The 72,089-nt window shown below is 36.0% G+C and overlaps 1 long non-coding RNA gene across 2 annotated transcripts; it reads left to right on the plus strand.

Moving 5' to 3' along the window:
* The first annotated feature begins 4,668 nt into the window (after nucleotides 1–4,668).
* Nucleotides 4,669–44,139, plus strand: LOC134473256 (uncharacterized). Of its 2 annotated transcripts, none has more exons than XR_010043434.1 (5): nucleotides 4,669–4,748; nucleotides 40,909–40,992; nucleotides 42,077–42,114; nucleotides 42,440–42,601; nucleotides 43,356–44,139. It is a non-coding gene; the product is annotated as an uncharacterized LOC134473256 (long non-coding RNA). The 2 variants fall into 2 exon arrangements; XR_010043428.1 differs by having other exon boundaries at nucleotides 4,670–4,790.
* Nucleotides 44,140–72,089: the final 27,950 nt, after the last annotated feature.

The raw sequence follows: 72,089 nt of genomic DNA on the forward strand, positions 1-72,089 counted from the left end.
CCCTGGATGAGTTAGCTATTATGTATAAAAGGAAGCATTTTAAGCAAATTGATTTTCTGTGTAAAGCATTAGTCCAAAAGGACTGCTTTGTGCGAAAATCAAGATCAATAGTCCTGTACAAAACTAAATTGAATCATGCCACTGCTTCAATTTTATAATAGTTTTAATGTAAGATAAATAATAAACTTGCTTTGGGATCTTCCTTATTGGTTGTCCTAGTTTCAATAACAGGCAGTGTGTACTTCATTACACCAGTTACTCTTGATACCAGAATTGTAAGTGGAATTTACAGGAAGGAGGCAGATGTTATGCATGTCAACCAAAGGCAAGGTATCTGATGTGCCTTGTCATTTATTTAACCAAAACACTGGTAAAACTGAACTTTGTTATTGTAATCAAACTCTGAATGTGAATGGATGGCATGTGAACGAAAGTAGTGAATGACTCCTGCTACTCTGGAGGAGTCTGGAATGATATTTGGGCAGCATTATGTTAGTGTATTAAATTTTGAGAGATGATGATATTTTTAGTGTAGGAGCTGTGGTATCTCTAATGCTACTAGTGGACTGAGGTTATTATTCTGACAATTCAAGCTTAAAATACTCATTTACTCTAATAACTGAAATGTCTGGGAAGAAATCAATAAATAAAGCAGCTGTGGAATTGGGAAAAGAAAAAGAGTATCCTTTGTGGAGTAGTTTGGGTACACATGAGCTTCTGCACATCCACCCAACTAATAAGTATTTATTATGCTAGGAGCCTAATATGTGATACTGGGCAAAACGTACATACTTTATGCTATCATACCTATGCTAACCTTACAGTAGGTATCTAAACGGTTCTGATTTACGATTAAGCTCAGAGAACTGAAATATTGTCAAAGTCACATTGTTAGAAAATGGGAAATTGGACTCCAAGTCCACATCTGTCTGTCTTCAAAGTCTGATATATTTCTTTCCATTGTGTCTTGGGCAAATTCATGTGGACAGTGGGAATCATTCATGCACAAAATAACAAACATATCTATTCATTGGCGAACTACAAATCCCTTGAATTTCTTAGGTTTTAAAAAGAAGCAGCTCATTTTTCAAATCTTGGCAGATGCTTATGGCTGGGCTCGAGTACATTTCATTACATTTCACTGTCATGTATAAAGCCTCTTTTAAACTATAATTTGCACATATTTTTCAAAATTAATTTAATAAAATATTCACTGAAAACAAAGATTAATTACTCCAGGTTTGTCAGCCAACACAACCGAGCGATGACTGTGGCTTTCATTTTGAAACAGTTGTTACTTAGACACAGATTATGATGCATTTTTGGAAGGATATGATTCCTAAATTCATATTAACTGCTTCATAAATCATAGACCTACTGAAAATTTAATGAAAGAGCTCTAGAATGTACATGTATATAAAAGTTGGAAAATCTAAGTCTAAAAACTAACAGAACTCGCAAGCCTTTTAATTTCTTCAGGAAGTAACTGTCCTGTTAGGAAGTACACTTTTAGCAAGATATTTATGAATAATTATTATTTTTCAGTAGTAAGTAGTTGTATAATTGCCCTCTTTTAAAAAAAAACTGCTTTGAAAATATTTAAGCATGTGGAATGTTTATTTTTTAATTATGAAGAAAAGTGCACGTCTTTAGAAAATAGATTAAAAATATCTTAATCATATAGATGATGCTATTTTTAGGTTCAGGAAATGATGTTTTGAAAGATATTTGAAAAATATACTTTAGATATGAATCAAGTTATTTCAACTACAAAGAGTAATTCTTACCTGCAGCAGTAGGGGTAAATCAATGTATTCACACAACTAGATTTTGAGCCTCTACATCTACTTTTATTAAACTTTTGGGAATACACTGGTGAATGAAACAAGAAAAGAATCCCTTTTACCTAAGTTTCTGCAAATGAACTCTCCTGATTTCTTGTGATTGCAGCCCTTCCTGCAAATACTCCTTAAGCGCTAATAATGATTTCTGGGATTTATTAACTTAATCCCATCATCTTCGTATGTGCTGTCATTCTTGCCTTTAGTTTTCTCCCATGCTGTTTTACAAGTGACATTTGCTTTGAGCTCTCTTCTGAGTTCCAGTTCCATGTCTGTATGTAAATTCCACAGCCACTTTGCACAGAACACATCCTGAATGGAATCACCGTTGACCTCCACTCCCCTTCCCAGAAAACCTTGTGTTCTTTAGTGTCTTCGCTTTAGCCGGTCAGTATCATTACCAACCAGGAAACCTCCCCATGTTAAATGTCTGTATGTTAATGATTAATAGTTCAGCTTTCTAGATTCAGACAGTTGGTGTTTCTATTCAACTTTGCCAGGGATTAGCATTAGTAACATATGCTACTAAAATAACCTACTGGAGCCATAACTTGCTTACCTTTACCATGGGTATAACATGGAGTTGCTAAACAATTAAAAGATAGGAATCAAGAGGTTTATCATATGATATGACCTAAATAAAATTATTCTGTATATTAGTTTTGCTTTTATTTCCATATTTTTATTGTTGCTCAGTTATTTCATTGTACTTGGTAAAGTCTTAGAGCTTTGGGGACTTCCTGTGGCTCTGAATGGATCAGAGGACCAGTACTTCCTATCACCCTTCATCTGGAACATCACTGATTTCACATCTTGTCTCCTTCACCATTCACTTCTGCATTTTGATTAAAATGGACTTTACACTGGATCACAAGCTTGTCAACAAACAGTGTATTTTGAGGGACATTTCTTTGTTTTTTTCCATTCAAATCTACTTTTTCGAATACTACACTTGAAGCACCAAACTTCTTATTTGGCACCAAATTTTTAGTTAGTTGAATCCTGTTAGTGTCTGTGTTTGGCTCGAAATCCCTCTCTTTCAGAATGAATCCTCCCGAGACAACTTTGTGAAAGGTAGACATGCTGTGGAGTGTAAGGAGGGGTGACAATGCTGGCTCTCCCTGTTACTGCTCCAGTTATATCAAGTTAGAGCTATGCCATTAATTAAAAAGAAGCTTCTTTTGTCATTAATGTCTTACATGCATTTGCAAAGCTACTGTTCTCCAAGTGTAAAGCATTACTTGGAAAAAAAAAAAATCTGGCTGTGTGAAGAGCCAGCCAAGAATAACAATTAGCTTTCTGACATAACAATTTCTAATGAATGTGTTATTTACTTCAAAATATCAGTGGCATGCCTCCTAAATTAAAATTTCCAACTTTGTTTCTAGCAGGCCTATATTGATCCTGCATGCAAAAACGGCATAGAAATCTAAAATTACATGTTGCATGCAACATGAATTCATGGACAGGTAAGTTTAATAGTTGAAATGAGTTATAGGCAGTAACAGGCATTCATATATCCATATCCATGACAAATTGAGTTGTAGGAAGTAAGTGGTCTTCACATATATATGACAAGTTTCATTTAAAATTATTGATATTAGAAAATTGAACATTCATAATTTGGGCTTTTATTTTCAAGTTATTCATATTTCCAGTGAGTGAATTCAGCCAAAATTAATGTCAGTCATTTTGCTTTTTATTCAGAGGATATTCTTGTTTTAGCTCCAGATTGTACCTTGTAGAATGTCTGTGTGTCATGCACGTGACATCCATGGGTGGGATGGTGAGGATACAGTAACTTTCTTGATTCTGGGGAAACTTGACCTCCTGTATACTGCAGAAATGGAAACTATAGGGTCAAGCCTTTGACACTGGGACTCATTATGCATAACATCAATTCCATTTCCAGTAGTCCTAGCTTGTATAATCCAGTGCACATATGCTGAGACTTTCCCCAAATCACAAAAAAGAGACTTTGTGGTGTTCCTCTGTCTCTGCTAATTTGTTTCCGTTTGACTATATAGAAGGCTTGGAAAGCACTTCAAACACTTATGTACCAGTTTTCTGACACATTTCTTCTCATCTTTTACTTTATGCTGAGGACTTACACTGGTACAGGACATTTCTTCTTCATCTTTTCCCCTTAGTTTTCTAGTGGTCCATCTCCCATTACTTATTATGTGCAAATAAATAATTGTGTTTTCCCAGGGTACCTTATTGTCATTTTCGTCAGGCTAAGGATTTTCTGGTGCATAATTGATTTTTTGGGTCCAATCCCATTTATTGTACTGCCACTACCTTTCAAACAAGGCCTCAGCCTTAGGCAAGATTCTCTGCTTTCTGTGATGACGGGCCACATGCAGACTTACAATATCACGAAAATGCCTTGGTTAATAATCCTAAATTATTTCTGTCAAATGTTCCTTCAATTCAACAGAAACTGAAGCTTTCAAACCACTCTCTAGGGAAGGGGAGAATGACCCAGGCACAGAGAGGTTAGATATACTGGGTCCTAAAATATTAAGAGCTCAAGAAGCAGCAAGGGTTTGCCTTTTCTGGTCCTTACATTTTGTCAGTTTGATTCCTCCGTACCATAGGACCTTCTGTCTCCACAGAGTAGAAAATACAGTGGTTGGTTCCCTCTATGGTTTAGGCCATTAGATTTTTGCCACTGGAAAGCTATTACCCTGCAGTCATGGAGTCAGCGTTTGTGATTGGTTCGTTGCCTAGTGTTGGGATTGGTGGTGTGAGTGCTGCACCCGCCCATAGGCGGAGCTGGCATAGAATATAAGGGAGACAGAGGCCTACTTTCCCGCTTTTGCCCTTTTTGCTTTGCTGTTTGCCCCTCAGCCACACCACCCTGTCTTGGAAGCAGCTGGATATGGATTGAAACTTTCAAAAACTGTGAGCTAAAGAAACCTTTCCTTCCTTCATTTTGGGCATCAGGTATTTTTGTCTCAGCAACAAGAGAAAAGTAACCAAGGCACACATTCACTAGGTCGCAGTTAATGAGTTGACAATTCTGCCATACATGTATTTCTCTTGTCCTATGTGCCAACCCCACCCAGTTCAGCTGTAGAGCCTCTGGGAAAGTTTCCTGAATTTCTTAACATCTAAATGTCCAGATAATGCTCAAATACCATCAGGGATATGAAAGCGCCCCATGTCTTTCATGACCTTGATTCACAAATTACATTCCTGAACTACCTTCAGAAGTTAGCACAATGATTTTTGCACATGAGAAATGATTTTCTTTGGGATGTCAGAGAAGCATCTGTTTTGTAGACAACAGTTTTATGCAAACTAAATCTTAGTGCTGACTTGATTTATAGGAGGTAATCATTAAGGCAGAGTTTGGAGAGAAGGTGACTTGTAGGATAAGGCAAGCATCAACCGTCAGTGGCTAACCAGGTTCAATTTCTGCTCTAGGTAGCAGTACAGGTGTGTAAAGAATCGTAGGTTCTTCTGAATGTCTTTTCTTTTTCTCTCAGGCTCTCTTTTATGTGGCTCAGAAGAACCTCCTGTGGCCAATTGTGGGTTGAAGATAATTAGCCTTTAATTATCACCAGTTACATTTTCACCTGTTCCACTTGCAAATCCCCAGAACTTCTAGTGTTCCAATTAGCGTGATCATCCTCCAACAAGCAAGTGTGGGGAAACAGCCTTCCCTTTGGGAGCTAACCCCTTCCCCACTAACCTTTCAAGTCATATTTTAGCTAGCGTAAGAATACCCTGGAGAGGATCTACTTATTTTTATTTGCAATATATAGCCACAGGATCTGAGATCAAATGTGTGCTCTCATTGCAGTAGCTGAATCCACAGAGACATCGGGAACACCATCTCTGGGGAGGTCAGAATAATGAATATTTCTCAAGACAGAATAGATGAATTAAAACTCACTCAAATAGCCAAAACTTTATTTGCAATCTAAAGAAGAGTTTTCCTTTTCTGTTTTTCATTATGGTTACATTTGAACAAAATTCAAATGAAAAACCCTGGAGTAAGAAAAGATTTGTGACGTAGAATATTTTTTATCTTCTGTCAAGGGACTGAATCTTTATGTATTTGGGCAGAGGCTGAAAAGACCTTAGACTTACACTAAGAAAGGTAACTATTTGTGAGGTAATCCCAAAAGAAAAAAATATATATATATAAATGGGAGGAAAAAGTCTCATAAAGTTAGAAGAGCTCATTATCAAGAAGCTGGCAAATTTAAAATAAAATATTCACTAATCCCCCAAAAGCATATTGCAAAGAAAAATAAAGGGTAATTTACTTCATAGACCTTTTGAGGTTTTATATCTTTGCATCACATGATATCCTATATACCTGGTAGTAAAACTATAGAGAAACCTTTGGAAAGGCTGTTCAGGGAATACGCTCTCATTAGCATGCAAATCATTTTTCAGAATGCAAATAATTTAACGATAATGTGGCCAGGGTCCCCAGAGTAAATGATTTCCATTTTCATTACCATATATGATACAAATACCCATAATATTTTCCCTGAAAATTACAGTACTTATTTAGTACTCTTTGATCTGCCTACAGATTTTGTCTCATTAATCTTCACTTTAAAGCAGGTGAGTGGGGGTTATTTTGCCAACTCATAAATGAAAAAATGGAAAACAAAGGGTCAGTCTGATCACAGGATGAGTTTAAAACATATGGGTGTCCAGGCTGTCTGAGGTAGCAAATCAGTTTTGTGCTCATTAATTTGTTTTTTCCCTATGAATTTTAATCAAATTATCACGCTCTATTCTAAATTTAAAATATTCAAAAGTGTAATCAGTATGTTATCTGACCCCATATTATAATGTTAGTAAATCTTTAATGTGAACTCAGGAACATAAGGCATACTCCAGATATTTGCACATTTCTGTATCTCAAGCCCCTCACATGTGCCATGGCAATATGAGATATTTATCAGTATGGAACTAGATGAAATGGAATGGTAAGTCAGTTTAGGTAATAGGAGCTCCATGCTATTATATTTTGATTGCCCTTAACAGTCTCTGATTCCAGCATCTTCTTTCAATTTAACATTGATGTGCACCTATAGATATGCATGTTTCTTTTTCTAATCTTTTTAATTTCCATGCATTGCTTTCTAATGATACATATTTACCATATATTATGGTCACATTAATCATAGAGAATTTGTAGCGGTACATAATATGTCTTCATTGGTATTTTTTCCATATTCCTCCCTTACCTTCAACTCTTCTTCCACTCTCCATTTACAAAAACTTTGTTTCCAATTTTTGTCTTCCATTCTCTCTCTTTTTTAAGAAAGGGAAGGAAGGGAAAACATGATTATATGTGCATATTTTTATTGTGAAGTTCATTGAATACTGTGCTCTTAAGTTGATGCTAAATATTGCTCATGATACAGAAGAACAAGGAATAGTCTACTTTCTATTCTCAGATACTGAAATTGTTTATGAGGAAATACTCTTAAAAGCATGTCCAAAAATAAATAAAAAACTATTACTAATAGAACATCCAATTTATTGTTAATTTATCATATGCAGATATTGACATGTTTGCATTCATTATTTATTTTTATCACTATAACATTTTTAAAAGTTAGAGCTGTTCTCAAAGCAAACCCATGAAAATGGGTGTAATTTTTGAAGGAATGTTACCACCTGTCCAGTTTCTCAAGGTATTTCAGATCTGATGTTAGAGTGCCACAGTGATATTTATCTTTTAATGTATCATATCTTCTTGAATTTAGATTTTAGGCAATTATTATAATAAAAGAAGTCTCATAATAATCCATGTGGAACCAGAAATGATGATGTTTTGAAGAATCTAGTTTGTAAGATCTGAGAAGTTGTGCTGTGCTCTGCCTAGCAGGCACTAAATTGTTGCAATCTAAATATATACTAATATATACTAACTTTTTGGATTTAACTTGTTAGTGAATGGAATGTGCTTATCTCTATGTGTCCCTCCAAAGTCTCATGTGCTCAGGGTGATTCTTTTCAGAGGTGGCTGGATCTAGGGTGTGTGATTGTGGATTAAATGTGTGGGAACCAAATTAGACCACTGATTAGCATAATTTTAGATGTGGATAATGGGAAGCCGTACCCTGGTATGGGTGACACTACCCGAAAAGCTTGTAGCCTGGATAGGATAAAAGGAAAACAAACAAGGAAAGCAGGTTCCTTGCTTGCTGCTGCCTTCAGCCTGCAAAGCCATGAACAGTTTCTCCTCTGTGTTGTCTCTTTATGATGCCACCCTGTGTTGGTGCCAGCTGACTGTGGACTGAAACCTCTACAGACTGTGAGCAAAAATAATTTTTTTTCTCCTTAAACTTTGAATGTTGGGTATTTTTACTCAGCAATGAGCAAAGTATCTAAGACAGTTGTACTATTTCCTTTGGCCTAACTGTATAACTAAAAGTTTCTGAGACCCTAAGTTATCTCAAATGAAGAGCACGTCAATTAGTAATGCTCTACCTGCAAGTAACAGTCTCTGGAGAGTGGTAATGAAATATAAGGTGGTTCTATCTTTCCTCACATATCTTTCAATCTGAAGGTAAGCAGTTTGGTGATATTGCACAAGTCAACGAGATAAAGAACACTCTATATCCATGTTATCACATTATCTCACAATTATGTGGTCAAAATATGACTGCTTCTGCTCCAACTATATTTCATCCATGTTCAAGGCAACAATAAAAGGAATTAGGAAAGACCATTGCATCTGTCTGTACTGATAAGGGAAACAAGAGTTTTCCCATGAGCTACCAAGATTTTTGTTCATCTTATTGACTAGACACATTTACACAGACATTTCTTACTGTAAGTACACATGAGAAAGGAAAGGTTAGGCTTTTGTACAGTGATTTATAGGAAGTCGAGGGATTGTGTCCTTAGTGAGAATGTTATCTGCTCCAGTTAAGCACTATCGTCTCTAGAATTATGATCTTCTTTAGAAGTGGCTGCAGTTAGGAAATGGTTTAATGAGACAAATCTAAAATTTCTGTTTCCAGAGTGAGTGCCTTTCCAATTATATATAGATGTTTGATTTACTTCCTTTTAAAAATATTCCTTTCACATTGACCTCAAATCCATGATGTTTTCTTGATTCACCCATGCTCACATGACTGAAGAAAGGGCTTTGTTATGTGGGAACTTATGCTCTGAAGACCAAACAGAAGAATATTGGTTTTCCAGGACACAAGGCAAGATGCCGTTTCCTTTATTGAAGACCAATATGACAAACTTAGTGCACAAAAGTCAGAGTGTCACGGGTTTGAGCAATGTCATCATAAGCAGACAGCACTGCCTTGAAGCTGTCTCTTGGCTGACCCACTGCATCTGGATCCCTCAAATGCTTTGTTATTCTGCTAGTAAAAATGTGGATTAATAAGATGCAGTTTTTGTTCCTTTTCTCTGTCATTAGGATAACAAAATACTTCTTGAAATGTGTTATAAGAATTAAAATCATAATGATGCAGTATGGCTTAAGGCTTTCTCTTAATAGATACTTCTAACTTGGTTACACAGAGACAAAGATTTGACACGGAAATGGTAATTGATTCTCTGCAGATTTTTCCTTTGAGAATCCGATGTCTTCTATTTGCAAGAGATAAGGGAGAAGAGAAACAGTTGAGACTTGTTAAAAACAAAAACATTTTTGTTACCAACTTTTGAGCAATGTTTCATTCCAAATATAGTGACATTAGACTCGCATCAAGCGTAGGATGTAAAATTGCATTTGTTCAAGTATTTTATTTGGCAGCAGCACAGAAAGTGTAATTTGCCAAGAAATGCTTCAGTCTGTGTACCTTAGTAAATGGAGAATTCATTATCAGAAAGCAGTTATACAAGAGTTCTATCCACCTTGTTAACATCAGGAATCTGTTTCAATTTTTACATGTGTCCTTATTTTTACAGGTTTAAATTAAGTCAGTAAAATTAAGTCATGAAATTTGGAAAAGTTATAATAATTAGAAAAAGAAAGATTATTTTTCGTCTTATGAGTCTGTTGCTTGAAATGACCCATGTTTTTAAAATCTAGAATAAAGGGCTTGTGGTTTAGAATTCTTTCTGATTTAAGGAAACACAGTTAGCTGACAAGTGATAATAAGATTATATATAAATTTCCCATATGTTGAAGAAGTCTATTACTACTAACTACTGTGCTTGATTACTAAATTATATTTTATTAAAAGCTTCCCATGACTATAGGATAATTGGTTGATTGATTATTCCTGGAGAATTCATATGAAGATATGTTTCATAAACATATTAATTAAAGAATGATATTTTAAAGTGGATATTTATAATTGTATATAGTCATGCTGCTGCTGAAAAATGTAGATTTATTGCCTTTAAGTTTATAGCTACTGGCCTTTCTTTTTTTATGTTGCAGCATCATATTAGGTGTAGTAACACCTGGAAAATAATGTTTTTTTTTTTCTTTTGTGTACACCAAAGCCCTGTACTTGAACCCTTGGAAAGCCAGGAGGTTCCATGGTTAAAGTATTTCTCCTGTTAAGTCACAGACTAGCATTGCTTAAATTCAAATTTGGCCACCTGGAAAGAGGTGCAGCATGACATATAATCTTGTGTAGTTTAAAAATTACCAGCAAGATTATAAACAAAGTTTTCTCATTATATTAAAATGTTTTAAAGTTCATTAGCCTTTTTGGAAAGCATATGAGATATAAATGAGTCTCCAAATGATTAAAATGTTATAGTCCATTTGTTCCTTCGATTAGCATCATTTAAAAAAGTTCTTTATTTGTATATTTGTGATACTTAATAAATACTCCTATCTTGCAGTTTTAAAATGTATACATACCACATCTTGATTTTTTTTACGTCTTCTCCCCTCCCTTTTACCTTTCTTCATTCCCACATCCCTTTCCCATCTCTGCAAAGTCTGTTGTGTGTTTTATTTGAGCCAAATATTATGCAACTTGCTGATTTTTCATGTTGGGAAAGGTAGACACAATCTATTTCTTATCAAATGGAATATAATGAAGGGAATGAACTGTGAAAATTACTGTGGCAATGGAGCTAATGAAAAAAATGATGAACAATCATAAGAAACAATAATATAATTTTGGAGAATTTGTAGGCCTGATAACATCCTTTATGAATAAAACAAAATTCTGATTCACAGTCAGGCAGCTGAGATACCTGTGTGTGTACAGGACAGGGGGTTGTGGGTAGGGGTAGATAGAAAACAGAGTGTGAGCCATGTTCATTCCTGAGATTGGAAAGATTATAGAGCTAGCTTTTGAAACAATGCAAGTCAGAAAAAATGAAGACATAAAATTTGGTAACAGAAAAATAGTCTCATAGATTAGATGAAAGTCAAGAAAGATACATTATGACTCTTGAGTCAAGATCATAAACATTGAAAACACTGTCAACAGAGAGTTCTAAAAATGTTCAATGAAATACAAGGACCAGTGAACTTTTTTCTTCAGGAAGAGTATATAGTAAGTGTGTTAGGGATTGGGAGTATTAGGGTTTCTTGTTTAAGAACACAGTTTTGCCACTATTTACAAGCAGCTAGAGACAATACATAAGGGAAAGTGTGTGGCTGTGATCCAGTAAAAGTTAATGTAGTGTACCAAGTAATGGGTTAGATCTGACGTATGGGCTGTAGTTTGCCACCAACTGAAATATAATCTCATAAAGACAAGAGTTATTTGAATTGGGAGGAAGTAATCAGTGCAGTCAAGTGGTACCCATGGGTGATTCAGTGCCCATGTGGTTCAACACCAAACATTCTCTGAGTTTCTGGTGAATTAGGTGAGGGAACATGGTCTATGGATTTTCATAATTTTGTGCCACAAAAATGGTGGGAATGGCAGGTAAGAAAGTAGAAGCAGCATATTAAAGCATGGTGTGAAGAGGTTTGCAGTAGAAGAGTTGAGCTGTAGCTAACGGAACTTTAAGGAGAAGAATACTTTGTTAGTCTGTTTACATTTTTCTTCTTTTAAGATGACAGAGTCCTTGGTATATTTAAATGCCAAAACATAGGAGCCAACAGAGCAGGAGAGGAAATTCAGCATTGTGACTAGGTGGATAGGACGGGAATGAGAGAAGGTAGAAATTACGTTTCAATTCAAGAGAAGTCACATTCTCATTTGTAATAAGAAGGAACAAATGAAAGTCTGAATTTTGGTAAAGAGTAAGAATTTGTTCAGTTCAACATAACTCTTGAGTGTTTGGGCCCAGATGTTTAAAGAAAGCAAAAATGTCTAAAGCTGAAGTTAAAAAATAAGAAAGGAAAGCTACTTGCTTTCATGTTTGATGAATGGAAAGTTTAACTCAGAATGTCACCATCATCTGGATCATGTGATTATCCCCCTATCAACTCTCAGCATACATATCAGGTACAAATGTGAGTAAAACAGAATGATGGATTAGAACTGGGAGAAGTCTTCTCCAGAAAGGTGTGCTGAAAAGTCTTGAGATGCGACAAAAAGAATGAAAGATTAGCCAGATTGCTGAAGAGAGAGACCAAAGACTGTAAACAGGGAAAAGAGGAGATGGACATGTCATACATTGACATACAAATATAAGGGTTGGGAAGATTAGCATAGAAAAGAATATCTTGCCTGTAAGTATTCAAAAAAAGTATTTACAACTGTGCAAATTAAAAACAACAACAACAACAACAACAAAAAACATTTCTTCAAATCTTTTAACAAGACCACTGTTACCATCTATGAGGCTTTTCAAGATTATTCTTCATTCATATTATTCATCTTCAGTCTTCCTGGAAATAAACATTTTATGTCAGCCTTCACTCTTTATGATATGAAAATGATTACATTCCCAGTAATATCAGTGTGATGCATACATTTATGATAAAATGTAATGTAATGTGTTATATAAGAAAAGGACAATAATTCTCTATATTGATTTATATATTCTTTGGTTTGCACAGTGTTCATAATGCGGTAGGAACTGCGCTAAGCACAGGGATGGTTTGATGCCCAAAGTAAATGGTATAAGTCCCTATTCTAGTGAAACTTAGCAACTACCATAACAGGCAAACATTTTGAGATATAGTAATAGTGAATCATAGTATAAAGAGAATTATCTTCATTGCTTTTTAAATTTCTCTAGTATCATTTTCTTCCAAAATACTGAGAGGCAACGAAAAGAATTAAAGATTAGCCAGATATAGTTGAAGAGGAAGACCACTTTCTTGTGGAGAATTACATAATTTTGCTATTCTGGTCATTAGTTCTAATAGGAATATCCAAATATGGTGCTACCATTTTGATTTATTGGTATAAAATCTCAACTTTTGTCATGATTTGGGTTTTAAATGTCTCCCAAAAGCTCATGAATTAAAGGCTCTGTAATAAATATGTGCTGCTACTGGAATGTAGGGGGAAACTTTAGAAGACAGGGTTTTGTAGAAGCAAGTGAGGTCATGGAAGGTGTGCCTTTGAGGTAGCCTCTTTTCTCTCTGCTTTCTGGTGGGCATTGGGGGAAGAGGCTTCCCCTTCATGCAATTCTGCCATGATGCACTGGTCCACTATGGGTCCCAAATCAAAAGGCTGAGTAAGCATAGATGGAAACCTCTGAAACTATCAACCAGAATAAATCTTTCTTCTTTATAAGTTGATTTTTCTCAGATTTTTTTCATGTTGATAGAAAAGTAACACAAGCATCAAATATTTCCCCTGTTCCATTTGCCCATTCTATGTGAACTGTCCAAAAATGATCCTGCAGAATGGACATCCATTACACACTGTGAATCTCACTAAAGCATAAGTAAGCAGTTACAATTAGGCCATTGCAGGGCAATTCATAGTGGTACACGAAATAATTCAATTTTATCATGAATCATAAGTATTACACTGATGGAATTTCTATACACTTCTTGAGGTATTAGGAGTCATGAAAAAGATAAAGATAAAGGAAAAGTCATGCTACAGATTATGGGAGAAAAAGACGTTTTTGAAAACAGTCCTTTCTCCTTGTAACATACCAACAATGCAGTTATGAAAAAGAAATTTAATTTCAAGGGATCTCAGAGACTTCCTTCATAACTAGGCAGGACAAGAAAAACCAACAACCACGCTTCAGAAAATTAAGCAATTTAGATGAAAAGACGACTAGATATAAATATCTGAGAGTATTCTTCAAGAAACTAGTATGAAGGTAGTTGCTGAATGTCTACTAATATGTCTGTCTCACTTACCCTTTTCTTTTGTGCTGTTAATGGGGTCTTTTCGCATTTTAATTCACAGCTTTGTGTAGCCTTTTTGACTTCTTAAATGCCTCCTCTTGTAATTATTTCATTCCCGAGTACTGAAAGAGTTGAGAATGTCACCACAAAGTGTTTGAAAGTCATTAACATCTGTGGCATTTCAGATTAAGAAAGAATATTTTACACCAAATTAACTTCTCAAATCACACAAACAGGGAATTTGTGTGTCTTTCACATTTTTTTTCTAATATATTTCCCCCACTCTGGGCAGGCAAGTGTTATGCTTTACTGAATCTTCAGTTCACCTCTGCTTTTTGTTGTTTTCCTAATTTCTTTCCTTTCCAGTTCTTTTTAAAATTTAAGGTGCAATTTAATTCTAAATCACAATGGAATAAGTTAATGGAAATTATTTGAGAACAGAGACCCAAATCCTTTTAAAAATAGTTAATATGCAACAAGAATATTCAAATATGCAACATGCATTTCTAGGAAAAATATCATTTTCATAGAGTCTGTCACTTTTGAAATAGTGAGTGTCAGGGGAAGTTTTAGTAGTTTTGGTCATTTCTAGGTATATGATTAATATGGTGACTTAGTTCAGGACAGGAGAAAGACGATTTACGAGCTGACAAAATGTTGAGTTATATATTTACATTTCCTCAATATGAAAAGCAGCCATAACACTTAAGGTTTCAGTTTCTAGTTTATTAACCTGTTCCACCTTTTGCACAAAATATTTTCAAATACCAATTGGTTCTGATAATATGCAATGTTCTCTTATGAAGAAAGTTTAATGACTTCATACAACTGCATCATCTAGATAATATTTAAGATACAGATTTGTGAGTAAATTTGAGATGTGGTTTTTTTTATTTAATTATTTAAGGGACACTTGCAATCCCATATTAACAGTTTATTTCTTTCCAACAAATCCTAAAAGCATACTTATTTTGAATGAGTACACGAGAAAAGCACATTAATGTTGAAAGTAATAATTAAGCTGCCTTTACTCTATCTACAAGCTCAGCTTCATTATAAATAAAGACAAACAAGTGCAACATAAAAAACATTTATCCCTTTTTAATGGACTTTTAAGTCAGTTTCTCAAATTGTTGATGAATGTAATAAAATTAAATTAAATTAAAAGAAATGTCAATAAGAAGAGAACAAATTTAAAAATTAACAAAGCCCACAATAAATTTGTAATTACATGTCCATTAAAGGTTTTAAAGGGGGTTAATCTTGGAAAAAGGAAGAAAAGAAAATCAACGCTATTGTAGCTTTAGTAGGAACAATTATTATCATTGCAAATTACTTAAACTATTAAGCTGAGAATAATTCAGAAATATCATTAGCAGTCAAATTACTGAAAAAACTTGTTTTCTTTCCCCCTTTGTTTAATTTAAACTTAATGTCTGCTTATTCCACACAAGCAGAAAATGCAGATAAATAATTCCAGAGCATGCCTAAACATCTCCCTTCACAGCTAGCTTCTAATTTGATCTCTGGAGACCCTTCTCAGTAGCTGAATAAAATATTTTCATTTATTCTAGGAGAGCCGCCACCACCATACGTTTCTAATCTCGAGCTGCTTGGTAATGCCTCTAGATGAGGTCCTCAGCAAATCATTAAACTTGTTCAATAACAACGTTACAAAACACAGGAGACTTGCTGTTAGTGAAACAAAGAAGTTTTTCAAATGGGGGGAAAACTTTAATAAGCCAACTTGAGTTTCTAGGGCAAGTTTGAGGGATTATTTAACATTTTAAACCTCTTAGCAGTCACAGGACAAGGAGACTTCAACATTCACGGTGTCAGAATATTTCTCAAGGACAGTTCAAGTTAGGGGACCACAGCCCTGGGACACTGCTTGACCTGAAAAATGTCTCTGCACCACAGACCTCCCAGCCCTGTGGAAATATATGAAACTCTGGACCGGCAACTTAGTTTTTAATAAAAATATATGTTCTGATGATCAGATAATGAAAATTATCCAAACAGTCTTGATCCATCAAGATGCAATGTGATGAAATGAAATGAGAATTTTGTTAATTTTTGGTTCTAGGCTAGGAACATGATAGCACTGATAATATATATCACAATGACACATTACTAATTAAGAAGACACCTCATTGGAATGAAGCAATTTTTACTATATGAAGGTATCAGATCTCACACCAGGATGGGGATGGAGATTGTTTGGAAGGATCCAGGCAGGGGACTAACATTTAGAGGGTTGAATGCAGTGTTTAACAGTGGGTTGATGCAGAAAACAGGAGTGACTGGTGCCCTTTGGCAATTTGGCAACTCTTGGGTCTTGTGTTGATGGATCATAGCATTTTTATTCTGAGAAAAGTCTTATTCTGCAAACAGAAGGTTAAGCTCACTGTTCAGCATCACTGTTTTCACATAGAAAGATACATTGGAATACACAAAAGTGTATAGTGAGCAACAGAGAAGTATTTTCCTCTAAGTCTGTAACTTTTCCACCCCAAGTTCTAAGGTTAGGAATTTTCTTTTAAAATAGTTTAAATCTTGCCACCCCACCCAAAGATCTTCTGGTTAATCTTGCTATTTTCATTTTATATTGATATTTCCTTTGCTCCTGTGCTTGGCATTCTTGAACTAGAGTGAACTAATTTCTTCTTTGACCAACATTCATCTCATCAGCATCTTAACATTTGGCTTCTTTGTTTGTTTTTTCTCCTTAATAACTTCCTTCTTTTCCTTCTTCAGATGGAATAGAATTTTTAGAAGTTATGGTGTGTAAGGTGAGATGCGTAGAGGGGAGCTCTTCTAGTTGAATGGCCAATCCCTTCTCTGTGGCAACAGGAGCTCACCGCCATCTCCTGTATGTCCTCCGAGCTTAGCAACAATAATGCATTTTGAGCTCTTATTGTATCTAATATAAAAGTTGCAATTATTGAGTGTTAGAAAAACAAAAGGAGGCACAGGTGAGCGTAAATGAACAGTTTTCAATTTGGTTTCAACAAATGTAACCATAGCTTGTACTTTCTTTTATATTTAGCAGCATTAGTTCTGGTCAGTACCTAGATAGAAACATTAGAAAAATACTACAGAAAAACAGTGCCAGAAAAAAAAAAATATAGCAAATTTATACCAGTAGCCCAACACTTCAGGAACTGGGTTCTACTATAAAGGGACTATGGCAGCAGTGGAGATCCTATGACATGCATATTATTGTGTTTTTCTTTTAAGAAAAAAAAAAAAAAGTTAGTGTGTGAGTTGTTTTTCCTAAACTAAACCTCAATATTTGGGTTTAATTGCAGTGTTGGTGCTTTCTGATAAATAAGTGACTTTAGGGAATCTTGCATGATACCACTACACCAGACACCATTGGCACTGTTAATAAGTGGGTTTTGGATTACAGATTGGGCTCTTATCTCTAAAAGATTTGCCATTACTAGACTATGATTTTATACCCTTTGGAATTCTGAAATGATCCAATACAGTGCTACTTAATGCTTCAATTACAAAACATTATCATCTTTGTGACTTTTGGGGGTTTCAATACCAAACCAAAAAATGCCCACAGATTCATTCACATAACTAACTTATTCTCTCTCTGTCTCTGTCTCTGTCTCTCTCTCTTTTTTTCATTTTCTTTTTCTTTTCCTTTCTTCCTTCATTTCCTGACTGCCTGTTTCTCTTCTTTCCTTTCCCTGCTAGTTGAGATATTTGCATGTATTTTGGATACAAAGTCATGGAAAATCCTTTGTAAGAAAAGAACTTAATTAAAGGAAAGTGTGGCTATCAGGGGGTGAGAGAAGGCTTACTTAGTCTGCTTCCCTGGATCTTGTGTTGAGGAGCTTGGACACACTGGGTGTTCATGATCAGCATTAGGGATGAGGGTGTGGCTTGGAGCCATGCTGCTTACCTGAAAGGTGTGCATATGTGTGCAAAATTCCCTCATCTCCCTTTATCTTAGTTTTCTTACCGAGAAAATGGTCAGAGCTGTATCTATTAATTCACACAGCAATACAGAATAGTTCTTTTCTCATAGTGGTATTGAAATGAAAATACACTTTGAAAATAAACTTTGAAAATTATCATATATGTATAATTAAATGAACTTTCTTTTAAAATGAACTTTAGGTAGAAAATAGACTCCAATAAAAATTAAAAATTGATTTAAAATTATATTTTATTAGGCTGCTTAATATTTGATAGGTACTTTCTATTCATTATTTTCAGGTTTAAATCATCTCTGCTTTCAGATTCAAAAATTTAGTACATGTGTAAAGCCAATTAAATTAAAAATGCTGAAATTTGAAGTCAGGTCTCCCTGCTTTGCACACCTCATCGACTGTCACTATGATTAAGATTTGTAGCTTCTCCACTTAATTTTTCTTCAGCTATTTGGGAGAATGAGAATTATTTCATAGGTTAGTATCACAGGTTTACTTAGAACCAAGAAACTGAGGTCATATAACTGATATCATATAATAAGTTATAGAGATTGGGATTGATGTGGGAGACCTAGACAGAGAAACTTTATTAGGAAGCATCAGGGAAGGGAGAGAGGAAGGGAGGGAGAAAGACAGACAGACAGACAGACAGACAGACAGAGAGATAGAAATTCTTTTGACTTTCCAGGCTTGTTATCTGAACTAGATATTCTGTCATTTGTTTCTCTTTGAAGAAGTATGAGTTTTTGATTCGGTTGCCTGTCTAGGGCTATCAGTGTGATTACACTTGAGATCTCAGTACAAAGGAGATAAAAATGTTTAAAGCCTTGGCTAAGAGTGCCCTATAATTTGACTACAGAATGATTATAAATAGATAAATAAATAAATAAATAGATAAGACATAAATACTCCTCTTTTGTTTATTTAGGTTTCTGAGACAGGATTTCATCATTAGTCTAGGCTGGACTTGGCACTTCTAATATAGAACAGGTTGAACTTGAACACATGACCCTCCTTCCTCACCTCTCCTGAACATGTTGGACATACAGGCATGCTCCACTACACCCAGCCCAGAATACTTATTTTTAATATTATGCTGATTGCACAATTTATATTTGCCTACATTGACATTTTATTTTTATCTTTTGTTGGCAATGTTAGGTTTTTCACAGTCTTTAACATAAAATATGATCTCATGGAAGCCTTGGGGGAGCCCAAGCCCTGGTGTATTGTAATAGTTATCTATGTGACTGTCAGTGCCCCACAAAAAGTCAACAAGATCATTTAGATGGAACTAGAAAGCAGGCTCTCCTAATTACCTCCATTATTCAGCCCCCACATTAACAAACCCTCTCCAGTAGTCTTGAAAATCACACTAGTTGTGTTCACAGAGACTGCAGTAGGGAAAATTCTGAGATAATAAAGCCAGACGCCCACCTGCTACCCTCCATGTCCTCTGTATCTCTTCCCCTTTTGTACAGTGGGACTAACCTTAGGACAGATGTCACTCTGACAACTAGGTTATAATATGTGATGAAAGTGCAGTGACTTTGCAGATGCAGTTGAGGACCCTATCACCTGACTTTTATTTACTCTAAAGGGAGATTAGGCTGAATGGTTATCACCTAATTAGGAGAAACCTTTATGGGATTAGCTTTTCCTGGTGGGAGAGATGCTTTTAGTGAGGATCTGTACTGTGTTTCCTATGGAGATGGCTAGGAGCCAAGGGCTGAATAGAGAATGTGTCCAGCTAACAGCTAGTAGGAAAACAGTGAGCTCAGCCACCAGAAACACTGCCAATGCCCAATGAACTGCAGTCAGATGATTCCGTCCATGAGGCTGAGGTCAGACTTCAACTCTGTAAGACGCTGAGCAGGAGACTCAACCAACCTGTGCAGACTCTTGACGCATGAAGCTTATGAGATAATAAATATGTGCCATTCTAATTTCATAAAATCGTGGTAGTTTGTTACACTGCAATACAAAACTAAACAGCTTCTAAATATTAATGGCCACACTACATACTAGTAAGAACAATTAGATTTGCTCACCGGACTGCATACACGTTTTGTACTTTTTTATTAAATCAAGTGAGAATAACGAGAAGTTATTTTTATTAAAATGTGTGGATTACTTTGGACAGAACTGAGATTTAAGGAAATTATTTTAGACAAATTTTAGGTAAAAATTCTAAGGGAAAATTTAGGCTAAAAACAAAGCCTTTCTGTCTTAGCACTTTGTAGGTGATATATAGAACGTGAAGCACTTTGCTGGTCATTGATGGGGCAGTGTGGTTGATCATTCAGCCACACCCACTCACCTGGAGAATCATTAGAAAAGCAGATTCCTGGGCCCACTTCATACCTAGTGAGTCAGAAACTCCAAGGGAAATCTGCTCTGTAATACTCTGTTCAGATGCCACATCCCACCACCCACAAAAACAAAACTAAACCAACAAACAAAAAACCCAAAGTGCTACTTATTTGGGAATAACTGAATATATTACAGAACAGTGCATGGAAAGAACACCCTGTGCACTTCATATTTTGAGACCTGGCTGATATCTAGAACCATGTAATCAATAGTTGATACTAATTCATTTCTGGGTTTTAGGTTTCCTTTATATTCAGTCCAGTCATCTTAACTTACTGTTTATAAAGAAGGAGGTTGAGAGTATTCCAATGGCAACTCTAATATAAACAGAAATGATCAGATCCCAGGCTGGTGGATGGTATGTGATGATGATAAGAGCATGGTCACCAGGATCTATATTTCTTAAACTTCGATTGATGCAATGTCTATAGAAACATTAGTGAGTGTTATGTAATGTCTATAGAAAAGTTGGTGGGTGTTAATTCTGATGAATGTATGTTGTGCTTTTAGCACACCTTTTAATTGGTAAGCTAATTGGCCTAGCTTATCCTGAATTACTTTGTAAAGAGTAATTATCTGAGATCATGTTGTAGCAGCTTGGCCCTGTAAGAGAAGTGTGCTGAAAACAGTTTAAATAAACCTGGCTTGTTGAGTTATTGTTTTTAGACATCCTTCTTGCTCTCTTTCAATTCAGAGAGAACTCTCAGAGGTAAACCATAGGAAGACACACGAAAAAATTCCCTGAGGTCAAAGTTAGTAGCTGCGCCAAGCTGGAGAGTCTAGGCATATGACAGCTCTTTGGGAGTTACTTTTTACAGTGCCTGCCAAATGGGAATTTGAGATAAGCAAGGCGAACATTGGGCCTCTCACAACTTTACTTGTGAAGGTGAAAAATGAAGACGCTTCTAATTAGCAGAAATGGTTTTTAACAACAGTTCAAATTCCAATTCCTGTGGTTGGTACAGCATACATATGGATGTATAGTTAAGTTTAGTTGCCAAAATTTACAATCCATTTCCTTTCAGCAATATTTGAATCCATATGGGTATTAGGGAGATCCAATTATTGTCAGAGCAGCTTCCAAAATAGTTAAGCTTAGGAACCTTTTTCAGAGATATTCGGGTTTGGTTTTAATGCCTATAATCCCCTTAGTTAAGATAGAATGCTGATAGGTGACTGCTTGGAGGTGATATTTTTCTTTCTTAAAATAAGATAATTATATTTAATAGTATTTTAGAACAACTTAAAGATAATATTTTAGGTGCTTAGAGAAAGCAAATGTGAAAATTATTCTAAAATTTGGTGATGCTTCCATCAAACGAAAAGAAATAATCTAGAGAAAATCAAAATTTGCCTTTCTAATTCTCATCATAAATGCATAGATTTTTTTGTTTGTTTGTTTTGTTTTTGGTACTGGGAATCAAATTGAGGACTGTGTGTTTGCCAGGCAGGCACTGTGCCACTGAGCTATATCCCTAAGCCAAATATATACATTTGTATAAGAATTAGCAATGAAAATTTCAATTATGAGTCCTCCTGATAGGTTAATGTTTAAATTATGAATTTGAAATGTTCTTAATATAAATTCGTGTACATTAAGACATAAAGAATGGGATGAACACAAGTAATACTTTATTTTATTTTTAATTTATTTAAAGAGAAAAAAACAAAGCAGAAAAAAGGGTAGTAATAATACAGAATTTAAAAGAAAAACTAAGAAATCACTAGTTGCTAAGTTACATACTGTCATCTTAGAAATAGTTGTTCAAGTTACAAAATTAAAGCACACAAAATGGACATTCAAAAAATGAGACTGCAAACAGTTCTGCTTGATGATCCAACAAAAACTTAGCAATATGGTCATCTATATTACACATTTAAACATACATGCAGTTATAACCTTTAGAGCACTTTCTTTCCTCTCTTTTTACAATAGCAATTACACATTTTAAGTTTATTACTCCTACATTTCATATTACTTTTTACACTAGAGACACAATGTGATATTTATAAATATGATTCTTATTTATTTTACTTATAAGGATAGTCTCAAATTGCCTCCATTTACCTATGAAGGCCTCAACATCATTCCTTTTTCATAGCTGAACAATATTCCATTGTATAAAAATATCACATCTTTTTTATCCACTCTGTAGTTGATGGACATTTTGGTTGTTTCTAAGATTTAGTGGTCACAAATTGTGCTGCTATGAACATCAGTACACATATATAACTGTGACATGATCTTTTCAGGTTTTCTGGGAAAATACCCAGGAGGGCAATAGCTGGATTGAATGGAACTTCCAATCCTAGTCTTCTGAGAAATCTCCATAGTGATTTCCATAGTGGCTGCACCAGTCTACACTCCCACCAACAATGGAATAGTGTTTCTTTTTCCCGCAGCCTCACCAACATTTGTTATCAGTTGATTTCTTGATGACAGCTATTCTTTCTGGAGTGAGATGAAATCTCATTGGTGTTTTAATTTGCATTTCTTGGATGACCAGTGTTGGTGAACATTTCTTCATGTATTTATTTGCCATTTGTATATCTTCATCTGAGAACTGAGTGTTCATCTCAGATGCCAATTTTGGGGGAGGGTCTTTGAATTTGAGGGCTTGATGTTTTTCAATTCTTTATATGTTCTGGATATAAGTCCTTTGTCTGAGGAGTTGTTGTCTAAAATTCTTTCCCATTCTGTGGGTTTTCTTTTCACTCTGTTGTTGATTTCTTTTGAAGGGCAGAAACTTTACAATAATATGAAATCCCAGTTGTTGATTCTTTGAAGTGTTTCCTGTGAGGTTTGCATTTTGTTCATGAATTAGAAAGCCTCATGGTAAAGACCAGGCTTGGGAGGTTTCTGCTGAGGACTGGATTGATTGTTGGACTCCCCATGATGTGCGTTATGAATTGGAAGAAAGTTTGTCTGCATTTTCCTCATGCCCAGAGACTTTGCCTGAGCCTGAGACTAAGAGCAATGGACTGGTTAATCTGGAAAAGGAAATTACAAAGCAGTCGAATTTTGAGGGTGTGGCATGGCTATTGTTGGGGCTTTTAGCTAGCTTTATGTTGCAAATCAAAAGCAAAGAGCCCAGCAGGATAATTTACAACTCTGTGAATTTGGCCAGAAGGAAAATTCCAGGGAAGCTGTGGATTGTAAAGACAGGGTTGAGACTTTGATTGCTGAGGAGAAATAGAGAGATAATAAAGATGGTCCTGGGGCATCCCAGGAAGCAGAGGGTTTCCACCCTTTGCAGCCTCAAAACTGCAAAAGTGAAAGAATTTGCTCAGAAAGAAAGCTACAGAGCACCATGCTCCAGAATGGTGACAAAAGCCACATGAGTTTCCAGAATAGCGACAGAGGTCACATGAGTTTCCAGAATGGCAGCAACATGGAGAAGCTTTTCTACACAAGCAGGTTCACAGAGCCCAATGATCCAGGCAATTGATCCATACAGCCAAGAGAGAGAAAAGCCTGGCTAATGCTCCAGATGGCAGCAAATCTTGGTGGCATCCACATGGTGCTGATTTTAGGTGCAAGGAAAATGCATAAATTCTGAGGTATATGGGTTCCACCTCAATTGCAAAGGGCCTGGGAGGCCAAGTAAATTGCCCTGAGAGGGTGATTTGTAAAGATGTAAAGGTGAAGCCAAAGGTACAATGGAGACCCCAGAAGTTTGGAAAAGCCAGGAATGTGGATCATCCAAGGAAAGCTGCAAAAAGCGAGCAGAGAGGGTTTAAGAGAGAAGCTGTGGGAGCTGAAATTCCTGAAAGTGCTGTGGGGGTGGAATCACCCAAGCCTTTTGGAGCTTTCAACCAGATTGATTTAAATGCTGAGCATGGAACTCTAGGACTTAATATTTGTCATGCTGGATGTTGGACTTGCTTTGTTTCCCATGTTTTATATTCCCCTGTATGTAACTTTTGGAATGGTAATGTTTTTCTTGTGCCTTTGCATTTCAGAAATGTTTAACCTTGTTTCATTTGTACAAGGGTTATAGGTAAGAGTTTGCCATAAATCTTGGAGGAGATTTGGGATTTGGACTGTTCAGCAATGCTGAAATTATTAGGACTTTGGCAACTCTTAGAGATGGACTAAATGTCTTTTGTATAAAGGATGTACATGAGTCCTGGGGGTCAGGGGTGGAATGTTATGGCTTATGTTGGTGGCCCCCAGGCCTCATGCATTTAACATTGTACATTTTTGATTGGTTCATTGTCCAGTGCTTGGATTGGGGTGTGAGTGCTGCACTAGCCAAGGGGTGGAGCCAGGATGTAGTGTAATGGCAGGAAGAAGGTGTGTCTTGCTCTCTTGCCGGTTTCTACCTTGCTGTTTTTAGCCGCCATGAAGTGCGGCCCTGCCATGCCACCCTGCCTTGGAGCCAACTGATTATGGACTGAAACCTCTGAAAACTGTAAGAAATAAACCTTTCTTTTTCCAACTTTAGGCTTCAGGTATTTTGTCTCAGCAATGAATAAAAAGTAACTAAGACAGGAGTGTTTCCTCTAGATCTATGAGGTATGTTAATGGTATTTTGATTGGGATTGCATTAAATCTGTGTAACAGTTTTGGGAGTATAGCCATTTTCACAATGTCATTTCATGCTGCATTGTTATTTTAAAAATTCCATTCTTTCATGATTGTTAATTGAGATCTTGTCCTAAATTCTATCTTCAGCTAGATTTAAACAGTTTTGCCAGCTTACAGTAGAATCTTTTTTGTTTCTTGGATATCTCTTTGAGTTTGTTTCAAGAATTCAGCTTGTTTTCTATATTGTTCATTCAAGGTTTCAATCATTTCCCCATGCTCCTGTACTTTTTTTTTTTTAATCTATTTCTTCTCTAGCTGTGCTTAGCAACTCCTTTACTAAAGTTGTTATTTTTGTTTTTACATGAGAGATTTCTAATTTGATTTCCTTGGTACCTCATGGAGGTTTTTTTTTTTGTTTTGTTTTGTTTTGTTTTTTTTTTTTAAATTTCACTTGCTATCTTTTCAGAGATTTCGTGTGTTACTTTTGAAATCCTCTATTTCAATATCTTCTGTACTTGCTTCTGGTGGACTAGATGTTTGAGATTGCATTTTGCTTTTTTTTTTTTTTTTTGCCATTTCCCTCTTTTGGGTTAATATTTGGTCCTCCAGTCCCACTAATGTCAACTCTGCTAGTAGTGTGTATCTTGGGGTCCTACTGTAAGGTTGATGTTTGTCCAGTTGCTGCATCCCACAATGAAGAGGTGGGCCAGTCATGAATTCTCCCTCCAGGGCCTGTTGGGTGAGTCCTATGTTCTTCCTAGGCTGACAAACCTAGAAGTACTGATGGAAATCAACCTCTAGTTCCTGCTGTTATTATGCCTTCAGGTTGTTCAGAGTCACCAGGTCTCCCTGTTCTTGTGCTTGTCTCAGATTGGACCTTATTTCTCCAGATTGCAGGAGGCCTTGTCGGCATCCTCATCAACCTACCTGATATTCTCTGGGTGGAGGAAGGACTCACTCACCCAATTGCCAAGCTCGTCTATGTCCTACTTCTGGAGGGGGCTTCGCTATTGCTCCTGTTTACCCATTGAAGGTGGCAAACTCTATTGCTATTTTAGGGGCAAACTCACCTCATTGATGGAAGCCTGCTGAATTTTTACTGAGTCTTCCCTTGATACTACATGATTAATCCACTGCAGTCCAAGGTTCTGGGGGAGGTATGGGAGCCAAAGATCAACAGCAATACTAAGTCCAGGAGGTGGGTGGGTCCTGGATGGCAGTGGTGGGACTGCAGGGGCATGCGTCACAGGCTGGAGTTCCTAGGTCCTGATGTGAGTGGCCAGGACTGTGGGGACATGGGAGGAGCCCAGTTCTAACCCAGCCCTCCTGTGCTGCTTGTAGGAGTTCTTGGGTCCTTTGAGGTGGTCTGCCCAGACATTGGGGGTCGCAGAAGGGGCCTGGGTGCACTGCTGGCTGCAGTTCCCAGGTCTTGTGAGGTTGTCTGCTGGGACTGCAGAAGTAGCAGAGGGGCCTGGGTCAAGTCTGACCCTTGTGCACTGTTGGCTTACTGATGGAAGCCTGCTGAGTTCTTCTTACTGAGTCTCCCTTTATACTGCATGATTAATCCACTGCAGTCTAAGGTTCTGAGGGGAGGTGTGAGAGGTGAAAATCAACAGCAATACTAGGTCCCGGAGGTGTGTGGGGGGGTCCCCAACAGATTGGAGTTCTTAGGTCCTGAGGTGGGTGGCCATGATTGTGGGACATGGAAGGGGTCCGGTTCCGGTCCAGCCCGATGTGTGCTGCTGGCTGGAGTTCCTGGGTCCAGCGAGGTCATCACAAATAACATTTTAGAAACATACAGATTAAATAGGCTTTAACTTTTTTAGAATTATACATATACATATATAGTATAGTAGTATGTGCCATAGTAATTGGCACATATACATATATGTATAATTCTAATTCTAATTAGAATTCTAACTCTAATTCATATATGTATATGTATAATGTTTGATACTAGGATTCAAACTCAGGATCTCACACTTGCCAGGCAGCCACTGTACTATGGAGCTATATCCATTAAAAATATATATTTTTAATCTTTTGCAGTATTTCACCATCTACTAAAATTTTTAGTACTCAATATTGTTGTCAAAAAGGAAAGACACTTTACAAATGAATATTAATGCAGCCATTTTATATAGTTCTGCATGAATATTAGAAAACATAACACATAAATGTATCTATATTGATTTATCTCTGCATTTTGCATAGTTCAATCACCATAAATTTATAGTCTCCTCCAAAATTTAGAATAAGCATAAATAGCTTGCATACATTTAAAAAATCTATTAGAAGTTTACATTTATATATTGGCAGATATTAATATTTCCTTAATAATACCCAATTATTAATGAATGATCTGTCTACAAAGGAAGACATAAACAATTGATGACTTTATGGCCTCATTTATTAAAATCTCAATGACTGCTTTCTGCATATTATGACAGACATTCGCTATGGAATCCCTGACTATTTTAAATTTCAAGCAGAAGATGTACTGAGACAAACTTCATAAATATTACTTAAGCTTTTATCATTACCTCTTCTAGCTAATTGAGAATCATATTATTTGGGTCAGTTCAGAGGTTTTTGAATTTATCACAATATTTCATGTATACACTGAAATGTAATAAAAAAAAATTAGGTGTGCCTGTATCACCGGTGATTTTCCTAAGGAAAGCAGATTCCGGAGTGGTGTGGAAGTTTGTTAGGGTTTGTTTTCAAAATCATCATCTTTGGAATAAAAGGAAAGGAGGCTCAGGTGAGCAGAGAGAGCAGCCAAGCTACATTACAGTCTCAACAAAGGTCTCAGCTGACTTGGTGGGGAAGTCTGAAGCCAAGGTGGCTCCTTAACTGGATAGAAGACAATGAGGTATTTTTTTTTAATCTAATTTGTAGTGATCAGTCCTTGATGTGGGCCTCCTGGGAAAAAGGATGTCACCTTGGCAGAAGCAACTTTCTTTAGATAAATCTATTCCCCAAAGACTCACGGTTGAGTACTATTTGCATAGAAACACTGGCAGCTGGAGGGACACATTCATAAGTCTTGAGTGAACTCTGTTGATATCACAGTGGCGCTGTAGTCTTCTATAAAACTTCCTATAGTTTCACCAAAGAAATGTGAAAATAATGAAGTTAACCCAGATGTTCTTTACTTGTCTATTCACTCTTTGAAAGGTTATTGAATATCTTTTTCGACTTAGTAATTGGCACATAGTAAGAACTCACACTAAGAATTCAATAAAAATGCAATAAACATTTATCTAATGACTACATGAATACGTCATGATCACTTTGAAGAAGCAAAAATATTTGGGCTTAGACTTGCACAAAGATACATTAAGTTCTGTTTTTCTTCAGTACTCTAGGGTTTAAGAAGAGATCTCAGTAAAATTTGATTTTCTCAATCCTATCTCCTTATCTGATTATATAATTTAGGATAGCAGCGACAATGTTTTAATCTTTACAACCACAGAATCCAGTAAAGTCTCTTACAGAGAAAATACTATATAATAATATTGTTGTCAGCAGAACAGGTTGATGACAAACCTTGGATATTATTCCAATAGATGTGAATATTTTCTTAATAGTGATGATCTTTCTCTCTCTCTCTCTCTCTCTCTCTTTATCTCTCTCTCTCTATCTATCTCTTTCTAAGAGAGAATCCACTAAAAAGTGCATGCAAATTTCAACAAAGACTTGTATAAATGTTTTGATATTAAATTTATTGAGATTAATACAACTTACCTTTGGCCTCTGCAATTACCAGAAGTGCTCAAAGTGGTGGTCTTTAGCTTCCAGATATTTATTAGTTCAGGGAACTGCTGCTCTGGTAATCTAGGTCACTGAGATCAATGCACATGCATTTTCATTTTTTTCTCTGAGTCATCAGTGTATGGATTTTCTGAGATATAAGACATCCTCTAGGTTCCCCCATATGAGGGTAACAACATCTGTTAAAAAAATCATACTGTTTCTTTTCCTGAATTGTGTATATATTTTTGTGGATTCTATTCATCTCCTCTTCTTTAATAAGTCACAGTTTCTTGTATGAAAACATGCTTAGGAATAAAACATACTATTTACATATATATGGTATAGTAACAGTAGTAGAATATATGGCATATATCATATATGGCATAACAGTAGTGGAATACATTTAGTGTGCACAACCATTAGATTCAATCCTCAGCAATAAAATAAATGAACTCCATGACTTTAACAGTCTAAGAAGCAGAAAGGAAGTTGGAGTGGAGGATTTCAGATCAAAGGAAAGGAGTCCAAAAGATACATCACTGCAAAACTTCAGGCAGAAATGGAAGGACAAACTAAAGGCAACAGAAGTGAATTTAATGAGATATGGTTTGAGTTGTTCGTTGGTAAAAGCTGAAATGTGTTAGAGGGAGGAAGCTCTGGAGCACAAAGGAAGAATATTTTGGGGCCCAAGAGACCTAGATATCTTTATAGAAAAGGAGAAAGAATCTTTTGGGTTTTTTAAAAACCAGACTTCTGTAGGAAAACTAAGATATTGTTATTCGGGTTCAAAATTGTGATTTCCTTCCCTGCTCTGTGGTCTCTCTACTCCTCCCTGTTGAATCATTCGAAAGACTTTTCAGATCAAGTCTTAAGGTATTTTCACGGCATTATCCAGCTGGCGTATTTCTGACTAGAAAAAAGTTTAAAATTCTTCAGCTATTATTTTTTAAAAAGCCAAGAGTCACTACATTAGTGATTCTGCTCATAAGTCTTAATGATTCACTGGATGATGTGGTAAATCTCTTGCACAAACAGTCCACTCAGCTATTCTCTCCTCCTCTCTTTGTGATTCTTTTTCATTTCTTTTTTCTTTCTGCTGGCGTTTCCTTTGTTATTTTTCTCCTTCTTTTACCAAACAAGATATCTGATATTTAGTATTCTTTTTTTCTTTTCATTCAATGTGCAATTACAAAATAGTGTATGCATTGGCTAAATGAATCTGAGAAGGCCATGAATAGTACTAAAATAATAGTAATAAAATAATAATTATAATCAGTAACACTGATTATAAATAAAATTTGTTTCCATTTAAATCAAACCTACATTTGTGGTATATTTGCTCTACATGCCCCATTTGTGCTGTATTTTTGTTTTATTTGGCTTTATTCCCACTAGTAGATGGAAAATACTCAAGCAATATGATTTAGAATGAATGCAAGGGTTCACACTTTTTACTTTCTTTATTTTTTATTAGTGTAAGGCTTACAATACATTATAATTATATTTTGTGGGGACACTGGTCGATAGAAATAGCATATATTGATTAGTTTTGATCCTATTGTCCTCCCACTCAAGCATTCATCCTTCTTTAACACACCTCTCATTGATTCTTATATGAAAATATGCTTATAAATAAAATATCCTATTTGTGTTAATTAATTCATATACAATGAATGTATATCATTATATTGTTTCCTCAGCAGCAATTATTTGATTGGAAGTGATTTTCTAAAATATTTATAAATTATCAGGCAAAGAGTGAAATTTTGGCTCACATGATATACCATAAGTGACAATGTAGTTACTGGTGAAGTGCACACACACAGGCACATACATACATACATAAATACACACACAAACATACATACACACACATGCACAATCATAAAACAGTAGCATTTGAGGCTGATATGTTTGTTTTGTTGCCCCCTCAAAATACGGATTCTTTTGGTTTCTAAAATTGTTTCATATGTTCCAGAAAATTAAAACTTTTCACGTATGTGCATGAATGTATGTGTGTGTTCACACATGTGAGCTATCTATGGTGTGTCATCTATGAGGTGTTTCACTCTGGGCCTCTGGTTGGCATTGCACTGTGACAGTGATAGCTCATAGGTGAGCTGGGCAGGCATATTATTACACTGAACTCTGGTCTCCCAGTGAAGTGTTGTATGGAACAAATCTGTGAAAGATAATTTTGAAATATGGCTTTGTACTCACTGGCATAAATAATAAAAAAGTATACTGTGATTGACCAAAATAGTTTTTAATTTTATTTATCTACCCATGACTACATGGCTATATTTGAGCAACTTTGTAAGTTTATACATTTTTATCAGTATATTTTTGTTATTTTTTTTTTTTTTCATGCTAGGGATTAAACCCAGAGCTTTAAACATACTAAGCATGTCTTCTATCTCTGAGCTACACTCCAATCTCAGGATATTTTCTGAGGTAATATTTCATAGAAAATGAAATGTTATTTTTCATATACTTCTCATCTTTCTGAATTCAAGTTGTATCGTTAAGGCCATGAAAGCAGACATTATATCATATCCAGTCTGTACATTTTCATATTTGTCTCTGTTTTATAACTAAAAAGAAATCATAAATATAAGAATTGATACCACTGCATCAGTAATCTTTGCTCATTGCATGTAAAATGTGAAAAGATTATAAAATTTTACATAAATTTGATATATTACATAAAATGCTCATAAATGCTGATTATGTGATTTTAAACATTGTGTAACATATAAAAGTTGATGTGATTAATACAAATGAAAATGTAAATATTATTAAATGTTCTTCTACTTCTAGTCTATATATATGGCTTACCATATTACTTTTGACTTTATTATTACAGAAATATTTTAACAACAGATTTAAAAAATATTTTTCGGGACTGGGGATTTAGCTCAGTATCTTAAGCACCTGCCTGACAAGCATGAGGTCATGAGTTTGATTCCCACTAAAAAAACAAACAAACAAACAAACAAACAAAAAAACAAAACTTTTTTAGTTAATTTTTACCAAAAATTTTTATTAAAATGTATTTTTTATAAATTTGAATGTTGATAATCTTGGCACTCATCTGAAAAATCATATAAATGGATAATAGTAAGCCGAATACACGTGTACACTGAATATTCCATGGCCTGTCTCTTTAGTCAAGTTGCTTTTTTACTTCTTGGAAAAGCACATTTTCACATCCATGTGAAATCCTGTGTTCTTGCCACTCCCTTTTCCATCCAAAGATTACTACTAATTTAAATTTCAATTCAAGCCTCACCTGAGCTTCCTTTCCCATTGTTTTAGATCACATTTGTTTCTCATATCTCTTAACTTCTCTTTCAATTACTAATTATGTTTTGAAATATTTCTGAAAGAGTTAATAATAATGGCAGTAATATAAAAAAGGAGCTACCATGAGGCAAGAATTGAGCTAGTTGTTCTTATAACTAATTTTGAAATAAGTAATATCCCTCCAAAGTAGGAACTTCCATTCTCTGTTTTAATTGTTTGTTTATTTTATTTTTTGGTGCCAGGGATCAAACTCACAACCTCACATTTGCCAAGCAGGCACTTATACCCCCGAACTAAACCTCCAGCGCTTATTCTCTGTTTTAAAGATGAGGAAAGAGTTTGAGATGGTTAAGTGATTTGCCAAAACTCCCACAATTACTGAATGTTTGAACCTCTACTTAACCCTACACCTGGTACCAAAACTCATGTTATTTTTTCTCCAGTAAGAACTCAAAAATATATATTTGTCAACTTCAATAGATTGTAGAATCCATGTTTAAATTTTTAAAAAAAAGTTCTTCAACTTCTCAGTATAACACTGAATTTTAAGCTCAAAACTGAATGACTTTAATGAAATAAATTTAATTCTATTATTGTGTAGTCTTCATCGTTAGTAGTAAAAACTGACTTGAAGACAGGTATGGGTTTATGATTCCCCCAATTTTTTTCCAGTGATAAATGATTTGGAAGTTGCTATTTGAATTCATGTTCAAAATTTTCTGTTGTGCTCTTAAAAGCTTTGTGAAGTACAATGAAGTCTTAATTATCTATACTTATGGGGAAAAGTTCAGATAAAACAATAATTCACATTTGTAGTCTATAATAAATGTACATACAAATGCATGTATTTAATAGTCTGGTGATTTACATTAAAAAGTGAAGCTGCCTGAGAAGCAACCAATTAAGGGTATCCAGTGGTGGCGAACCTAGGGCATGTGTGCCACAGCAGGCTATTTGTATCATTGAAAATTCAAAAAGATTCACCCTCCCTGGTTGAGACAAACCTTTCCAGTCTTTTGTTTTTCATCTGTACCAACTTATGCCATGATATAGATGAAAGTTTTCTTTTGCTATTTGCATACTGCACCAGTGTGGTGGCTCTGTCTCATTTTGTTCTGAGAAAGAGGTGTTACATCTTAGGGATAGAACAGTGGCCATGAATATCTGTGCCCACCTCTTCTTCCTTGGCACTTTGTACAAGTTCCTTTTGGGTAGTGGGGGTCTGATGACTACTTTTAGCAGTGAGTGTAGGTGAAAGTGAAGAATGCTGGTTCAATAATGATCCCCCAAACTTCCTTCAAGTTCTCCAACTATCTTTCCGTGTATTAGCACTTAGCCCCTGATCCAGATTCATCATGAAGAGCAAATACCCATTTACCTTCAACTTGCACTCACTGTTCACTATGAAGTGAGAAATTAAATTAACAACAACAACAAAAAATTATTTTTGGTAGTCTTACATTAAGGAAAACTGTGGAATATTTACTATCAGAGTTACTAGGATTTTTAATGAAAACTGAATACAACATTAAAGTAAACCTGGGTCTACAGATAACCAACTAATAGTTTGTTTTAGACATTAATGTTCAATGAACATATATGTATTTATTATAAGATCCATGTCTAGAAATTATTATATATTATAGTAGCTAAATGAAATTAAGTATAAATTTGATTTAATGGAAACAATTAGACTAAATAATCATCAAGTTACTGTCTGGTTTATTATTTGTGTTTAACAATTTATTGAAATTTGCTTAAGCATCTGCAATCTGCCAGGCCATAGTAAAAACTTTTCCAAGGATTCACAACCTCTTAAAGTTGCAGCACTCTCAGGTCAGTGATCATTTCATTGTCACACCCATTTCAAATTCCCTTTGTCAGTATAAGTTTTATTAGTTCATCAGTATTTTCTCCCCCACCATTCATTTCCTTCAAGTCTCAATTCAAAGGTCCTCTATTTTTTCAACACTGAGGATGAACCCGCAGCCTTTGTATTAGAGCTGCATCTCCAGGCTTTTTATTTTTTTCTTATTTTGAGACAAGGTTCCACTCAGTTGCCCAGGTTGAGCTTGAAATTGCAACTCTCCTGCCTCAGTCTCTCAGAATGCTGGGATTTACGGGCATGAACCACACCCAGTTAAAGGAAACTGTCTCTGACCTCTGACCACACCGTACAACTCAGTCATGCCTTTATTCCTATTTGTCTACCTTTTTCTCACTGGAAGGATGGAGTTTTCTCCATCCTTCTGGTAGCTTATATAATTTCAGTTAATATGCTATTATCTGAATGTCTTCTTTAGACAACTGTACAAGGTCATTTTAGTTTTCATTACACGTATTAAAATGACGATTACCTATATTCTTTTTGTTTCATAATGCCTCTTATGTGTTCTAGGAAAATATAGCTTTTAGGAGAAGGCATGCATTAAATTGGGGCTTTGGGGATTGTGTTTTGATTTTCAAGTAATGTTTCCATTGAAATTTTTAATGCAGTTATTTGATAGCAACTCTTATTCCTATGGAAATAGCTACTTCCTTCTCTGCCTGCCCTCGCCATACAAATTCTTTCGAAAATTTCTTTCACCTTCCGCACAAATCCTATCAAGGGTCATCAACCACAATCAAACATTATCCAGATCACTAGGTCACAGGTGAGCAGGAACAGGTTCACATTAGGCCAGTTAGTTTTTCCTAACTTTTTGTTTGCTTTTATTATCTTAGAGGTAGTAAGGATTGAATCATAACCTTGACACTGAGCTGCATGTCTTACCCTTTTTCCTTTTGAGACAAGGTCTTTCTAAATCATAAACTTGTTCAGTCTGTTCTTGAACTTGAGATTCTCTATTCTTAACCTTCCAGAGTTCTGGGGTTATAGGAATGGGTCATCACATTTGGCTTCTTTCTAGCTTTTTAAGTCTGGGGAAGAGACATGTTTCTCTTTCAGAGATCAACCACTACTTTGAAGAAGATGGTTTGAGTTAAAAGAAAAACGAAGTAAATAGTTAGAGACTGAGACATAAGAGGTCTTGATAGGTTTCCATCCTTTGATTCCAGTTAAGTTTATCTCCAAAGTTTCCGTTTGCCAAATTAGTTTGCTTTGCATTTTTCTTACTAGCAAATACTTGCTTTCAGATTAATATAATATTTATAATGAATATCCACCAATGTTCTTAATCTTTGTTGCTAATACAATTTCAGCACTTGTTATATCTAATAAGCATACTTGAAAAGACACAGACAGTTGAAGTGTAACTGTTAACACTTCTAGAAAATATTTCCATCTCCATCAAAACAGCAGGAGGCAGATGAACAGCTGGGGAATGGGCCACCACCCCTGAGCACTTCTGGTAAGGATCAGACAGTTGTCACTATGGCTTCTAACACATGTTTGAAAGAAGTGCCTAAAGAAGGGCTCAACTGGTAGAGATACAACCTTTTTATGAATCTGACCTTTGAAACCAGCATAGTGGGTAATAACCATTAACAGATCAAATATGAGAAATGTCAGGTGTGGAATAAGCCCTGACAGAAAATATTTCATCAGGCTAAGCCTTGAACAATCACTGACAGGGTGGGGAGGCCATGCTGCAGGCACCCTTGTCCCTTCCCTGCAGTGATAAGGATGATGGGTTGCTTCTTTTAGCACTGCCCTCCTTAGCTAAATGTTCAACTAAAGGGAGATCAAATTGACTCAAGTGCACCATAATTCTAAGAAAATTACCATTGTGAGGTGACCTAGTTTTTTCATTATTGCCATAGAGAGATAGTCCTCATAGAGACATAAACTTAATATCTTTAACTACTCACTTCTATATTTTTCTAGGCTATGTGTAGTATTGCATAGACTTGTAGCCAGAGGCGTCTTCAGCCAAGTTTCCTAAGTCTCTTTTTCCAATTGTTAAGTATATCTCACAGCTTCAGATTTAAGGTCACTGCAGAGCTGGTAACCAGAAAGCAGATAAAAATAGTTATTATGTGGTAGGCAAAGAGTTCCTATTCTATTCTTTTTTCCTAGTAACATTTTACACTCAAACACACTAAGTGGTCAATTAAGCAATTGTGTTATGAAGAACAATTAGCTTACTAATATAATTTCAGAACCATGGCATTTATATTGGCACAGACCTTCACTATGGATTCTGATATAAGCTCATTTTCTGACTCAGGGCTGGACCTGCTAGAGATCTGGTTGGTGCTGCAGCGAGAAATCCCATTAGTGACATGTTCATGAATGTCTTTAAGATGAACCTTGTTTCTGAACTGTAGGATGAAAATTGCAGGATATTGCTCTGACTGTGGCAATGATCCCTGAGCTCTTTTAGCAAAGCAATCCATCAGCATCCACAGATCAGAGGGGAACTTAAATTGCACGCATCATCTACCACCCAATAAACACTAACACGTAATAATAAGAAAAGTTGAAGTGCGGGTTTGTAACTACAGGGAAATAAGATGGATACTAAAAAGGAGAGGAACATGTGAGTTTTTTCTCTTAACAGCTACTTCTGTCTGCCTTCTTCCGAAGTTTTATTTCCATTGCACTCTCGTACTTTCATCCTGATGACATGGCTATTATTTTATAGCAGTTTCAAGCAGTTAATTAATGAACTACACACAAGTGACATGACACCACCTTGCCCAATTATCTCTAGCATCTATTTTTACAGTACTAAGCACTGCTGCTTTGTGAATTGTCTTGTTCGCAAATTGGCTCAGGAGGCAGTTACTTTAATAGCCAAAACAATGCAACAGTAGTGCCACACTGGTGACATGGAGTAATTGTAAATCACCATGTGAGATCTCATAAAGCTCACCATAAAAGCCTGGTGATATCATGTAATAAAAGTACTCTTTTCTACTGAGTTAAGCAGCTATCGCTCAATTTACCATGTAATCTCATGAGCCCTAGGCTCATTAGCTCATCGAGGACGGGATATGGTATGAGGGTGTCCCGACCGCAAGGAACCAAAGAATCACTGAGAATTTTTCCCTTTTTAAAAAATTTCCAGGGTACATTTTATAAAATGCAGAAACCTATATTGCTGGGTGGTTATCATTTGCATTTGTTCAAACTGCTTTATTTTCCCCCTGCTTTTTCTAAACCACTCTGTTCCCTGCCTGGTCACAGATCTTTTAACACTCTCAGACCCAGGATCTTTTGAACCAAGTTGTCTTCAGAGAACTTGGCATATTTATAGAAAATTTTTTTGATTAAAGTTCACATTTTAGCATGAGAAAAATATTACATGTGTAAAATACCACAAGTTCTATATCCAGAAACAAAATGTTAGTTTGAGCAAGTCAAGGTTAAATTTTACAGTTAAATTTTTGCATAAGGAAAATTCACCATGGTAACAATATACTTATGTGACATTAATAATAAAAAGTCATAGGAATGGTTTTGTGCTTGATACAGTCATAGAATGATTTTCTTTCACTGATATTATTAAAACCTCAAAATTTTGTCATCAAAGTTATAAACCTAGTTATATATAACATATACTATGTATACAAACAGTGGCATAATCCATATCATTTATAACAAATTTTTATGCGTCTATATATCTTCAGAAGTCACAAGATAGGATTAAAAATATATATATCATTAAGATTATTTGTAAAACTGAATTATTTACAAATATGAAGCTTTGAATATTCTGAGACTATTAGCAAAAAAAAAAAAAAATAGCCACACATGCTATATTTAGCTCAAACTACCTTTCCTCTTTGTTATATACTAATTTCTTATCACTTTCAAATATTTCTGCCTAATCTATATTCCCTTTGAGGGTTTTTCATCTATATCACAGGGTTTTTTGCTTGTAAAAGGTATTTACCGAGAGCTTTTCAATGAAAACTACTGAATCTTTGCTTTTGTAAATACCTTTTACACTTGCAGGAAGTCACTACAAGAGACTATACATGAGAACAATGTGATGGATTTTTGAACCCTGTCTTTGAGCTTCAGAATAGTTTTTATTTTTAAGAGAAAAAGAAACAGAAAAATCAAGAAGCAAACAATTAAAAATAACAAAATGATGACAACAATAACAACAAACAAAGAATAGATTTTTTTAAAAACAGCGAAAATGTTCAGTTCTGTTACTCATTATTTGTCCCTGATTGATTTTATCTTTTAAAGCAAAACAAATATTAAGTGCCAGATATTTATTAATTCTCAGAGATTTCTGTCTAACTCCAAAATCTAGTCCACCGGCAAAACAGCTGAAACTGTACATGTAAATATATTGAGGATTCTGATGGTGGAGCAGAAATGCTGTTGAAGTGATATCTGCATTGAAATAGACATATAGATTAGTAAAACAAGTTGTTTGAAGCATCTAGAACTTTGCATTTCAGTTTTAAGATACTAGTTAAAACTGCTTAGAACCACTATGCTATGGTAGTACCTTGAATGATTCTTCCACAGTGAAACATTGTTATGAAGTTTATTGATTAAAGAAAAGTCAATGTAAGATTGCATTTATATAGGTTATAGAATAACTGAATGTGAAAAATATGCACACTTAAAATATTGTAAAATGTGTTTTACTTATTGAGAATCCTTTGGGAATAAAGAGATCAACAGGTATTACTTGGTTAATTCAGAGTTCCATATCCATTGCACTCCACAAATGCAGAAAACTTCTGTGCTTTCAAAATATTTGTTGACAATCTGTACCTATGATATATATATGTGTGTGTGTGTGTGTGTGTGTGTGTATGTCTTCTAACCCAATTGATCTTTATTTTATAAAATGTCACATTAAAAACATTTTTGAATAACCTGTGTTCTGCATTTTTTCCCAGGCAGCCACCAGAGGTAGCAGATGATAGCTAAAAGTGAAAATAATTTACTAATTTATTTTGTCAATGTCACATCAAGTATTAATACGCTTGGCCAAAATAAATGCCTGAGAAGATAAACACCCAATTGGATTAAATAAATTGACAGCTGATTATTGACTGAAGGAGGATAGATTTCAGGAAGAGGATCTGTAAACACAGATACCCTCTTACACATGTCCAGAATGTGATATGGGCACATTTCTATGCCATGCTGTATTTTTTGTGCCAGCCTTGGAGAACAATGTCACAAGAATGTTGATGTGATAGAATGTGAGTGGGGGGAGCTCTTACAACTATCAAGGATGGTAACAATTATGCATGATTTATATACTTCTGGAAGCAGGTTAATATATTTTGCTGTTATCAGTCATAAAAACAAAAGCAGAGTGAAAAAATTAAATTATGTATCAGAAACTCCACATGACTAAATATTAGCCTAAATCTGAAATATTTGGAGATTCAAGCAGGGAGGAGGAGATGGCTTCATTTAAGGACATCTGTGCTGGGAATCCGAGGAAGAGAGCCAGGTAGGGGTAAAGTCACATGTATCCTGCCCTACTGGATCCTCTCCTTGTTGATTTTTCCCAATCACCCCACATTTATGTCCATTCAGCAGACATATTCAGGAGGGTACTTTGTGCCAGACAATATTCCAGCCCTTGGAGTGATGAGGGGAGCTCTGACAATGTCCTTGTACTAATGGGTTTGTGTCAGTTTCTCATTCTGGATACAACTGACATTTTAGTACAGGTAATTCTGTGCTGAGTGAGTTTCCTGGCACATTTGTGAGTTATTCAGCATCTCTTGGACTTTTACCCACTATAAGCCTTTTACCCACCTAGGCTGTGACTCTTAAGAACTATTTCCAGATGCCACCAAATGTCCTCAGGGAGACCAAAGTGCCTGAAACTAGAAACCACTGACCTATGTCACAGTGGAAGATGACCAACAGTGAATCAACAGACAAATAGCATAATTGCACATAGTAAGATACAGAACAGGGGACAAGTAACTGGGGAGAGTGGGGAGGAAGACAAGTGAGTTGGTAGAGAGTACTTAAGCTATGGAGCCTTCTAAAGAGACACTTAGAAGATTCTGACTGATGTAAAATATCAGTGACGGAGTTAGAGAAACAAAAGTAGCAAAAGCAAAGGCCTTCGATGATAAGATGGCAGGTCAAGAGACAGTCCTCCAGTTGTTCATGGTTCTGCAAAACTATGAAGCCAGCCAGATCTGACAGTTTTCTGATCCCAGTTCTCTTGCACCACTCTGTTAATGTATTTTTAGTTTGGACTGGAGAGATAACATAGTGCTGGAACACTTGCCTAGCACGTGTGGGGTCCTGCATTTGGTCTCCAGCACAGTATCCCCCTCAAAAATTTCTGCCTTTAAATACCCTAAGGTGGAATTATGACTTTCTGCAGAGGAGTGATCTGAATCCACACCCAATAAATATCAGTGGCTGGTTATGGTTAAGGGTATGAGAAAAAAGAGTTGATGATATTAACTATTAATAGAGATATAGACAGGACACACAAATTTCTTACAGCAAACACAGGATATTAATGTGTAAAATTTTAATATGATAATCTGCATTTCTTCCCTTTTCCATTTGTTCCTTGAAAATATATGCTATCACAGACATTTTCTGTCCCCAAAGAATAAGTTTTATAGGAAATCACACTGGGTAGTATATGAAATTAGAAAGACTTTTCATCTGATAATAATTCATCCTAAAATACAGTGTATCTTTGACACCATGAATTAAAATATATGTTGACAAAGAGATATTGCCTTTTACACTAGGTAATATACTTGTTATGGATTTATGGTTTGTACATAATATTAAGTGGCCCGGACAGAGATATTTCATTGAACCCTTGGGGAAGACTGTAACTTATGTATCCTGCTGACTTATGTTTTCCATGGTTCCTTAATAAGATTTATGGCATATTTAGTCTTTGATTTTTTAATTATAATTGGCAGGTGTCCCTGAAGTTGTAAAGCAATTAGAAAGCCTGTAGTTATTTTCTTATAACAGCAGGTCTGGTGGGGTTGATTTTTCTAGGGTGTTTATCATATCCTAGTTCTTTCCATTTATCATTCCAGATTGGATCCCTGAAGGATAGTATCCTAGCTATGGCTAGTACCTCCAGGCAGAGAGGAAGATAAGAAACCCAGCGAATACACGGGGTAAGTTTATTGCACATGAGATTTGCCCATCAGCAATAAAATTTAACACCTTGCAGTATGAGACTGTCCACATACTGTCACTAAAATTGAAGGCCACTTTGCTTTTAAAAGCAACCACAAATTTTAACTCTTGTTACTTGAAGTCTTTATTTATCCTGAGATAGTAAAATGTTCCATAATTGAAAAGCTCTTTAAGTAGATAAACCTCTTTTATTTTATGGAAGAGGATTTTTAGATATCTTAAAACAAACAGAAAACTAAGTCTGTTTTCTTAACTACCTCTACAAAGACTCTTTGATTTTTTTTAAATCAGGAAAGACTTTTATGATCGTCAAAATATATTACGTTTATGGGTTTTTTTTTCTAAAAAAGAAAGATACCTCAGGTAATCATTCATAGTATTTGTAATTCACACAAATATTTGTAAATGGACAATATCATGATATATGCTAAATGTTCTCAATAGAGTAATTATTCAATGATTATTTATTGGTATTTTCCTATATGTCAAATATAAGATATACTGAAAGAAAAAAAAAATATATATATATAGTTTCTTTCCTCAGTTAATTTTAAGCATTTATTTATTCAATAAATATTTACTATAATATTCTTGCTTCTCTTGTACACTGATAAACAAGACAGGCAAACCTCTAAATTTGTTGCAAGGCATTAAAAACTAAACAAATAATTACGTAAAACAATGAAAAAAATAAATCAAAGGAGATATAACACACATTTTAGAGTCTTCTATAGCTCCCTTTTTGTTAATTTAAGTGTTATAAAGAATAATGTTCATTTTAAAGAAAATGAGAAATCTGAGTCAGAATAATTTGTTCTGATATTTTGAACTGCTTGATGGCAAAGAACAACAATGTGATAGAAGTAAATAAAATAGATGTATTGCATCAAGTAAAATATTTGAAAATAAAAGATAGTCAAGTTTGAGTATGGGTAAGAATGAAATAGGGAGAGAAAATAAAATCAAACTGAAGAGATTCCTAGAAAAGCCAATGCTTTGTGACAGCAAGGACTCACAGACATCATATTTAGGCAATCATACTTAAAAAGTTTCTCTTTTCAGGGCCGGGAATTTGGTTTAGTGGCTCAAGCACTTGCTTGGTAAGCATGAGGTTGTGAGTTGCGTCCTTGGTACCAAAAACTAAAATATTCTTTTTTCATTTATTCTTTCAATAATTCATTTATTTAATTATCATACACTTTACTCAAATATGTATTGGTAATGTGAGAATAATAATCATTGTCTCTGTCATTCCAAAACTGCTAAGTCAATTTGCAAGTTAAGACATATGACTGAAAAATAACTCACAATACATGAAAGTGTCAGTCCTTATAGTGACTAATGCTATGGGAGGGAATTCAGAGGGAAACCACTTTAGAGTGACGTTTTGATGTATATAAAATGTTCTTTACCTAATGTTCCTAGCTTTTCATAGGCACTGAATTAAAGTTACTCTTAGAAGAAGTTATATGGATTTGGCCCTTGAAAAAGGACGTGCGTAAATATGAAAAAAGAGAAAAACGCTTTCAAGATAGAGGAAGAATCTGAGTTACACAATTTTATGTTAAACTATGTCCTCTCAATAAGGTAGGTTAAAGTCCTAAACCTATGACTATGACAGGATTTGGTCAGAATTGCTGCATAAGTCTTTAACTAAGATCAGATTATAGTGCTGTGGAAGCTTCGTCCAGTGTTACTGGTATTCTATAAGAAAAGGCCTCACCCCAAAGGCACACAGGCAGAAGACAGGTAAGTTGGAGGAAAGGCAAGCAGAGTGATGTTTCTGTGAGGTGAGACATAACAAGAGACCATGAGAAACAACAAAAGCAAAAGTGAGAGGTAATCTGCATCTCTACAGTTTGCAAAGGAAGCACAGCCCTGTATTGAAACGCCTTTTCCCATCCCTGTCCTGATCTGGGAAGTTTATATTTGTAATTCAATGGAATCATTATTGGAATTTTGGTGAGTTAATTCCAATCTACCACCTCCAGCACAACCAATGGTGAGAATAACAACATTAAGACATAGTTACAATTATGGGCAGCCAAGGAGTCGTGAGTCCTGTACAGTTGAGGGTTCATGGAACAAAAGCCTCAACCCAGGGCCTAACCCACAATGTATTAATTAGTGAAGAAGGGAGAGGCTAGAGGATGAGCGACAGTGAGAATGCTGGTAATCATGTGAGTGAAGTTAGCTGAGCTAGCTAGAAGGCCAGAAAGCGCCTTTGCAAAAAGCAGAGAGATTGTGCAGCAACACCAATCTGCATAACACAATTGAGATAGCATTTAATATTTAGGGTGTTGGTGCTTCATTTCTGACATGCAAACTTTTTCTGTCTTAGGAAGTCATAGCCTCTTATTTTGAGGCACAACCCAGTTGACAATCCTAGAGCTGTTGGCTCTGCCATCGCACTGGGATCAACCATTTAAAAAGAGACACGGGCAAGGAAACAGAGCTCCCACTTGGCTTCAAAGATTACACATCAGTACCTCAGCTGGCCCTATTTACATTGCTTCAAGCCAATTGAGGAGAAAAGGAAATAGCTTAGCCTGCTCTGTACATGTCAGTACATGGACTTAGGGTCAGGTTTAGCTAAAGTGGAGGTAATGGCTCTTTATTCAAGGAGAGCCATTCCAGTGGTCCTCTAAAACCCTGTCAACATTTTAATTTTGGAATCCAATTCCCCAGAACTGTGCAACAATAAATATTGGTTATTTAAGGCAGCCAACTTGTACTTTTTTAGCGCAACCACAGAAATATTATCCCCATGGAATCTAGGATAGTATAGCTATTTCTTTGGCTCTGTTTGAAATACAGTAATTTTATTTTTGACTATTTTTTTTTTACATTTTATGTTTCTGTTGAAAATGTTCTATATGAAAGAGAAGAAATTGTGCTGAAATTCTATTAATTATATCATATTTTATTCTACTAATAAAAAGTCTTTAAATTCAATAATAGTTTTTATAATAGACTATGTGGTAGACATTTAAATCTATGTTTACAGAAAATATTTTAAAATATGATCTTGAACCTCATAATGAGATTTTGGTCAGTGATGGGCTGGATACACAATGGTTGTCCCAAAGGATTTTGTCACCTTTTTTGTAGTAGCTTTGCATATATAAGCATACTCCTTTATGTTTGAACTAAAACAAAACCTCTTACATCATATACATTCATTGTTGTGATCAAGAACTAACAAGATAACAATAAGTAACGCACATAGGAAAGGGAACCTACTGATGGGGAGGAATTTGGAAGGAGAGGGGAAGGAAATAAAAAATAGTCAAGACGTTATATACAGGTACCTAGTACCTAAGGTAAATGTAAACTTTGAATACTACAAATGTGTATTAACAAAATAAAATTAAAAGCAGCATGAAATAAAATGGAAAATTGTTTAACGACACAATTCTTGTAAGATGCCTCCTTTGTTAAGTGGTACATAACTGCATTGCCCCAAATAGCATAATAGTAAATAACAAGGGCACGTATAAGTGTGCATATCAGTCATATTTAATGTATGTACTTATAACCACATACATAAAAGAAGAATGGAAAGAAAAAAAGAAACAATGTAGAAGGAACTATGGGAAGTAAGAATAGCAGTTCTCCTTAGACTTGAAAATAAACCTAGAAAATAATCTTTGAGAATAAATCTAGAACTTTACACATTCTTGGGAAAACAAAAGCAAAATCTTCTGATTGTTTAAAAAAGAAAAAAACTCATTCTGGTTTGTCTGTAACCATGACCGGTATATTAGTTGTTAAGGAAGTGTCGTTTTTGTCCACTACGGTACGGTAAAAACACCATGGGAATGTTTCATGCTTCCAACTTTATGTGTAATATATTTAGTAATATTTTAATTAACTTTGGTCTTCTAGGAAAAGCAAAAATGAAATCATGTGTTTATACAGAGTTCAGAACTACTGAAAGCATTAGTGTTTTGATAGTCTCAGAATTGCTTTTCCGTCACTGATTACACAGGTATGCACTATGGACAGGACATGCTCTGTAGCGATATTCGGGGAGACACTAATTCATGTCTCATCCCCTATGGGCATGGTGCTCTAGCTCTTTCCCTGAGCAAATTGATAAATATCTTGGGGGCAGAATTCAACTCAACTAGAGGTGAACATAAAGGCACCTCGCTTGCTTTATGTGTAGTGTTTCTGGTTTTATTTTTCTATTTTTCTACAATGTCTCTTGCTGTATGCATGCAGTTTCAGAGAATAATATTGCATAAAATATGTGGTCATCTAAACGCAGCATGGCTAGGCATTGATAGCTAGCATTTAAAGTGTGCTTTTCAAATTTCAGCTGAGACCTCCTTATACATAACTAGTTTAAAGATTTTGACTTAAATAATAGGTTGCTATGATGTGAAAAAATAAATCAGAATACAAAAATTACAGCTCTATGTTTAATTTAAAGTACAATAAAAAATAATCAGGTTTTAGATGATGAAGGTAGTAGTTCTTCAAATTTGTCTGTGGACTCCTATTTCGTACAGATACACTAGAGGCATAGCGAGGTAAAGTAATGCCTTAAATTGTCTTACAAAGTTTGTGGCAGCTCCAGGATGGAACAAAGGCCCTCTGCCTCTCAGGTGACGGGTTCTTTCCATTATATCATGCTCTGCTGTGATGATCTGACAGAGATATTCAAGCACAGGCACAATGACTGTCAGTCAACCTGAACATAATCCACTAAGTTATGCTAATTCCCATAAAAACTAAGATGACTCACGGGCGAAGGAATCCCCACTAGGATTCCATTCTTATGAATTTGCCCATTTATGGCAAATTCATCCTGCTCTTTGGAATCTTTTTGTTCTCTTTCTGCTATTCCTATTGTCAGAAACCCAGAAATCTCTAGGATTAAAGGAAGACCAAATGAGGAAAGGTGAAACAGAAATGGAAGTGGGGCTTTTTTTTTTTTTTTATTCCTAGGAGCTAGTCTTTGATGAGTCTTTCTGTAATAAATCAAACAGGCAAGATTTGAGATGACATGCCTGGCGTTCAGTAAGTCTCACAACCGTGAGTGCTAATGGGAGAAAGGGTCCGTTCTTAAACAGGTCAGAGGAAAGGGAAATTTGCATGTAATACAATTCTGGTAACAAGGGCTTTTCGTAGTCTAAAGCAATTTAGCAAATGCAAGATTATCATGGACTCAATGAGGCTTTAAATGTAATCAAAATGTGAAAAAAAATCCACTATTTTGGATAGCCAGTAAAGGTTATTACTAGTATTTCCAGTTCAATTTGTTAAAAAAGCTTTGAAATACTCAAAAAGATAAAAATCCTTTGTTTCTTCGGGAAAACTTGTTCTTTCTCTTTCTTTTGGGATAATGAAGGTGAGTGATCCTGTGGGAAAAAACAGCTATCAAAGAGTCGGCTGGAATGCTTGCCTCGATGACTTTTGTTTGGTAATGAAAAGGCCAAATTTAGAAAGGCAGTGAGACAATTTGGGTAATCTCTTGCCAAAAATATATCTCAGAGCTGCTTTTATTTTGTGTTCAGGAGACTAAAGGAGATAGGGAAACCTTCGTTTCTCAGACATCCCTCACATTTCTCCAAGGATTACTTTTCTTTCTAAAATGTAAATTTCATTACCTTGTGTCATCAGTTAAACTTTTCCCTATGACTGTCCATTAATTTTTAAAAATTTCATTAGTACTTGTTTGCAATACATGAACTTTACATTCATCTTAGGAAGAAGATAGATGTACCTAACACAGCTTGATTTTTAAAATTCTCCTTATTCCCACTCGCTCCCTCCTCCTTTCCTCACTTTCACCATCGTTATTACTAATATTATTGTTTTTAGTTCATATTTATGATGTGTATTATTTGAGTTCATTGTGGGCCTTTGGAACAGGTGCGGGATACCTTATATACTTTTACTTTTCCTTATCCACTCCTGAGTCCCCCACACACTCTTAAACTCCTTTGTATTTGCAAAAGATCTATTGACCCATTTCCTTCAATCAACTCTTTGCTTTGCTCCATTGAAATTCACAGTAAATTTAAATAAAAAAATAAATAAAACTTAAAAGTCATCAGTGTGTCTTTGCAGACAGACTACAGATCAAGGTCTCTCTCCTAATGCCATGCGACATTTGGATTTCACACATATCAGACTCTCCGTTCCCCTGGTGTATAAAGTGTCCTCACAAAAAGCAGTGCCTTTTCTCTTGAGGCATCCTTTCTGTCCTCCTCCACTGAGTGTCACTTTTTGGAAACCCTGTTCACTTGTCAGCTGTGGAACCTTTTCTTATTCACTCAGAAGCGTCTTCCATTGTGTTTGTAGCATGTATGCATTTATCCGTGGGATCTTAATGGCAGGGAACTTAAGACATGCACATGTAAGAGAGGATGCCAAGTGAATACTTCACATAATAGATGGTCAATGAATGCTTTAATAACAATGAATCCTTACACTTACAGAAGTTCACCTTCATTACACACAAAAAATATGCAGGAGTAGGAAAGATATCATGTGCTTCCCTGTTGGGTACTGGCAGCCTACTCAATGAATGTTGTCAAGCTAAAAGCAAAATAAAATGTAGCTTTGCAAGTTTAAAATAGTTATACCTATTAGGTTATGAAAAATAAATGCGATTCTGGGAGAACATGGCGGACAGATAACAGCAACTACCGGAGGCTCTCTGAAAGACTCGGCTCAGAAGCCAGGAATGGTGCGGACTAAGGAGACATGCTCTGCTGTGGAGATATGCTAAGCAAGTGGAGATATGCTCTGCTGACTCAGAAACGAACTGGGCTGAGAGAAGCCAACTTGGAATGCAGTCCTGGTGCTAAAACAGGAACAGAAAAGACTCGGTGTGGAGGCTGGAACCGCGCCATTGTAAGTCGCGATTTGGGTTTCCCGCCGCGCGGCGGCTGGCTGCCTCTACAGGGGCTCGGCAAGGAGAGAGACGCGCAGAAGCTCTGAGAACGGCAATCTGCGAACGGCAGGGAGGCGTGCACTGACTTGTGGTGAGGTGAGTGAGAGAAACTGACACTCTACCACAGTTTGACTCCAGCAGAGGACTTTCTGGGCCCGAGCAGTCCTGCGGGAGCAGGGCGCGGTGGCAACTCCTGCCACACATTCCCCTCTCGGACGGGATTGGTGAAAAGCGCCTGGCCTGCGTGATGCTGCCGGCGGACCTGGTAGGCTGTCCCAACTCAGATCCCAGAGCCTGACGGTGGCCGGGAGGGGAGACGCGTAGGCTGCCTGGTCCGTAACTCCCTGGTGCGCAGCGGTGAGCAGGAACACCTAACTGGCGCAATTCGATCAGGCTGTGACTGACTGGGAGAGAAGCTGGGCCTCTTATATAAGCTTGCATATATAAGGAACAGAGAAGAAGAGGCAGCATGGGAAGAGGCAGCAACAAGAAAGGCTCCTCGGCCCCCAATTCTGAGAAACAGGCAATAGCAGACACCGCACCAATACACATAAGGCACCATATAGAGAGCCTCATAGACCAATTCAGGAATGAAGTTATCAATGACCTGAAGCTAGAAGTATGCAGAATAGTTAGAGAAATGCTAAGTACCACCCAAGAAAAAACAGGTGGTGGAATGGAAGAACAGAAAAAAAGGGGAGAATTGTTGGATGGAGAAAACAGAGAAAGCATAGAATACGTGAAGCAGGTTCAAAGGGACTACCAAGATACTAAGAAGTCTATAGAAGACTGGCATAACAGCTTGAAAGAAACTAAGGACAGACTATCTGAACTGGAGGGCAGACTTGTAATATGGGAGAATGAAATGAAAAACTTCTTAAAAATAACAAAGAAACAAACAGCAATAATACAAGACAAGAAGATGATAAGAGGATCCATAACTTAAGGATTAAGAACATAAAAGAAGAAGTAGGGACACAAACAAGTGAACTACAAAAGCTACTCACAGAAATAATCCAGGAGAATTTTCCTAATTTAGCAAAGGGTAAAGATACTCAGATGTATGAGGCATATAGGACCCCAGCTACCTACAACCCAAACAGAGCAACACCCAGGCATATAATAATAAAAATTCCAGAAATTCAATACAAGAACAGAATATTAAAAGCTGTAAGAGACAAGAAACAGACCACTTACAAGGGAACACCCATCAGAATTACAGCAGATTTCTCTGCACAAACCATCTAATCACGAAGAGCGTGGGGGGAAATAATTCAAGCATTGAAAGATAATAATCTCCATCCAAGATTGAGATATCCTGCACAACTGTCCCTGGAAATTGATGGAAAAACAAGGTGCTTCCAGGATAAAGAGGAACTGGGGGAATTTGCAACCACCAATTCAACTCTACAGAGAGTATTGCAGGATATTCTAAAAAAAGAAAAATACAAAGAATCCAGAAATAATGGCAGAGAGGCCACAGCGAATGGAGCAGAGAACAAAATGAAGAAGACAAACTGACAGCTACTGACAGAAAAAGAGCTTAACAGAAATGAGGCAGAGAAGATTGGATGATAGGAACAGCTATTTTGGAGAAAATGACATCTTGATAGGTAATACTGATTTAGTATCATCTTGTTTTGAAGTTTCATCTAGCTTTTGTCCTTCTGTCTCCAATGGTCTAAATAGGCTGTATCTTATTGGATTTTATTATGTATGATAGTATAAGCAAAAACTTTTTAAAGACAAGGAGATTATACAGAAACCATTGTTTATTTTCTGTTAGTCGATTCTAAATACTCTGTAATGCTGTCATTCTCTTGAATGGTTTTACATTGTTTTGATATACTTAATGCTACAGTATACGAAGTTGTACTCAAGGATTTCAAAGAAAGAAACAATATGGTAACTACTTTTAGGTTAGGATTATCTGGTGGTGAAACACTATTCTGCTTAAATGGTTATGTTTTGATCTGCGCTGTTTCGTTGTTATGCCCTCTTTTATCTCAATCTCCACTCCATTATTTACTTTTTTATCTTTATCCTTTTAATTAAAGAAAAAAATAGCAGGATATATTATAGTAACCCACTTTGACTTTTCATTACCTTTATTTAAAGCCCTGTATTACTCTCACCATCTGGTTTTTAACTGATGTTCCCCTATTCTGTTTTGCTGGATAGTATCAGGTTCGAAAGTTTAGGCATCAGCTGTGAAGATAATGAGATTCATTATGACGCCCATTCTTGTTGACTTTTATCTACTTTTGAAGACCTACAATGTCTCCAATGTTTTGGTTTTGTCGGTTTTATTCTTTACTGTTTTGTTCAATTGTATTATAACTAATGATATAGGCAATTCTATTAGAGATAGCGGGAGGCATTATGGTAACCATTGTTGATCACCTTGTATTATGTTTTTACATTATCTATAATGTCCACCCTTTTGACTTGACCGATTCTGTTCTGTTATATCACATTTGGTTTTACTCTCTTCCAAAAAAGTAATAAGAACCGTGGGAGCAATGAAACCCAAAATGTGTAATAGTCATGGTACAGAAGAGAGGAAAAGAAAGTGCTCCAAACTATATAACTGCATGTATATTTAAGTGTATAAGATAGAAAATGATATCACAGAGTTTTATTGGATCAATGAACAGAACTGTTTGCAGTATCATTGATGGAATGTCCACTTTACAAGCTTTAATTTTGTGACTTGAACAATTATTTCTAAGATGACAATATGTAATCCATTAACTAGTGATTTGCTACTGTTCATTTTTTTCTGTAAATCTGTATAACTTGTACCCTTTCCCTGCTTTTTTTTTTCTTTTCTCCTTAAATAAAATTAAAAAAATAAATAAATAAATGCAACAGCTTCTTTGTATCTTTGTCCCCAACCTGATTCCATATATACAGTAGGTTATGGGTTGACTGTGTGCATTTGAAACTCCTTTTTAAATAAAGAAAATTTCAAAGGTACTTGTAACCAACTTTCTTCTGATCCTTATGGTTTATTTTCACTCCAGTATGGCTCTGAGACATTTGAATCTTGAAGTTCTTCCTTAATGACTGATCCTAATAACTTTTCTAATGTACATTGTACCGGGAGAAATAGTTTAATTCTAGGAGAGTAACCCTCAGAGACAGATAATGTGATAAGCTCCAGTGTCCAAAAACTTTTATTCCCAAGCAAATAAATATAATTGTTTTTGCTTTGAGATGTACCTAAAACATAGTGTTAACATTTGGATATTTTCTGCTTCATGTAAACATAATATTTATTATTCTAAAAGCACTTTATAAAAAAAAAGTGTTTATCTCATATGAAGGAGTTCAACAATAGACAACTATTCTTTTGGTTATTCTAAGATGTCAAAGACCAAGATTATTCCCTGCTTTTTCCTTATCGTATTCTGGATGTTGGCTTTTCATCTTGACCTGATTGATTTATTATTCAAGAAACTCCTTCAAATATGACTGCTTTGCAAAGCAGAAAGCTAGAACCATTTGTCTGTACTAAAAATAAAATCTGTTTATTGTTTCCAGTTAGATTAATAAGCAACAACACCAACATCCACTGGCACCTTCCAGAAGTATAGACATAACCCTTAACAGACAGACATATGGAGTGCTTTATAGATTTAATATATTTCCATGGTGGTTGTTATAGCAAAACAAGACAGGAATCTGAGCTGTTTAAACACCAGCTAGCATGGGGCCTTACAGACAGTAGGTCTATGATAAATATGTTTATACTAGCTAATTTTACAAACATTAATGATACTGTTGACTGTAATTATATGGACAAGTGTGATTTAAATTTTACAAAAAGAAGCTAAAATTAATTATCAGGGTAGATGATTTTATGAAACAATGCCTACTTATGAACCACGTGTGCTATCATGACAAAAATAATATAAAAACTTCGATAAAATTTGCTACAAATTCAATGGTCTCTTTCCTTTGGTTATTCTCATGTTTTTGAGATAAAAGTCAGATGCCACCAGTTCTAATGCAGAAATTAATAAAGTGTTCAGTGAATTAGTTTTCAAATATTTGAAACTTTCTCTCCACTGACTTTAAAGGGAAGTTTGTGGAGATAATAACCTAAAGTAGAGAAAATTTCATTTAATTTTTCCCTGTGCAAATAGGATACCTCACTTTACTTCTTCCCCTTTACTCTAGGAAGGCAAGTTTGTTTTTTTCTTCCTGCAGAGACAAGACTTAAAGTAATTGCTGTTCACAGCTTGAAAGAACAAGACCTTCACTACTTCTCAAGTTTTCCTTCCCTAGAGGTAGCCTCTTGCTTTAATAAATTGAAGCTTTAACCCTAATGATTTTTTAAAATTTGGTTCAAGGGTAAAGGGTAGAAGAGGAAAACCCAACAGGCTATATTAGTTCTTTGGTATAAGAAATTTGTCACTGTAATTATATATTACACTAATGAAATTTATTCTGGTTCCCACCAACAAAATCATGTAAAAGAGATCACACTAAATAAATCACAGCATACAACAGCTGTAGAACTTTTTTTGCATTTTTCATTAAGAAAGTTTAAAGTAATAACATTTACAATGATAAACTGTCAGGCATTTTCAAATCAAAATGTGAGTTCAGTGACCCCTCACTTGGTCTGAACTGGCTTTAGTGATTTGGATGTAGCTCAGAAAATGCTACAAAAGTGACAGTGGATAAATTTCAAAGTGAGAGCAGGAAAGATCATGTAACCTCCTGCTTGTTCTCTTGGGGTACTCACTCTGGGAGAGACAGCTGCTTGGTGTGAAGTGTAACCATCTAGCGACTACCAGGTCAATGTGTGGTCATGAGGGCATTCTGGCCAGCACTGATACCAGGAACACAGATGAACCATCTGGAGCTTCCAATGTGTGCAGACTCAACAAAGAGCTCATGCCCTCCACCAGTCCAGGAAGGACCTCAGGAGGAAACTGCGTAGCTAATTCCTTTCTGAATTTTTGACTAATACTGTAGGAGTTCATTCAAATACATGTTTCAGATTCCTAGTTTGAGAGTTATTTGTTCCATGACATCATCATTAGAAATTTTGTTTGTTAAAATCAGTTTTACAAGAAGGACACATTATAGAACAAGTTTGTCTAAAATACATCCCTTTCAACGTAGAAAAACAATTCACAGGGGATTTATTTATTTACTTTTCATTTATGTGTTCAGGACAGAGAAATCTGTGACTAACTACCTGACTTTTGGGTGTACAGTTAAATTTCAGGGTTGTCTATTCCTAAGAAACAGTATTTTTGGGGGGCCAGGGATTTAGCTTAGTGGTGTAAATGACTTCTGGTAAAGCGCAAAGTCATGAGTTTGATCTTCGGTACCAAAAAACAAAACAAAACAAGCAACACCCCCCCCTTAAAAAAAAGACAAAAAAACAAAGATCATTTTTTCCCCTTTATATTTCCTGTGTAAGATAAGCCGTGGTCAAATATAAATATGAACTTCTATTAAAAGATAGTCCTTCTTTTAAAGCAAATTTATATAATTTTGTGAAGTTATATAAGTTTGTGAAGTTGCTAGTATAGTACTTTGATCAACTTAGGAGTCTTAGAAAATAGGTGATAATAGCTGGACACAAAATTTTCTTTTCCGAATTGGTGTTCCTTTGTTAAGACAAGGGTGAAAATGAATATTCACAGACAAAATATATAATTTCTCTTATATGCCTCAGTATAGAAATCTAAGACAGATGCTTAAATTTTCCATTCTCCTTTAAAATATCTTCTGAAACTCTTCCTCTATACATTAATTACTCAACAGGTTTTAACAATGGCCATTAAATCATTCTTCGTGTTCTCTTTCCAGTGCATTGTGATAGTGGGTTGAATGGCATGTAGCATCCTGTAGATTAAATCTGTGCTGTAATTCTTAGCATCTGTGAATGCTGTCTTACTAGGAAAAAAATGTGGCACATGTAATTAAGGATCTGAGCAAGAAGAAATTGTTTAGAGCTATCTTGTTGGCCCCATTCCAACCACACAGATTCTCTTACAAGTACACATGGGGATATAGGACAGAAAAGGTCACCTGAAAACGAAGGTGAAAATTGGGTGATGTGAACACAGCCAGGGAATATGAGCAGCCATAAGAAACTAAAAGAGACAAGAAAGAACTCCCTCTGTGCCCTGCTAACATGGAGATTTGTGGCATCCAGAGCTGAGAGAATAAATTTCTGTAGTTGTATGCCTTTACCCATGCGGTAATTTATGATAGCAGACATAGGAAACTAATATAATTACCTTTATCCACATTTTTGTTTTTGGTCAATTTTACTGCACAAGTGCTAAATTCTTCCTCCTTTTCCATGCTTCCTGTGTTCCATTTGTGAACTCACAAGATTAGTCTTTCTAACACAAATTTATTATTTTATTTAAAAAATTATCTGTGTTTCTTCATTACCTAAAGGTGAAATTTCAGTTGCTCCATAGGTCATTTAAATGCCTTTACAATCAATCTCTTCTCTGTCCTTACAAATTTAGTCCCTTATGTCATCTAGATGTGCCTTAACCCTGTCAATGTGACACCTGAAACTGTCACAGTATGTGACTTCACATTAACCAAAAGATTCTCATTGTTGGTTCTGTGACTCTTCAACAAATTCAGTAGAGAAAATGACTGCAGTGCTTCCATTCCCATTGGAATCACTGATAAGTTAACTAATTGGTTCCTGACAAACTATCAGAGATGTCTTGTTCCTGTTCTTTTTTCACAACTGGCTTTATCTTTCCAAGAAAAGATTCTTGGAATTACTTGATCTTCTGATAAGTTTTTCTGCTTTCCTAATCCATAGTCAGTTTTTGTAAGTTAAAAACCAAAGACTCTACCTTCCGCAATTGGTAAATTTGTTTATTTTTCATTGGTAACAATATTAATGCCTTCCCATGAGCCAAGAGCAGCCACCATGGGGAACAGGAAGAGAACCAAGATATCAAACCACACTTTCCCTTCCCATGAGCCACCCAGTGCACCTGGTTGGGAGTTAAGAAGAGAAATACCCGCCATCCTACCCAACAATGGGCTGATTCAGCGGAAATCAGGCTGAGATAAATGCAACTGAATTTAAAAAACATGCTTGTATTATCTGATTAATTTTGTAGGCCTAACGCTGATAGTTTGAGCATCTATTTGGAGGATAACAACATACATTATAGCAACCGTGGAGAATTTCCTGTGGTCTTGTTTTTGAATTCCAATGTTTTGTTCCATTTTACTATTTTATTTTATAATTATATCTTGTAACCTGAGCAATTATTTTGAAGATAACAATATGCAATATAACAACCATTGTTAAATTCCAGTCTTCTTGTTTTGAAAACCTATGTCGCTATTATAGTTCTTTGCTGTTGTTGCTGTCATTTTGCTTTGTTGTTGGTTTTTTAATTTGGCTGCTTCATGATTTTTCTGTTATTTATTTTGTCTCTTTAAAGTAAAATTTAAAAATATTAATAAATGAGAAAGAAGTTTAAGACAGGAAGTAAGGATACTGTTAGGAGATGACTAAGGTTAATATTCACAGTGTGACTTCTATTTTATCACCTTACTTGATGGATCATATTAACAAAGAAAAAAATGGCTTTACTATGGGAGAAATTCAAAGTAAGAATACATTTAACAATGATTTCAGAATTCTCTGTGAAAAGTTAAATGTCACAGAATCAAGATTATTCAAATTTACACAGAGAACTACTTAGAGAAGATCAACTAGATAAAAACCGTGATGTTTGTCATTTCTAATTCCAGTAATTAAGTGCTGCTCTCCTTCTACTTGAAAAGGCCTCTCTGGGATTATATTAATGGCATAATGGAGAGTCAAAGAAAAAAATCAAAAGTGTTATGAAAAAGAATGACTTTGAAAAATTTATGAGCTGGAACCTTTAGCAAAGGAGAGAGTGTACGGTGGAAGTGACCAGGATTGCTGGAATAGTGTGTGGCCTTTGTTCATGAGGACATGCCATCTCCAATATTCCTAAACCTGTACGTGCGTTAGAAACAGGCTTGTAATGAAGACTAGAGCTGAATACCTTAATAGAAGTCTTTCCATCACAATCCCACTGTTTAAATTTTTCATATATAAAAAATCCTTTCTCATAATAAAACCTTTTTCATTTTTACTTATTTTTTTCTTCAGATAATGAATGCTTGATTTCTATTATAAGTGAGGTATTTTTGAAGAAGTAAGTGTGATCATCATAACTAAAGGTTAATACTTTAGCAATTCTGAAATGAGAAAAATATCTTGACTAGAACATGAGTCTAGCAAATGACAGTTATTATTGGCCTGTGTGATTCTCATCACCTACCTCCTGCTTTTATATAAACCTGATGGCCCCAGCCAGCACACTGTGACAGGAACATCTAATGATGGTAGGGAAGAAGGTATGAGATGATTTCAAAGACGCGGGACTCAGGAATGTAATTGAGATCAAGCAGTTCTATTAATTGTGAGACCCTAATCAAGATGCTTATTCTATGTCTCAGTTTCTTTATCTCTAAAATGTACCGTTATTGTTCCTAAAAGGCTTCTCTCACTGAGTTGCTATGAAGAACAAAATAAAATGTGAGATTTATTTATTTATTTATTTATTTATTTATTTATTTATTAATTTGGGGGGATACCTGGGATCAAACTCATGACCTCACACTTGCCAAGCAGGTACTGTGCCACTGAGCTGCATTCCTGGAACAAGAAGAAATTAAACTAATGAGTCTGTGTCAATGCCAACTACTAATTGAATCATATGCTCTATTATAAAATAATTGGATGTACTTCTCCATAAAAGTAAAGTTAAATGATAAAATTGTTCAAAAACAGCAAATTGTGTAAAAACTAAAACCATAGTATATTTAAAAGCAATCAACTGTGTACAACTTTCAAAATTTTTATATATAATTATTCTTGAAGAAAATAAAAATGTATACATTTTGTATATGTTGGAGAATTCTCCCCCCCCCCCCAAGAACCTCTAGTAATAGTGGTAACAATATGTTCTAAGATGTTCACTTTTTCAAACTTTGCTAAAGAGCTCTCTTGTGCCTATGGCCTTTGTCACCACAGGCTTTCAGTCCTGACAATCTTCGATCCATTTCAGGTAGTCTTGAGGCAGGTACTCTTACTTAAAACCTGCAGTCCTTCACCTATCAACGTGACATTTTCTATTCTTATTCTTATGCAAGTTTTAACCCAGCAGATGCAGTCAGATATTTTTGTAAGTGTAGACTTATCATGACATGCCAATGCTTTATAAAACCTTCCCGATATAGGTTATGTAGGCTGATATAGAATGTGTACAGAATTAGCCTACCTTTTTATTTATAAGTAAATTTTAATTGAGCCAGATATGGCATAAAAGATAACTGCACATGTATTATCTACTTGCATAATAATTCAAGGTACATATTCTAATTTTATTGGTTTTATTGATACTGTTACAGTTTGTGATTTCCCCACAGCTGTTTTTATTTCATGAAAATCATTCATCCCAGGAGCAAGACTATAGCTCTAAGCATTTTATAATAAATTGTTATGATCATTAAACACATGTAGTTAAAGACTTCTTTGCATCCATTTCCTTGTTCTCTGTTTTAATTTTTCATCATCTTTATTAATTTTATATATGAAATATAATTTTAAACCCCCAGATTAACAAGCCACATATGCTCTGCGCACTGAGAGCTGTCTGTGTGCAGTGTTCCCATACGCAGTGCGCGGCTCTTCCCCACACAGACTTCCTGGCAGTGCTTTGGCTCTCTTCCTGGTTGTGTTGCTGATTGCCTCCCATTCCTGCCATAGATTGTGGTCCTTGGTGATTTTCCATCCTCCTGCTACATCTTCTCCTCTTCTAGTCTCCCGAACAACATTCCAATTACGTCTCCTCCACAGCTCTCCTGATCATCCCTCACCTCGCTCCTGCTGTCTTCTCAGTGTAATGACTGTGATTGTCACAAGATGCTCACTTGCACTGTTGGCACTGATTAGTATTCATTCATTCATTATTCTCTGGATCCACAAACATCTCCTTCGGGCTTACTCGTTATGAAGATGGTGCTAGGGGCTGAGGTTACAAACATGAGGGTGGTACAGTCCCTGCTTCCCAGGATCTTAGAGTTTTGTGTCCTTCGAGGAGAGATTTCAAAATTAGAAGATCTCCCCCACCCAGTAATGGTTTTCTGTTTAAAATTTTCAAACCTCAAGCAAAATTTGCTTTGGAAAATATCTACAATGAGATCTATTTTTCTTTCCAGAATTTACTAAAGAGATAAAGAAGACTTGCTGTAGTACAGTGAGTAGAAGAATTTCACAAAACTTCATTTCAAGGCTACTGACTACTGATCTATGAACTCCTGCTAGTGAATACTAGGTATTACTTTCACATTGCACATTATGGCTCTGAAAAAAATCACTTCTCCATAAATAAAGAAAATAGTGATCAACGTTTTCAGCCATAAACTGCAGTTTATGTTAGTAATTTGAAAAATTAGTCCCTGGCTTTACCTGACATCAGACTGTAAATGTGTATAACATTTTGATTTTTTCTAAAAGCTTACACAATGTCTTGTGCTCAGTGTCCCATAAGACAACATTTCTGAGGCAATTACACAAGAATCTGGACCCTAGGAACTATAAAGGTGTGTAGACTCAAACCAATGTAAACAAAATATAAAGCCTAGACTAAACAACAAAATCCACAAACAATAATCATTGCAATTCTGCTTTGAATTTCCAGAAGGGGGAGTTCTCCCTTCTCCTGAATCAATTTACCCTTATAAAAATAAACATCGATTTCATAGACTGTATTTTATATACAGCAATCCCAGAGTTCCTATAAAGTACACACAAAGTCAGTATTGAGTCAGAGGAACAATGTCACTCAACATCTGAATAAGATTCCTACTTATAATTTTTTTAAAAGGCCAGACGGGAAAATTTATTTACGATATTAATGAAGAAATTTTAGCCTTGCTGAAGTGAGAGGCTGGGGTAGGCAGAGACAGGGTTCTTTAAACTGTGAATTTAAACTAGAGAGGACCCAAAGAAAAATGATGAGGTAGGAGAGTCATGATGGTAGACCACATAATACGAACATGAAGCTAAAAATTAATGTAACTGTAGACACCAGTAATATAATGCAGTTTTCAAAGCAAGAAAACTAATAGTTTCAATTTACTGTGCTGCATGGTATTAAGTTTTGTCTGCCACAGTTCTGATAGACTGAGTAACTAGCATGAATTCGAGGAAAGACATGCAGAAATGCAAGTATTCCAAAAACCACACCTTTAAAGGTAACAATGGATTGGAAAAGAATGAGAGGATTTCAAGGTCTAGCTTACAAGATTCTAAGGATAGCAGTCTTTAAAAGTGTACTTTTATTACTTTTTTCAAAAGAAAAAAATGAAGTGAGTTGGAAATTTTACGGAGGTAGATTTCCTCTTGGTTTGCTGTTAAGGAGATTCCACCACTAGAGCCTTCAAGGTGAGTCACTAGAAGGCAGGTCTTGCTGCAGCAGGCTCTGCAGACAGCTGGGGGCATTGCCAGGTTGGACATAAATGCTCAGAGTCAGAGATAAACACTGAACTGTGAAGCTGGGTGAAGTTGATTATTATCTATCCAGCTAAAACAGAGAAAGACAAATAATATGGATAAGTTAGTAAATAAGTACTGAAAGTTTTGGTTTGGATATGCATCAGTTTTTTTTTTAAATTTAGAAAGATTTTTCCCTATTTCTTTTGTTTTTTTTGATTTGAACAAATTTTCATATATTGCATACTTTAAGCTGTAAGAGTTGAATGCTAATTTTGTTGTAAAGATGCATTAAGCATATTCATTCATCAGGAGATTATCAACTAATCAATCAATCGACAAAAAGGCAAGTGAATCAAATATGGTTGGATTAACTGTCTCCATCTATATAATAAAGTGATTGTCTTTGAGAAGCTTAGAACCTTACTGCATAAAAAGCCTGAAAAAGAGTGGCTGGGATTTTATACCTCTCCTCCCTCAATTAGATACACTCCTGCAAGGAAAATGTCTTTGACTAGGTAGCTCTTTCAAGCTTAGACATACCTTGAAAACTTATATCTACCAAATTCAGAAAACAAGCAGATAAAACTAGAATCTCTTTGGTGAAGTTGGGGGTAAGAGTTATAGGACTTCATTTTGACAGCCATCAGTGTCATTAAAAATCCCTAGAACCCCACAGATCCTAGTGTTTGAATTATAGCAGATGTTAGTTATCTAATGATTGGTAAGGACACACACTCCTCTAAGTGCTTCATATGGATGGACACTTTTAATCCTCTTGTTAAATACACAGTGGATGTGCATACTACTTGCTCTATGCTACAGGTAAGGAAAAAGAGGCAGAGAGGTTAAATAATCTACTCAAGATGACTTAGACCTTTTGGCTCGAGAGTCTGCACTGTTGATTGCTAAATTTTACATTATGTATGACAGCTTTACACACATACATAATTCTTCAAGTGGAGTTTAGAAAGAAAGCATGGTAAAGAATGTGGTTTATGAAGCTCTAGAATATGCTTGACATAGCGCTGGATCTACTAATTTAAATTGATGGAGACTTACAAGACCACTAGATCTATGGATTCTCTACATCTTACATGATTAGTATGCATATAGCTATGTGTTTTTTCTACATAGAAGCTTGTAGTTTTCATTAAATTTAGGCCCTTATAAGTTAAAAATCACTATTAGGAATGAGCAGGATGGATGTATTGGCTTAATAACAAATTGTCCATTCTCCAGAAAGTAAATAATGTACTTGCTAAGTGTTTCTCTGTCCCTCTCTTTCCCTCTCCCTCTCCCTTTCTGGATAAATTTAGCAATCTATTCCATCAGTGGTATAAAACTGTATGCTCTGTGCCAGGTACTGTTCTAGACAAACAATAAGAAACCAGTTATATTTACTTTGAATTCTCCTGGAAGAAGGCCCAGAGACAAGGATCGGAATGCAAGTCGTTTCTGTGGGAGCCAAGCTTAGAAAGCATGGTCAGAGAGTGGGAAGTGAGACAGCGAAGGGAAGGAAGCCAACAAGCACGGTGTTATCAACCACGCTACAGTTACGGGCAACTGGGTCTCACATCTGCTGAGGATCTCGGGACACTGCAGAAACATACCCCAGTGTTATCTTAGGCAAGTAGTAAGGGATATTTATCTTCCAACTCCTATCAGTCTTCTGTTGAGACCTGTCCTGTGGTGGACTGGAGGGTTATGGGTTGAAGGATGTTGGGGAAAAGCCAGGCTCTTATTTGTTGTGCTTGACAAGATATTACAAGGTACGAGCTCAAGCAAGAACTGGAGATTTAAGAGAAGAGATAAAGTCCATACCTTAGGGCTCTTCAAGATTGAAAATACTGACTTTTTGATTCTAAGCAGTAGAAGACAGAGAGACAGAGAGAGAGAGAGAGAGAGAGAGAGAGAGAGAGAGAGAGAGAGAGACAAACAGTGAGAGAGAGACAGAAAACAGAGACAGAAAGACAGAGGGGGGGGAGAGAGAGAAACAGAGAGTGAGAACACTTCATCAATAAGAGAAGCTCATTAAAACTCAAACAATAAGATTTATTTTTAAAGTGAAATTCGGATTCTTTGAACAGACTTACATAGTTTAATAGTACTGACAAGAGCTGAGAGCTCTCTTACAAGTGTAAGAACCAGTTTTAATAACCGGAAGTAGATTTATTACCCAACATACAAATGTCTCTCATTCATACATTAACAAAATCCTTATTTAGCCAAAGTCAATAGAAGTAGGTTGTTTTTAATGGCAAGACAGAGTTATTTTAAATACAAAAAGCAGAGATGCCAAAAATTTTGATCATTTTATGTCTCAGGTCCAGATATAATGTGTGAAACGGCACTTACTGAGTCTTTACATGCATTAAACTCATGTAATTTTAAGTCCGTAAGTTTTTTAATGTCACACTGGTTGCATACTCCCTCTTCAGAGTGTATATACATTCCTAGTCAGTTGTGTCATATATATATATATATTTATATAAATATATATATGTATATTTATATAAATATATATATATGTATATGTATATGTATGTATATGTATATAAATCTAAATTTTGCTGTGAGATGATAGCTGTTCATTTAATCAGATAAAAACTGAGTATTGAAAACATTTTACAATAAGCCAAATTTAAATAAGATTTAACTCTTAAAACTCAGTATTTAAACAATTTTTATTAGTGCGTACATGTTTGCCGTGCCTAATGATTACATTAATTATTGAGAATTGGTACATGTACGTAACATATCTCATTTCTTTTTTCCCCTTTCTTCCATCTTCACTTTATTTTCCTCACATCAGACTCGTTTATTTATAAGTCCAAATAAATTTACTACATATACAAATAAATGAGATTAATATGCAAAATCTATATTAAACACATGAGACAATTATACTAAATCAAGGTACACTTTTAGTTATGTTTTCCAGGGCTGGAGATTTAGCTCAGCAGCATAAGTACCTGCCTGGCAAGCACAGGGTTGTGAGTTTATTTCCTATTACCTGAAAAAAAGTAAGGCTCTAGATACATTGCCCATTCTGGGTAAGTTCCATTTGACCCAAATATTCCTTTTCTAGATAACTTACCAAAAGTTATAAAGACATCATTCCATAATGTTGGTGACATATGCATACCTGTGTTTATGACAGCATAATTCATAATCACTAACCTTATATATCCTATATATTTCTATAAATTCCTGTTCATCAAAGGATGGATAAAGGAAACCTAGAGTACTCCTATGCTATAAAGGAGGATAAACTTGGGTCATTTGTAGGAAAATGGATACACCTTGAGACCATAAAATTAAGTGAAGTAAATCAGAAACACAGGCTTAAATATCTCATGGTTTGTCTCAAATAAAAAAATCAATATATATGTAAAGTCTATTAAAAAGGCATACTAGGGGAAACAGAGAAACTCAGTTTCCTAAATAATCAAATCCTAATAATATAATACACAAAAAATTATCTTGATAACAAAATAAAACCTTTCATTGTCTAGGTTTTTTGTAAATTTAGGCAAGAGCAGTTAATATCTAAAACTTTATTGCTTTAGACATACAAAAGTCTTTAACTTTTTAAATTACATTATATGTGTGTGTACATATATATATATATATATATATATTTTTTTTTTTTTTTTAATAACATTTCTTGGGGTGGTGCACATTACTACTGGGGAGACACCGGAGGAGCTCTCCATCATGGAAGATTATACTAGAATAAGTTGGTTCAGAAAGCTGTTTTTTCAGCCAAAGCTGGTAGTTTCTCAGGCCCAAAAGCACTCAACTTAGCAGAAATTTTCATGTATTATTTTAGTGTAGAATTATATATTACAAACTTCAATTAGTATACTTAAGAAAACAATTTTAAAATTTTATTTATGTAAAATTTATGAAAACATTTGATAGGCCAAAATTTTTAATAAAATTTTTTTTAATAAACTCAAGTCTAGAATACTTGAATTTACCCCAAGCAGCTGGTGAATTGGGTGTTGTTATAAACATTTTTGAGCATTAATCCTACTTATGTTTACTTGTTTATTCATTTTAACAATTACTTTAGATTACTTAGGAGAACCAAAGCACAACATAGTCACCATTTTAACCAAGTGCTTTTTTTTTTTTTTTTGATCAAGGAAAAATGTTGTCGCTGTACACTGAAAACAAATAGACATTGTATTTTTAAAGCCAATTTTTCAAATGGATATTATTTTGTTGCTTTGACTAATAACCTATCTAAAATATGTTATCAACTTTACCCATATCTTTACTCATATATTATCAAATTAGCTTACTGCAAAGCCATGAGAACAAAATGTTTTTGGGCCACTTACTTGAGAGTCCACTTATCTATCAGCCAACTTAAATGGTCTTGTGGAAGACAACATTGAGAAGCGTGCAACTGGAGGTTAACTCAAAGAAACATATGGGTTAATCTAAGGCAGCCTCTATCAAACTTTCTGTATCTTATTGGCAGGTTTTACCTAAATCTTGAGCCTAGCAGCATTATGTTCTCTAAATTTTTAAGTGAATTTGGTAACTTTTGGGTTTCTGTAAAATCACTTTTTAAATGAACAGGTCTAATGAAATCAGAAGACTACAGGCACAAAATAAAAATAAATACAAAAGAAATTAACACAAGTTTGTTTAGTTTTTTTTAATGGAGCAGCTGCAGGTACTTTACCAATACTTAAACAAAAATGTTAATAGGCAGACAAACAGAAAAGCAACCATACAGAACACATAAAACTACTGCCTTACATCAGAGTATACTTTTAAATACTTTATGCTGGATTGTAATAAACTTTTTCTTAGTTTTAGGTTTATAACTATGAATAAGCTAATCAGATAGAATTTTCCCTAGAGAATATCAATTAGCATTTCTTATTCTTATGCAAATCATAACAATATTTTCTCTAATACGTCAGACTGCTGAGTACTGCTGCTGTTAACACAGAGTTAAACTAGGAAGTGTCAGGAGTAGAGTTGCAGATGGCTAGACTGGATCTTTCTCATTCCCTCCCCTCTTGTTTTAAAACCAAGTTTGATGACAAGCATCCTTACTCTTTTAATTTTTATTCAGTAAATGCAGAGAAAAATCAGCTTCTTAAAAATCTCCCATTTAAAAATGGTCCCAAATTTGTAAAATAATACCTGGAGTTGACACTTTGGGGACAGACACTGATTTTTCATAATCACTTGATTTGCTACTGTACCTTTCTAAAGAAAGAAAGGCCGGTCTTCACTCTGGGATCAAGGGATGCCCACCTTACCCCAGCTATTCTTGTGCTCCAACTTTCTTGGGGTCAGAGTGCCCAAAAGCCCGCCTTAACTTTCCTTGGGTCATGCTGTGTGTACGCTCCTATCCCAGCTTTCTTGGGGTCAAACTGCATCACAGCCTACTCCAGTGTTGCCAGGGTCAGGCCAAGGCCCACTCTAACTTTCTGTCAAAATAATCTAGGCCTCCCCTGCTAGTAATACAGATGTCTGTCCCAAGGTCAAGCACCCTTGGCCATTTCCTACTGCTGTTATACCCAGGGAAAAGCAACCATGCTTGGTAAACAGCTACTTCCTGGTATTGAGTCCTGAAAGTACACAAAACATATTGGAATTTACAACCAATATAAAGAATTTTTGAAGGATTACAAAGTCATCCAAGATGGCAGGAACTGTAAAGCTCACGCTGTTTTAGATCTGGAGATACACTTGAGGCTCAAGTGTTAAGAACCAAAACCAAAGAAGGTGGAGCAAAGGAATAGGTCGGCATTAGAGAAGTGACCCAGTGGGACCCCAAATATATACAGCGAGTAACTGTGAGGCTGAAATCCATGGCTCTAGGGCCTAAGAAGGTCCTGGCAGATGTGCTGTGGACAGCCACAAGGGCTGAAATGCGTGGGTTCTCAGGGCGCAGGTGCACCGGAGCCCTGATGGTGTCCATCTTTAAAATGTGGACCAGGGGAAGGGGAGTGTTTGTCCCCTTACTCTTCCCAAGCACAGCTTGGGGTTGCTGGCTAGGAGGGTGTGGGAAATGCTTGGACTCCATCTAGCTGTACCAAGTCACTGAGTTACCATTCATTTTTCTACCCCTATCCATCAGTGGGAAACATGAGCCTCCCATCCCCTAATTCTCAGTGTGATGTTGCTGGCCCAAAAAGAGGGGAAACCAATTGAATCTTGGCTTGTGTCAGTCCAGTAGCTTGGGTACATTTACTTTTTCTCTTTTTTGATCAATGTCAACACATGTGTGAGATATGCAAGAAGGGCACATCTTTCCCATCGCTGGAAGAGGAGTAGTAACAGCCCCTTGTAGCTGTGAGAAAACTTGAGCTCCTGTACATACCCCTTCGTTCCCTTGTTTTCAATTTCTTCTTGGTAATTGATATTACAAAAAGTTAAATGGTTTGAATTTTCTGACAGGTGAAAGCCTCAAAGTAGGAGAGGAGAAGGGACAAGGACAGGAATGAGTTTCCAGGGAAAAGAAAAGAGGAAAAAAAAGAAAAGAAAAGAAAGAAAGAAAGAGGGGTCCTCTTGACTGGAGTTTGTAACTCTACTGGTTCCTGAAGGTAGCATCAGCTATCAACTATGACCTAGAAGGCCACTGTATGAACAATTTAGGGTAACTTCCCAGCCACATCCACTGGGAGCCGAGGTGTTAGACTGAGCTGATCTCCTTCTCTTTTTAACAGTGAGAGAGGTGGGAATGGAGAAAGATAATCCAAAGGGCAATCTAGAGGATTTCTTTTTATCTAAAATATTCAGGACCCTAAGTTGCTGTTGTAGTCAGGGGTTGAGAGGAGAACAATTAGGATCAGGACATGGAATTTAAAATATTATTTTATGATGGTCACCCAGAGTTTATACAAGAAAGTGCAGGAAAACTATCCACAACACTAAAGACACAGAATATTTAGCCAAGGGCCTGAATCCCACAGCAATGTGCCATATGAGTCCAGATAAAAACCTAGAACCCATAACCATGCCTTCCACAAGTCCAATGGGAGGTCTAGAGCCCACAAAGAGGACTCACAACAGTCCATTTTACAGATCTGTGCTGAGAAGGCTGAAAGGTCAGTGATGGAAACTAGAAAGTCTATGGCAGTGGGCTGAAGGAGCTGTGCTGGTAGGTTGGGTGTTCCATGCTGGAGCTGAGAAGTCATGCTCATAATAAAGACCAGGGATGTCCTGAAAAGCATTACAGCCATCCTCAGCGACACGGAGGTCCTGATCTCCTCCTATGATAAGCATAGTCAAGTACATGCCAGTAAGCCAGCATGACAAGTTTGTCCTGGAGATTAAACAGCATATATTTTCCCCTCTGGAGCCAGGAAGTGATGCTCTATTGTAAGGACCAGAGTTCCCCAAAAGTGAACCACAGCTACTCTCACCAACAAGGTCCCGAGCTCCTCCGATGACAATGGTCAAACTCACACTGGGGAAGCTAGTCATGAGGAGCTCCTCCAGGAGAACCATTGGCTCAAACAGCAACACTTAGAGAAACTCACAGTGCCTCATTCATCTTCTCCACATCTCTGTTAATGCTGGCAACTTTCCTCAGGTGGAACACCTATGCTCAGCACCATACTGATTTAATTCGGCTGGCATAAATTTCCTACCAATTTTTAATCCAAACAGTTAGTGGAGACGGCTTCCGCATGTGTCATCTTGAGGCCAGTTCCTTTCACTGTGTCTCAGGGCCAGTTTGTGCACTCCTGGTGAGTGTGAGAGAACTTTTTCTAGCTGTTGGTTAGGTCTATACTTATTTATGTCTCTGGTGAGCAAGTTTTAGTTCCAACTCTCTACAGGATTTTTTTCTTTTTTCTGATACTGGGGATCAAACTCATGACCTTGCGCTTGCCAGGCAGGCATGCTGCTGATGGAATGGGATATTTTGACTTGAGGCACTATAGAATGAGGTTTCACTCATCTTACAGTGACCCTTGGACACCTTATCCTGTTTCTGGTTAGAGAGAGAGAATGCGTCTTATTTTTGCTGCTTTATAGAAACACTCATTTTCAAGGGCTTGGGAACCTCTAACTGCTGAAAAAGGAAGGTCTAAAGCTGGAGAGATATGTAGAAAGAGAGAGCAAGAGAGTGGTGGAGGCAGAGAGGGAAAACACAAGAGAAGAGGCCAAGAGAAGAGAGTGGGAGGGAAGTGAGGGTGAAAAGAGAGTGAGAGAGCATGGAAGGAAAAGGAAGAGGAGGAGAGGGGAGGAGAGGGAAGGGCACAGAGGAGAGGAGGGGAGGGAAGAGTGCAAGCAGAGTGAGCCTGGATACCGGAGGGCAGAGTGTCAAGGAAAAGGGAAGAGAATAATGAAAAGCCTTTGGCTGGATTTACAAAGCCACAGTCCTCGTAGCTCTTCAATCCTACCATTGTCTAAGCCAAAGAAATGTCACTAGCCTGGATCCAAGAAGGTTCCCAAAGCAGAGAGGCAGTACTGTGACTCACTCCACTCTGGGGACAGGTTGCAGGTTCACTGATTTTCATCACAGAAAAGAAATTTTTGGGACATGTCATTAAAAACCTTGTAGAAATTTATCAGGCTGAAGTTAAAGCACACCTCAAAAAATGTAGCCTGAGTCCTCAAAAGAGAGGCTTTCTTCCCATTAAAAATAGTAGTAATAGTGTGGATTTACCACTGCTGGGTCAACATTGTGAATATGGGAATGACTGACAAACAACTAACAGTTTCAGGTTTCAGGTCACAGTTCAGTGACATGGGTCACATGGTTTCCAATGGAAAGGAGTACACATCACAAAAATGCTCTTTTATTAGAATATAGCAAGGCAGTAGATATTTTTCACTTGGAAAAGGGTTTAGTTGTTTCCACCTATAGCAAAATGGTATAAATATTGATCATAGGATATAATTTGGCTGAGAATTTAAGGTATACACTGGAACCTTTGTGTTTGTTTGAGTTCTGAGATGCAGACATCAAGATGAGAATAGATGTGGCAGAGATTTATTTGGGAACCATACCTGTAGGGCTAAAGCAGCAGAAATCAGAAAAGGTGGAAAGAGCTTGCAGGTCATTATGACAATCTGAGCCCTACAACTGAGAAGAGGAAGGAAGCAAGAAGACTGACTAGAAAAAGAATAGAGTGCACTGGCTTCATTAATGTGGAATATTCATCTCAAATACACTAGGACAGCAAAGTTTTGTGTGTCACAAAAGTAGCCTTGCCTCAGGGTTCCATTGTCCTCAGAGGTGGTTGGGAAGAACCTGTCAGAAGTATTGCTTAGGTACAGACGCTTAGCATCTAGAGGGACAGAGATTGAAGACAATGCTACTGTGTTATGACCCCTGTTGCAGGAGTCCTAAAGAGCAAATTTTCATAGTGACCCCCATTTGTTCCTCCTAGTGAACAGGTACTCTTCACTAGAATGACAATTATTAGAATGGGACTCCATTGTTTGGTATGATAACTGAAATTTGTATAATAATATATGACTTTCTACAAGGTAATCTTGTAAAGTACGTACAGAAGATGATACAGTGTATGGTAGATTAAAAAATGACTATGAGGAAGACATCAGCTGCCCAAAGAGGAACTGATTTTCATTAAGAAATAAAGTACTCTATTACTCAGATTATCACATTCATTTGGCCTATTTGATACTGTAATCTTGGCTACCCTAAGTTAGATCTTTTCATTCAAAGAGTTTTACTGTATTTTTACTACCATTGATGCATAATGCTGCCTTTACTCTCACCAGGAAAGGGACTCTTCCTTCACTGTGTTGATTGATCATTGTCTTAGTTACTTTTCTCTTATTGCTGAGGCAAAATACCCAACACCCACAAGTTAAGAGAGGAAAAGTTTATTTAGCTCACAGTTTGTAGAGGTTTCAGTCCATATCAGCTGGCTCCACGGGCAGGGAGGCACATCGCAGAAGGACAACAGTTCATATCATGGTGGAAGATAATAAAAGTAACAAAGGCCAAAGGGAAGAGCAAGCCTCTTTTCCTCCCTTATATTATATGCAGGCTACTAGCCCTAAGGTGGTGTAGTACTCATACCCTCAATCCCACCACTAGACAACCAATCACAAAATCTCTGAAAAGCCCACCCACTATGACCACATGAGACTTTGATGCCCAGACAAAAACTGTAACAGTCACTGATACTTTTTGGTGGGGAGGGATTTCACATTGGTATCCATGTGAATGTGTGTTTCTGTCTTGCATGTGACTAATGAAGCGTTTAGAAGACAACACTTTAGAGACTATGAGCAGGCTCACAATCATAAACCCAGCACAGAGAGAGTATAAGCTAAGACAGTATGGGTAATATGAATGTTTAATGAGCAATGTTGGCCATTCTTCAGAAACAACCCAGAAAGTGGTCATCAGATCCTGAGTACTATGGACAGAAATAAGAGCAATAATTGGACAGGTGAATGCCACTAAGCTCAGCTTATCAGTGTACTTTGGAAACTGCCAAGTTTCTAAATGTTTTATAAAACATTTGGGTTCAATTGGACCAACTGAACAACTTGAAATTAAAAAGAAAAACCTATTCTTTTCATAGAGTACTTGTTATAGATCTATAAGATAATAATTATTGTTAATGTTGGGCTATACTTAATGATGTTGTTTTTGCCAAATATATTTATGGCTTCCTGCTGTCTGCTCAGGACTGACCCAGACACTGAAATATAGCAGTAAATAAAGAAAAATAAAATGTCTGCCTTTTTATAGTGAGGATTGATTTTCTTAGGCCATTGAATAGGGCAGGCTTTAAAAGTTGAGAATAGATGAAAACAGAAATGAAGTAAACATTTAGGTAAATTTTCTGAGAATTCAGTACATTAGAGTAATTTGGGTTATTTACCTAGAGTAATGGAGAAATTTTATCTATTGAGCAGGATACATACAAAATCAAGGCTGAATTATGCCTCACCATGTATAATTTTTGAAGAAAAAGATAAGTAAGATTTAAGAAAGAACTGAGCTATATGAGAAGAGATAAATGCATATGAATATTTAAAGAATAACACCTTAAATGTTTGGCTCAAAACAGAAAACAGGTAGAACATACTAGGGAAAGAAAAACATTTTAAAAACAGACTGTGAAATGTGGTGTAAATGACTTACAAAATTGTAATGAAAACTTCACAAAACTGATGATTCTATCGTTTGTTATGGAAGCATACTTTCAAACACACGCATATGCTCAGATTAAACTTCAAATATGTGGCTCAATTCACAAATTTGACTTTTGTGTAAAATGACAATTAACAGGACCCTCAAAATTCATGTATAAATATTTATGTTGGACATCATTGTAAGATCAGACTCCTCACAGCTGGAAATACTACCAACGTGACTGAGTGTGTAAAATTACACATGGCCTGTGTGTATTTCAGATTCACTTCACACACTTACAAATCTGATTCTTCCTATTTGTTGAGAGAATAAATCCAATTCGAATTAAAAGGAGAAAATGAACTTTTGTGCCTCTCCCTTAGATGAACTGCAAGTGACACAGAGAAAGTAAATTCCTTTTTTACTTTTTCAGAAAAAAAAAATGGTTTTTCATTTCCATCTTGAACTGCTTTATTCTAAGCTGATCAAATTACTTACCATAGCTTAGTCTAAATTGGAAATTAATTAGCACCTGGATCATTCCTTCTGCGCCAGTAAAACAATTCTCCATAAAATACCTTGTTAAATCACGAAAGCCACACATCCAATGGGAAGCTTTGTTGCCTGCTACTTTTGCTGGCCTATGAGCAACTCCAAATAATCCTGCAAATAGGAAGAAGGTGGCCAACATTTTTCACTCACATTGAATTTACTCTTCTGTAATTTAGTCTGAAAAAACTAGTGATAGAAATTCTACAGAGAAGATTCATTCACAGGTCAAACAATAACAGAATGGGAAAGAGAAGCTAATGAATCTGTACCATGTGAGGTGAAGCACAGAAGGTCCTGGAGAATCCATAAGCTTAGTGAGAAAAGCATGAGCAGATTATTAATGACACAAGGGCTGTGCAGTTGAATTTATCTTGTATACTCAGCTGTTTGGAGAGCACATCATTTATAAGACATTCTTGTTATTAATATTTTCCATCCCATTCCACTCTTGACCAACTATATACTTTTTTACCACATTAATTTTAAATTTAAAATAAATTTCTGGTAACTGCATTTACTTATCTGATGCTCAACCATTAGGGTACCCTCTGATTTTCTTCTCTGGCCTATCTCAATATCCAAGGGAATCTGGTTTTGGGTATTGTAAATTTAAAGTCATCAAATGGCTGTTGTTCACATTAGAAAGATGATAACTCCTTCTTTTCATCATTCGGTCCAACAATCATTCAATCAACATGTGTTCTGTCCATCACACTTTTAGTCCAAAGGTAGCTTTTTTATCTTGGTTCTGTCTCAAGTGACTCTCTGTCTGCTCCTTTTGCCTTGTTTTGAGTTTACCTCCAAAGTGAAGGAGACTGAAACAAACCTTGATGCAAGGGGTCTATTTGTAGAGAGAAGGAAGCCATAAGAGATTTATTTGTGGGGACAAGGGAGAAAGAAGGAACTTACACAAATGCTATTATGTGTTCTTTTTCCATAGCAGGCAGCAAGAGTTTAA

This window comes from Cavia porcellus, unplaced genomic scaffold, assembly GCF_034190915.1.
Source record: "Cavia porcellus strain 051 isolate PalLab524CR breed Dunkin Hartley unplaced genomic scaffold, mCavPor4.1 scaffold_1, whole genome shotgun sequence".
NCBI classification, from domain to species: Eukaryota; Metazoa; Chordata; class Mammalia; order Rodentia; family Caviidae; genus Cavia; species Cavia porcellus.